The sequence below is a fragment of the Equus asinus genome, chromosome 6 (assembly GCF_041296235.1).
Source record: "Equus asinus isolate D_3611 breed Donkey chromosome 6, EquAss-T2T_v2, whole genome shotgun sequence".
In the NCBI taxonomy this organism is placed as follows: domain Eukaryota; kingdom Metazoa; phylum Chordata; class Mammalia; order Perissodactyla; family Equidae; genus Equus; species Equus asinus.
Window position 1 is genome coordinate 32,311,092 of NC_091795.1, and position 72,089 is coordinate 32,383,180.

A 72,089-nucleotide genomic window follows, 5' to 3' on the forward strand; every position below is an offset into this window, starting at 1 on the left:
GGATTTTCCCAAGGTATGTAAACAATATTTGCTTATATTTTAAATATTATTTTACTGCATTTTCTAATGTTTACTGCTAGTAGATTAAAATTGATTTTTAGATATTTTCTTTTTAAATGGAAAGAGTGATAATTAACTTTTTTGGTTTTAATAATTTGACTACAGATATTTTTGGACTTGTTACATACATAATAATGTCTTCAAATAATGATAGTCTTTATTTTTCCATATTTCACTATTTACTAAAAGGATTAATTGGTTAATTTTAAATATAATGTTTGTGGTAAGCTTTTTTGAAGATATTATTTATTGGTTAAGAAAATTCCATTCTATTATATTCCATCCAATTGCCCTTTTGGTCATAGGTTGTGTTTTTTTCATATATGGCATTTATGAAATGTTTTTGCAACATCTGTTCATACAGATGCTTTTAAGGTTATAAAGCTTCCCTAAGCGTAGCATTAACGGTAACCTAGAAGTTTGATATATCCTATTTCCACTACCATTAATTTAAAAAAATTATCTAATTTCAATATTATACCTTTTTAAATAATGAAATATTAATTGCCAAAAAAGTTAGTATGCTAGTTAATATTTATCTATTTTTTAATATTATTACTTTTGAATTATCTAATTTCACTATGGTAAGAGAACACAAAAAATCTGCATGATTTAATTTTAGAAAACTTATGAGTTTTTGTATAACCCAAGCTAGGATCAATTTTGGCATATGTTCTATGTGCACCTGAAAAGGTGAAACATCCAGAAACTGTGGGGTTCTGTAGTCCACGTTTGCCAATATATTCACTTTCTTAATCATTTGTTCAGCTCTATTATATCTTTATAAATTTTGATTGTTTTGCTTTGTTTGTTTGTTTTTTTGAGGAAGATTAGCCCTGAGCTAACATCTGCTGCCAATCTTCCTCTTTTTGCTGAGGAAGACTGGCCCTGAGCTCTCATCCATGCCCATCGTCCTCTACTTTATATGTGGGACGCCTACCACAGCATGGCTTGACAAGCAGTGCCATGCCCACACGGGGGATTCAAACTGGTGAACCCCTGGCTGTGGAAGCGGAACGTGCAAACTTAACCACGGTGCCACCGGGCAAGCCCCGTGTTTTGTTTTGCCTACTCTATAAACTACTTATAAGAAGTTTTATAGTCACCTACTATCATTGTGAGATTGTGTATTTCTCCTTTTGGAAGTTGATCACGTTTTTCATTACACATTTTGAGGCTGTGATATTGCGTGTACATAGGTTAAAAGTTGGTATATCTTCTTGGTAGAGTGAATCTTTGATCATTATGAAATGTCCTTATTCATCTCTAGTAACACCTCTGCCTTAATACCCACCTTACCCAATGTTTGTATAAATATAGATGCTTCGTGTTGGTTCGTGTTGATGTGGCATATTCTTTTCATTCTTTTACATTCAAACATTCTGTGCTGTATATTTAATGTATGTCTTTTACAAGGATGGAGTATGATTTTGTTTTCATAAGAAGTCTGATTTTTTCTTTTAGTATTTAAATCATTTATAACAAATACAATTACAGATATATTTCATTTTTATCTACCATATCATTTATTTCTACTCTTTATAATGGTTTTATAGAACTTTTTTCTATTTTCTTGTCTTTTTTATCTAGTATTTTTATTTAATTTTTCCTATGTTAGTTTCTTAGTTATACACTTTCATTCATTTTCTACTTGAGAGCAAGAATTACTGAGTTACTAGAGTCTAATATAAATTAATGTTTTATCTTTTCCAAGACTATGCCAACATTTAAAATATTTTAACTCTATCTCTTTCTCTCTTTGATGTTATTGCTGTTACACATTTTAATTTTATGTATAGTTCAGACCATATATGAAAGTATTAGTTTTATTTTATACCATTATTATTGACTTTTATTTACCCACATATGTTCCTGTTTATTTCTCTTCCTTCCTACCTGGTTTTCACTATTTCTGTCTGGGATAATTTACTTTTGAAGAAATTCATTTATAGTTTCTTTTAGTGTAGGTATGCTGGCATCGTATACGAAAAGAGACTTTTTTCTTTGGGGAGGAGGAAAGCATAGTCTGGGGATGTCTCTATCTTACTTTCATTTTTGATAGATATGTTCACTGCATGTCAACATCTAGTTGGCGTTATTTTTTGTCAGAACTTAAAGAACGTCATTGTATTTTTTTTCTAGACTCTATCATTTCTCTCATGAGGTTAGTTTTCTGTCTGGTTGATCTTTTAAGGATAATATGTATTTTTTTTCCTCCAGCTGTTCTGCATATTTCATTTTTAGTAACTCATCTATTATGTGTTCAGGCGTAACTTTTTATACTTATCCAGCTTTTGTTTCATATTCATGTAACTTGATATCTTTCATCTTTGCAAATTTGTCAGCCATTGTATTCTCAACTACTGTTTCTTCTCAATTATATATCTCTTCTTCAGTGAAACCATTATACTTATGTTAGAATTTTTCACTATATTCTATATTATTCTTATTCTTTACGTGCTTTTGGCTTGTCTTGCTTCAGTCTGGTTATTTTAAACTAACCAATCTTCTCTAATATTCTCACTAGCTCTGTTCAATCTGTTATCAAGCTTAACTATTTTGTGGATAATTTTGGTTACTGCAATTTTCAGTTCCAGAATTTTGATTTGATTGCTTTTTCATTGATTGAGTCTTTGGTTAAATTCTCTGTCTTGTTCATCTACTTTTTGTACACCTTAAGTACTGTAAAACTGAATCTGATAATTCCAAAATCTATTATGTGTAATTAGGGTAAGTTTTTCCTTTGGTTCCTGTTTTTTGTATGTGTTATAAATTTATTATTGTATGTCAGATATTTTTGTATGAAAAGAGAGTTTTTGTTCTATCATTGACAGACCAGGGGGTGACATATCACCTCAAAGCAATCACCTCAAAGCTGACTCCAGGCTGCTTTGCATCTTTTTAACGCTTCTGATTCCTGCTCGTCCCTGGAGTAGAGGCCAACAGGGATCCTGAGAGTCTGGTGTGTTTCCGGAAGCTTTTCTGCTGTGATGGTGCTTGGAGCCATTTTGTACCTTCTAGGACTGTGGGACCTCCGATAACCCTGCTCTGCTTTCCAGATATATTCCGCAAGGCTTCTTATGCTCTTGCACTGTGCGGATTAATTAATAAATGTCTCATGGAAAAAATGACTGCTAGGTGTTGGGTTCACTTCTTACCTCTGAAATCCTGGCTATTTTGGCAATCCATGAAATCCACTTTTTGTCTCTCCAGTATTAGAAGTTTCTGCTGCTGGCTCTTCTTCTTTTTCCCATCTACCCGTTGTCTCTCTTCTCTGCCTCTTATGTCAAACAAGGTATCATTAATGCCTTGTGGAAAGTAGTATGTTCAAAGTTGGGCTGACCTTAGGAGCTTCTTTTCATTTTAATCCCAGCTTCAGGGAGAAATTTAAGATACCTTCACACATATTGCTTGTTTGCTTGCTTGCTGTCATTATTTCCTTTTTTTTATCCACCTTATCTCATTATTCTTGGCATGGCTGTTGATCTGCTATAAGCAACTCCATCACAGTTATATGCAGAAGTCATCTGGGAAAATTTTAAAAACACTCTTACCTCAATATAATTGTCTTGATATTTCAATTTTTTTCTTCTTAATGGAAGTGTGATGTATACAACACTTATAGCCATTAAAACTTAAAGAAGAAATATTTAACTATTTTATTTGTTTATTTATGGTGTAGTTTTTGTCTAATTTTCCAAAGTTATTTCCTAGTGTGTTGTCCATCACTGTCTCCATGTTAGCTTCCAGGGTTGTATTCCTAATTTCAGTGGCTCCAGCCTGCTACAGCATTTTGTATGTGGAATCTTATCTACCTAGAATGAACTTCCCCCTCACCTTTGTGAGGTTAAGTCCTCCTCATCCTTTAGAACTGAACTAAACCATCTCTTTTTCTTGTAATGCATTCCAAGTCTTCCCTGACTAGGATAGACCCCTTTTCTCTAGACTCCCATACCAGTGTGCATCTCTCCTGTTTCCTTTAGTGAGTTGTGATGGGTCTAGTTTGCATTGTCTTGGATAATTGACTATTTTTTGTATATTCCACTAAATTATTAGCTACATGATGGCAGAAGCCAGTTCTGATGTTATTCACATTTATGTGCTCAGTGCCTAGTCAAATACTTGCCACAGAAGAAGCACTCAAATTTTCATAGAATTTGTGAGATAATATGTACCATTCTCGGGCAATGGTTCAGAAGAAAAATATCTGTTTATGATCTGCTTTCCAGAAGACTTCCAGAAGGCATCCCTGATGGAGGGCCATAGTCGGAGAATCTTTGCGTCAGATTTCCGTGGCATCTTTGGGGACATTATGCTAGATGAGGAATGTATAAGAGCGAGTTAGAATGGTCAGGGCCCATGGCAGAGTGAAAGTCATTGACTAATTGCTTACTCAAGAGTTTCACAAATGATGTGTCTTATCAAATTAATTTTAACTTCAAAATGATGTATGCTGCTTATAACTTTAGAAAACACATTTAATTACTTAGTACAATAAGAGCAAGCCTTAGGATGGAAAGTCCCAGTTACAGATAGTGGGCCAAATATACAAATTTGCTTGTAAATCTTGTTCTACCCATTAAGGTCTTCACATGAAAAGCTTGCTAAATTATCAATCTTCATGAATAAGTGCTATTATAAATTGTATCATGTGCATGTATGCCTAATATTCTATGAACAATGGGTGGTATGGCTATAATTCTGTAAGCATTGTAATAGTACAGACATTTCATTTCAACTAGGACAACTGATCTTTTGAATGCATGAAATCCTCCAAACATTGTTTTTTAAAACCACTAAATGTTTACAAAATTGTGTACAACTCACTGCAAAAAAATCTCAGTAACTTTTTAACAAGTTTATAATAAAAGAATAGAAATTAAAGAACTTTAAGTCATTTGGAAATGACTAGGGTGGAAAAGACTACACTTGACATTATACTTAATAAACACATGAGCATTTATTATCAAAACACAACCTGTAGACCCGTTGTACTCAGAGGTAAAGTTAATGCTCTAAATGCTTCCAATATTAAAGAAGAAATAACTAAACATTAAATTCAATGCTTAACACTAGGTAGTTGAGAAAGAACAACAAAATAACCTAAGATATTCAGAGATAAATGATGAAGAAAAGTAGATTAATGAATTTAGAGAAAAAGATCAGCAAAATAATCAGACATTTGTTAAGAGCAATCAATATACTACACACGAAAAGAGAAGATGTAGAAATAGAGCTGGACCTAGACAGAGAGAGAGGCAGGGAAAGAGAGAGAGAGAGAGAGAGAAAAGAACACATCATTAGGCATTAACATATGTGAGAAAGCCAATTTAACAACAGATAAAAAGAAGAGCAATTAATAGTAAATATCAAATATTAATCTACATAAGTAAATGTTAAAAAAGTTTTTATGCATTTTTTTTTTTTTTTTGGTTAGGAAGATTGGCCCTGAGCTAACATCTGTGCCAATCTTCCTCTATTTTGTATGTGGGACACCACCCTAGCATCACTTGAGGAGTGGTGTGTAGGTCCACACTTGGGATCCAAATCCATGAACCCCAGGCCCCCAAAGCAGAGTGCACGAACTTAACTGCTACACCATCAGGCTAGCCCTTAAAATATTTATTTTTGAAAAGGAAATCATCAATGTATATGCAAGTACCCATCTTAGATTGAGCCTATCTGGATAATCCAGGATAATCTCTCCATTTCAAGATCCTTAATCTTAATCATACTGCAAAGTCCATTTTGCCGTATTCACAGGTTTCCTGGATTAGGGTATGGACATCTTTAGGGGTCTATTATTCCACCTACAATATACACTGCAGTACAATTTTTACCTCTCTTTGTCTGTAGTTCTCAAACTCTCAGTTTTTCAACCTCCCTCGTTAGGTCTCTAATTCGGTTTTTACCACTCTAACATTTCTTCTCTTATAATTCTTTATTATACACTTAGCTCTCTGATTCCCTCAAGCACATAGATAGCTAGTTCAGCTTTCCCTGGTATCCTTATTGGAAGGGCTAGTCTTGATTATCTAGTCTCCTATTTCTGGGAGTAAAAACCAGAAGTCTCCATTATTCACTTCTAATTTGAAGTTTCTTATATGAGGATCTTAGAGAATTCCCAGTCATATTCCTATGTCCTAGGTATCATGAAGGAGGCCAAGTTAAGCTAAGGTATTCATCTTGGAGATATACGATTCAAAATAAGAATTTCCCAAATATAGGAAGGGAGCTCAATGGGTCAAAACTGACAAAAATTCACAAATTTATGTTGATCAGCTAATGTCTGTATATAATCTATATGTCACTTATGATTTATTAATCTTTTTAGCGTAAATTGTAATGAGACATTCGCTTAAGGTGAAAATATCATGGATGAAATTTACCTTTTTTATATTATTGAAACTTTTGTAGTAAACTTTCTTGTCCTCTAATCATAAATAAAACAATATTACCATGTGATAGGAAAAATGAGAACTGTTCTCTCGTAGATTTTTATATCTCCAGGCTATAACACAGTATCTGAAACAATTTGGACAGATGTCCAACTCTGTCTTTCTCATATTTTAACATCAGTCCACTCATCTTTATTTTTAATTATAGTAGAGAGATATTTACAAATTATCTTGCACATGACATTTGATATTTGTCTCTGGCAAAATATTTCAATACTACATTTTAATTTTATTTTCCTTTAAAATATTTTAATCTCACCTATGGTTCCATTTCACCTCAGCTATTCCTGACATTTTATGTTATTTTCCTTTTATCTTTTCCTGTTTTGTCCTTATGCGTTTCATCTTTCTTTTCCAGAGGATGTGCGTTTGTTGCATCCTGTTAAGAACGTTAAACCATGTGTAAACATGTCTTCTGTCTCCTGTAGTTAATCATTCTTCCGAGGTATTCAGAAGTATGCTCTTGTTCAGGCTTGTCTGAGCTGTGGTATTTTTCTCTTCTGTTGAAATGTTTATCCCCTCGGGGTCAATATTGATTGTTTTTTTCCTGTACTAATCCTCAGATGAAAGGAAAGAGAGTGTGGACTGGCTATATGATTCTGCTACCTTTTTACCTGGGTATTGAATAAAATCCCTCAAAACCTAAAGGAAAATTTCTCTTAAGGGAACCTTGTGTGTGTCCTTTTGTTAAGAGGCATTCATGTAACCCATAAGTTGATCTGCTGGACTGCTAGATCCTCTCCTACTCAATTTCCTGATTCTGTGAAAAACTTATTGGGCAGATAACATAAAAATCTTCCATTTCCAGAATTCACTGCAATCAGGATTCTTGCTGCTTCTGCTCCCACTTCAACATCTCTATCATGAACAATGCAGATTCTGCTGGGCTCTACTTCTTTCCTACTTCCTAACTGGCTTTTAGCATTTGTAGTCTTTGAGTAATAGAAGAAATGGTTAGATATGATGTAGATGAAGTACAGAGTTTATCTTCGTGTTTCTAAGAGCACAACTCACATTTGTGTGCTTCACTCTCTTACATGGCCTGGGCTGAAATAGCCTGAAAGGCGGAAACAATAAAGAAGGAAGGACAAGGTAACTTTTATGACTTTGCTATAGAGAAGACAAGGTGATTAAATCATGCAAGAACAGAGATTCAGCATAAAATTGAAGGTGATCTTACCTAAATATATACTACGTTCCTGTGAAATTTTTTCCTAGTTTTTTCCCTACTAGAGAGAATGGGCTTCTAAGCCAAAGTACGGACAATACATAACACAAAAAGAGCCTTATATTTTTTTATCTGATCAAATACATTCAGACAATATTTCTTTGAATTTGCCATTTTTGTTTTATTTATTTTGCTCCATTAAACTTATATTTAGGTACAAAGAATTCTTCTAATTTCAGACAATCTTCATTTGTAATATTTTGTGCTAGAGTCTCTTTATATACCCTCACAGGTATTTTATTTTGAAGCTGGCTATTTTATATGGGTATATTATTTATTTTTTATTGGTGTTCAAAATTACTTTCTAGCAGAAAGCTACCATCTCGGTGTCATTTATGCTCTGTATGCTAATTAATATGTAAATTTTAATCTATGTGCCTTTCTTAAATCTAAAATTGTATTGAGCATTGCAGTGCAGTATGATACTTGCCTCTTGATTTATAACTGAAGCAGGTTGCTCTTATTAATATACTTCCTCTAAGCAAGGGCAGAAGAAGCGTGGCCATATTTTTTAAACTGTAATAAAAGAGGATGGTAAAAGTTTGATTAATATTTCATTTTTTCATCTTTGAAAATGATAAAACTACATAAAAATGTCTTTAGGCTGACTATTTAGATTCTTGAATTAAATAACCAGCATATTTATCCCTTTATCACAAAATGAATTTTCTTATCATTTAATGTTATCCTATAATACAAAATACCTGATTTTCAAATAACTCATGTTGCTTACAAAATAATAGGGTGGGCGTGATTTAACATTTGAGGAATTAAAAACTAAAAACATTATTAGTGACAACAATCTGCCTAATGTTTTATTCCCAATGCCGCAACTTCGTTCAAACAAGCCAGAAGAGGGCGAATTCCTTCGTGGGTCAGTTGGAGGCCGCCTGTCCTTCCCTGGCTTTCTCTAATCTTCATCTTCTTCCTTCCTGATAAATACGTGAGAAAGGAGGTTGTAACTGAGCCTATCCTTCGTTTTTCTCTGACTCTCTCACAACACACTATAAAACTTTCATCTTCTATTCTCGCAGAATAATTGAATTTCATATATAAAAATATTAATATCATTTTACTCATTTCCTGAATAGGGGACCTGAATTCAGAGCAGGCTCTGACTCTCCAATTACCCTCAAATTCAAGGGTACTTGATCTAGCCCGTGAATTCCTTTTACAACGCACACCTGATATTGTCACACTCCTCTGGTGACTGAGAACTCTCTGCTTCCTGACGTAATCCATTCTATCCTTGGAAAGCTTTAGATGTGTTAAAAGGGAGACAGCAAGCCCAAAATGGAGTCACATATGCTAAACCCCACGTCAGCAAACCAAGACCTAATACCTAACCTAACTGCAGTCAAAACTCCCCAGGAATGTAACCTTTAACCAGTCAACATGCTGTTACCTGGTCAGCACTAGTGAGATGATCCACCCAAGAGTCATAGTCTCTTCCACTCCCCTTAGGAGGGTGCCTTGCCTGAAACAATGCATTCTTTGCCTATAATTTTCTTTATTCCACCTCCTCTCTGCCTTTAAAACCCTTTTCTAGGGGCTGGCCTGGTGGTGTAGAAGTTAAGTTCACTTGCTCCAATTTGGCAGCCCAGGGTTCACTGGTTTGGATCCTGGGTGCAGACCTACACACCACTTATCAAGGCATGGTGTGGCAGGTGTCAACATAGAAAGTAGAGGAAGTTGGGCACAGATGTTAGCTCAGGGCCAATCTTCCTCAGCAAAAAGAGGAGGATTGGTGGCAGATGTTAGCTCAGGGCTAATCTTCCTGAAAAAAAAAAAACAAGCAATCTTTTCTTTCCCATATTTCTTTGAAACTCCTTTCTACTTGCTAGATGGGATGCAGCCTGACTCATGAAGCATTGAATAAAGCCAATTTTATCTTTAAATTTACTTAGTTGAATTTTTGTTATTTAGCAGATGTTACAGTGATGGTAATGAAGCCAAAATGGATCCTGGTTGGGTTCCATTAGTCTCCTCTTTTTTCCTTATGGGCTACAAAGAAAATGTGTGAATTTCTCCCCTTGTGCTATTTTTTTCCAACAGTCTACTGGTTGTCTAGTTTCATTTTGTATTTTGTAGCTCTTCTCCATTTTTTTCTTTTTTTTCTTCCCCCTCACATTCTGTATTTCTATATTTGCCTATTTTCTTCATCCTTCATTTATTCAATCATCAAAAATTTTTGAGCCAATTCTATGTGCCTGATATTAATCAAGTTGCTAGGGAAGCAGGAGTGAAAAATAAGGCAAAAAATCCTCCTCACATAACCTTACTTTCTTTCATATTCTCTATCAGTTTGTACTTCATTTTCCATCCTTCTTTCCTCCACTCCAACATAAACTAGCAAATAACTTAAACATAGTTTAAGGCCTTGAATAAGAAATATAGCCTGCATTTGCATATCACTGAAGGCACATAATGCAAAGATTAGTTACGTTTCAGTTTGAACACAGTTCTGTAGAAGGGTAAATGTGCCTGGATTTAGGTTAAACTGGTACATTTAAAAAGAAGATTAATCACTTTGAACATCATCTAGTATCTGTATTGGAAATACCATTGAGCCCTAACAAAATTATCTCATGTAAATTTTAGCAGGAAATAAGCCCCTGATGTAGTAAAGCGAGTTTTCTGGATAGGGGGAGCTAAATTCAGGGTAGGTTCTGACCCTCAAATTCATAATTTGCTTGCAAAAACATTAACCATCATATTTTACTTGTCCATTCACTCAGACACCATATATTTACTACATATTTTGTACAAGACCCTAAGTTGAATGGAAAGCGGAAAAATAAAAGCCTACATTGTGCTGTGTTTTATAGTTAATACGTATCTTTGCATTCTAATGTCTTCACCAGTATTGCCACTTTATTAAGCCATTTCACTTGATGTAGAAACTGAGAAAAAGAAACTTAGATACTCACTAAATATCAAACACAAAAAATAGCATGATTAATATTGAATATGGATTCTGTCATTCCAATATCCCTTCTCATTTCCTAGCTGTGATTGAAGGATACATTCAATTTTGTCTGCCAAGAAAACTTGAAATATTAAATAATTTCCCAAACCTATAAGTAAGAGCCAAATCTAATCAAATGAAAGGAGATCTTGACTTTACCTTGCATCCTACTGGACAATGGTTTCTCCCAGAAGGATCTTCCCTAAAAAGATTTCTGGGCTTAAGGTCAGCAGTGTAAATTCTTCAGAAAGAAAAATGGTCTCTCTTTTATCTGGATTGTGCTCTGAATACCATTCCTTGCTTAAAGGCAAAAATAGACAATCCATTGAATTTGGGTTTTAAGTTACAGGGGAAAATGACTTGAAGCAAGATTAAGAACAAAGCTGCCTTCTTCCTTAGCCTGAAAGAACATTTTAAGTCTTCTGGGATAACGACCTCTTTTTTAAATTATAAATGTCCATTGTATGCCTTCCAGCTAAGAATGACCACTTTAAAGACCTGTCCTTCTCTCATATATTTCAGTGTTTATAACTAACTGAATAATATTTTAATATTTTCTTCATACATTTCTTGCCATAATTTAAATGGTAAGTGTGATGCTGTCTAAAAACCAAAATTCACTCACCAAAGTTTGGGTTACAAAATGGCTAAGTCAAGTTGGTCTATAAAGATATGTAGTCAAAGATAATCTTTAGATAATCTTAAAGGAAAAAAACTTTGTTTGAGAATGTTTAATAAAATCCAATTAATTGAAAAATATGATTAAGGGACCTGACGTAACTTTTCTAGAGTCAAAAAAGTAGTTGCAAACCCATGACTAGAACCCAGATCTACCTTTGAATCCAGAGTTTTTGCCTATACCATGCTGCCTTTGCAAGCCTAGAATGTCGTAAAAGGAATGAAGATTACTAATGCAATTTACAAAATCCCGAAATAAAAATAAATAAGCAGCTATACTTTTCTGAGGGCATTTGTGGCAGGCACAGTACTAGGCCTTTGTCCATGCCTTACCTCACATAATCCTTATGGCAGAAATTATTTGTGCTCCTCGTATTTGGTGCACATAAAGCTTACGCATGCCAGTCCCCTTGCATTAGCCACAGCCATATGACTGGTTCTGGCCAATAGGCTGTAAGCAGAAATAGCATGTGCCATGGCAAGCACATAAAGAAAGCACAGCACAGAAAAAGAAAATGAGGAATCTCTATACATGTATCTCACTTGGTGAACCTGTAAGATGACAGACTCCCCACTCACCCCCATATGCTTGCCAACCAATTCGAAACATGGTGTGAGTAAGTGACACACTTTTGTTAAACCAGGTCAATGAGATTTACTTATTTATTTATTTATTTATTTGTTTGAGGAAGATTAGCCCTGAGCTAACACCTGCTGCCAATCCTCCTCTTTTTGCTGAGGAAGACTGGCCCCGAGCTAACATCCGTATCCATCTTCCTCTACTTTATATGTGTGACACCTGCCACAGGACAGCTTGATAAGCAGTGCATAGCTCTGTGCCCAAGATCTGAGATAGCGAACCCTGGTCCACCGAAGTGGAGCCTGAGAACTTAACTGCTGTGCCACCAAGCCGACCCCAGGTCACTGAGAGTTGGATGTTGTTTTTCACCAAACTGAAAATCCTGCCTAATCTGCCTAATAAATTCTTTTGCCCAATTTGAATTAGGTTTTGTTATCCCAATTTACAAGACAAGAAACTGAATCTCAAAGAGTTCGTGAGAGTTCCAAATCCTAAAAGGGATAAACCCTGAGTACTGAAGAAAATAGATACGATGTCAAAAAAACACAAGAGTACAAACACCTAGGCTATTATTTGGTAAGTAAACTTCAGTTCTACCTTGTGTCCCTTATCTTGCTCAACATGGAAAGCTTAATGGAGCTAAATCCAAGGAAAATTTGTTTCCCTAGTGTTTTTACTTAAGTTTATATAACTGAAAATTTCTACCAACCCCTTTCTTCTCTCTTTTCCAGCACATATCTAAGATCTGAGGTGCTTTCACAGCCTTATAATGCCATGGGGAAGATAAAGTGCTTACCATCATACTGTAGTATGGCATCTACCAAGTCCAGGCATGACATTGTGGGGACCTGAAATTGGCCACCCCAAGATATGTCTCTTTGGCATCAGGATTATTTAAGGCTGATTGCTTTTGATAAACTGGGACAGGGAAGGAGGCTCTGAGGAATGGAACTTACCCTTTCTTAGGACACATTTACATTTGTAAGGTAAATCTCTATCTGTAAAGGTGCCCCCCTCTCTGCACCAGGAAGAAGAAAGGAGATGACCTTCTCTCTAGAAACTCTTAATCAATACCAAAGGCAAAGACTTAAATCTGCATTTTATTGTGCTAGTCTGGTAACCTCCTGTAACTGACTTCCCTCCCTCTCCCAACTTTGGCATTTCTTTAAGGATTAAGCATCTTTCCTTAGGCTAGGAACTGATTGCTGGACTCACCTGTGACCGCTCAGCTCCAGATGATAGACTTGCCTCCTGCTATGCCCTCTAAGACAGCAGACCACTACTTGCTGTGTCCATCAAGCACTGTGCTGACAGGGCAATCTTGTGACTATTGTGGGAGGGACATTTCAATCACATGTGAAACACCCTGTTTGGGGGTATATAACCACTATGTGCACCCCACTTCTTCGGTGCCCTTTCTTCCTTCAGGAAGAGAGGCCCCGGGTGATGGTTCCTCATAAAGCTTTGTTTAATTTTCTCTTGCTATTCTGTCTCATGTGAATTTAATTCATTCTCCAGCCAGACGAACCCACGTTTGGGAAGAGGAAATGTCTTCCTCCCCTACAACATCTATCAAAGAAATGCAATCCCCTCAGACCCTTGGGCATCATCACCTTCGCTGTTGCTCTTTCTTATAGTGTTCATGTTGTGTTTTTCTCTGGTGTGCTATCAGCAGGACCATAAGACCATTTAAGGATCTAAGAGAGCGTTCAGCTTCAATCTTTTCTCTATCACTTCTTAAGAAAGATTTGCCTGTATTTTTCATTGTCCGTGGAGACTCCTTGAAGTTGTTTCCTATTTTCCCTGTCAGCAGAAGCTCATGCAGAAAATAATTAGTCCACTGTGCATGTTTTGGTGATGCCAAGTTCACCTACAAGGCAGATAGAGCCAAGATTTCATGATGAAAAATAGGATAAAAATATTGTCTGTGCTCAGAACTTCACACTTTTCCTAGAGTTCATTAATTGGAGCCACAGGGATCCAGTGATTGGCAAGGACTTAGGGCCATTTCTCAGACCATTTTTCAGGTTCTAAACTTCTTGCTTCATTTCCACCCTCTTTGTACCCAAGTCTCTAACACATTATACAAGTCTAGGGCAGGAAGGCTGGCTTGTATAGAAAAGTTATTTTCCCACGCATAGTTTTTGGAATAATTTTGGACTTTGGTTATCAAAATCAAGACTTTGTAGAGTATAACAAACAAATACTTTCCTCTGCAGAGATTCATGAAGGTTGATAATAAAACTTAAACGCTGAGAACCAAATAACGTGTACAGTTTGATAAGGTTACCAAACAAAATATAATAGAATATAAAATTTCGTTCTTAGAAATATTATGTCCAGAAAGAAGAAAGTGATGGCTTCTTCTTTCTGTTTGGGTCAGACTATTCCTAGAGTAATTTATTTACCAATGGAAATGGCACTTTAAGAAGATGGTTAAAGTACTGATCATCCAGGGGATATTGACTTGAATGATAAAAGTTCTGAAAATTATAATCCCCGAACAATGGAAGCCAGATAGGTTTTTCCTAGAAAATGAAGTGTGTAATAACTAAAAATAATATGAAAGGTAATCAATTATATCCTATTTTAAAATAGTTATTTCTTTTCATTTGTGTCTTGTATGTATCAGTAGTTGATTTATTATTATTTTGTTGCATGACTCTGCCACATTGTTTCATATTGACAGGCATTCAATTTGTGTATTTTTTAGACTCTTATGAGTAAAGTTGCTATAAACATTCTCTTGTAAATCCTTTTGTAGACATATACTTACATTTCACTTATGTAAATATCTTGGATAGAAATTTCCTGGACATAGCTTAGGTTTCTGTTTAACTTTATAAGAAACTATTAAAACTATTTCCAAAATAGTAGTAGAATTTTACATATCCCACCAACAATATATGAGAGTTCCAATTGCTCCACACTCTTGAATTTATCAGTATATATATTTTTAATTTTACCTATTGTAGTGAGCGTGAAGTTTTATCTTATGATAGTTTAATTTGCATTTCCTTGATGACTAACATGGAGAAAATTTACATGTGCTTATTGACTATTTGTAGATCTTCTTTTGTGAAGTGTGTGTACAATTCCTTGCCCACATTTATTAGATTTATGTTATAATTATTGACTTGTGTGAATTCTTTATATATTCTGAGAATAATTATTTTTCCAAATATATATATATCTCATATGAATGTTTACATATATGTGTGTGTGTGTATATATATATATATACACACACATACATATAGTTATAAAGCTTCTAGAAAGAAATAGAAGAAAACCTTCATGAGTTTGGGTAAGCAAAAATTTCCTAGGCCAAAAAAGGCACTGTCTCAAAGGAAAACTGGCAAATCTTATTTCATCAAACTTCAGAACTTTTTCTCATAAAAGACTTCATTCAGAAAATGAGAAAACTAGCCACAGACCAGGAGAGACTATAATATGTGTTTTATCTATTACAGATGTTATGTTATATATTTTATATATATGTCACATGTATTATAATATGTAGAAAGTTTTATGTATTATATGTTTATATATTAGATATATATTTATATAATATATATTATATCTATCTATAAAATACAGAATACTTTTTCCTAGTCTGTGGCTTATTTTCTCATTTTATGAATAGAGCCTTTTATTAGCAAAAGTTCTCAAGCTTGATGAAATAAAATTTGTCAGTTTTCCTTTGAGAGTTAGTGCTTTTTTAGGACTTTTAAGGAAATTTTTGTTCATCCCAAATTCATGAAGTTTTCCTTCTGCTTCTTTCTGGAAGTTTTATGTTCACGGATTGTACATCTATGTCTATAATCCATCTCAAATTAATTTTAGGTATGGTGTGAGGAATGACCGAGGGCTTTTACCCATTTTCCACATGGATGTCCAGTTGTTCCAGCAAATTTGTGAAAGTTTTCTTTTCCTCATTAAAATTTTTTTTGTCAAAAATAAGTTGGTTATATAAATATGTGTCAATTTTTATTACGTTCTAATCTGTTCCAAGGATTGATTGTGGATTATTATGACAACACTGCATTGTCTTGCATACTAATTTATAGGAAGTCTGACATCAGATAGAATGACTCTTTAAAATCAAGGTTGTGTTGGCTATTCTGGGTCCTTTGCATTCCAAAAACTGCTGGAATTTTGTAGACCAAATTGTGAAGAATGGACGGCAAGTTGCAGAGAATGTACGTGTTATTTCCCTCTAACTAATGTACTCTAGCTCTCTATTTTTTTATGTCTTCTATAATTTTTCACCAATGTTCTATAGTTTCCAGTGAAGATGCAGCACAAGTCTTTCATAAATTTACTCTTAATTATTTTATGGTTTTGTTGCTATTACAATGTTTTCAATATTTCATTTTCCATTTTCTTGAGGCTAATAGTAGATAGAAATGAAATTGCTCTTTTTTTATCATGACTAATTTTTAAATTCACTTATATATCCAGAATATTTTTTAACACAATCCTTAGGACTTCCTAAATATACAACTGTGTCATCTGTAAATAAAGGCATTTCCTTCTTCCTTTCCAATTTTTATGCTTTCTCTTTCATTTTCTCCTGTATTATAATTGCTAGGTCCTCTGCTGCAATCTTACCTCAGAGAGAACAGAAACCTTTGCCTTGTATCCAATGATTTTTGGGGGTGTGGTGGGGGAATGACCAATATTTCACTATTAAATGAAATGTAAAATGTGAGCTATGAGTTATTTATAGATTTCCCTTTACAGATTAAGAAAGTGTCCCCCCAGAGTCTTATTCTTTACTTGAGGATTTTCTTCATGAATAGTTCGTAAACTTTATTAACTTTTTTAGCATCTTTTGAGATGTTCATAATTTTTTCTCTTTATTTCACCACTGTGTTTAAGCCCATTCATTGATATTTCAATGGTAAGCCAAACTTGTGTTCCTAAGATAAATTTATCTTGACTACCTCACTTAATCCTTATAATTATTGTGAAGTAACTATAATTATCATCATTTTACAGGTAAATGAATTGAAACATCAAGATATTAACTAACTTGTCCAATATTAAACACTTAGTGGGAAATTGAAAGAAGCTATAGATTTAGAACTGGTTATTTAAGTGTTCTGATGAACAGAGTGAATATATTCCAGTTGTATTAAAAAAACATTGCAGGTAGATTAGAGAAGGCTGAAATGTGAGATGGAAACAAATCTATTGGGAACCTTCTATGCAAAGCACTGTAATAGCTTATTAGAATAGGCTTAGAAGAAAGCTCACTCATTTAAAGGTGAAGAAGAGAACACTTAGAGAAGCAACTCTCCCTAACATGGTTTAAATTCAAGATGTCCTGACCAAGAAGGCATGGTGGATTGTTGACTAGTTACTGTCTCTTTGTTGAGGATTTCAGGCTGGTTACTTTTAAAAACTGCAGATGAGAAGGAGGCTCTGAGGAGTGGAATTTGCTTGCCCTTTGATGAGAGACATTTGCATTTGTGAAGGAAGTCTCCATCTGTGGGGGGTGTCTCCCTCTCTGCACCAGAAGGAAGGCAGGATGGCCTTATCTCTGGAAACTCCTAATGGGGAAGGCAAGGACTTAAGTTGTTTACTGTCTAGCAACCTCATGTAACTGACCCCCTCCCCAACATCCTGCTTTGTCTTTAGCTGAAGATAATACTTGAGGTGGTGGCTTCTGCCATTTACTTAATCCAGTTTGATTCTTATCTAAAAGTTATAGGACCACCCAATAACCGGACCCTACCTGCACTGATACCATTTTAACAACTCTTTTAACATATTCTTTCTTTTGTCTTGTAAAGAGATAACTCACATACCTATGCCTTAAATTTAGCCTTACTCTCCACCCATGTTTGCAGCAGCAGCTCTGACTGCCCATGGGTCCTGTCCCCATGTCAGCAGCAGCAGCGATGGCAGCAGCAGCTCCTCCTGCCTGTGGGTCCTGTCTCCACGCAGCAGCGCTTTATTGCCCATGGGTCCTGTCCCCATGCTATTCCACACTATTCTCTAAATAAAAGAGCACTACTGCCAGACCTTGAGAGTCCAAGAAGTCTTTCTTTCAACTCCTTGGCTCACTGACGCCACATCATCTTGATTGTGCTCTTTCATACAACTTTGGCCTAAGTCTATGGTAGTAACATAAGCAGTTCGACTGACACAAGGAACTGCTAATAAAGTTACGAACGCTGTTAATCAACCAGTGGGCTTACTCACAGAAAATTCAACAACCCAGGGCTCTAATTCTATGTCTACCCCATTAACTGAGCTGTGCAAGCTTTTCAAAATTACTCCACTGCAGAAAACTTCCTATCAGGTAAAAACACATGGACCAATGGATATTTTAATCAAATACTCAAACAGATGCTAGGAAAATTCATCATCAGTGAACCACAACATTGGACTAAGTTGATACCTTTTGTCTATCTTGCCATTGGGATGTTAATCAATAATCAACAGACTTGTCTCCTAAGAAATGTGCCATGAGAGAGTTTCAGAGTAGGTCACACTGGCAAGCACAAACTAGCTTAACTGATGACATGTCTTAGTGATGTTAGTTGGATATAAAAATCGAATAACATTGTCAAGTAGATAACATAGTTCAATTTTCAATAGGAAAGAGGTGGAGATTTAAAAATATCTTATCTTGCAGAAGACAAAATTTTCATCCTGGGTGCAGTATTTACCATCGTTTTGGATTTAGGCTAACGGCTTTGTCTTTCTCATCCTCATTTTCCTGATCTTTAAAGGACTGTAATTACAAACCTGTGGGGGTTTTGTGAGGATAAAAATGTAATGGGAATTAATTTGAAATAAGCTTAATTCATATAAAGTACTTTATAAATATGATATATTATTTCCATAATTATTATTGTTATTTTAAGTGATACTGCACCTGGATTTAAAGATTGTTGTTCATACTAGTTTTGACTCCTAAAAGGAAATCTGTGATGATTGTGTACTAAACGGAATCACCATTTCAATCTTTCTTAAGTGTCAGATATGAACAGGTAAGTAACTTTTCAGGACCAGTAATGTATTAATGGATCTCTTTTCTCAGTACAACCTTTGTACTTTGATTTTCCTTCAATATTTGCTGGATCTAGGCCAAATTATGCCAAACACAGTGGATTCCCCCACATGAGAATTAACATAAAAGGCAAACCCAAGCATAAATAAATCCACACACTTATTTTGCTTATTTCAGAGAATCTTGCAATATTTATTTTTGAGCTAAAGACAAATTACAAAGTAAATTTGTATCATCTTAGAGATAAGTACATCTTTCTACAGACATACTTGAATGCATGCATACATGCATATATACATAAAGAAGAAAAGAGAAGAGAACTTATGGAAAGTAATGTATAAAAACTAGTGTGTTTGGAATTAGAAAGTCAATATCCTACTCTACTTGCAGTCACCAAGCAGTTCATTCATTCATTCATTCATTTGTCCATTCAACAATGAAACTGTGATTATATTTATTGTATATGTGTATGTCAGATACTTACAAGTTGCAGTGGTTAAAATGTCACATACTCTTTGGTCTTATGGAGCACATATTCTGTGGCAAAAGAGCAAATAAGGTTCTGGCTGGCAAGGATTTGGCTGTGGTGGTGCCATGGATGACGATTTGTCCATCGTAAGGCTGAGACTAAAGATTTGACCCAGACAGTTGGCATGGTCAGAACACTTGGGCGTGAACAAATACTCTGGTATGGCTGGCATGTTTTGTGGGTCCACAGTCAAGGGTTTTCCTGGCACATTTGCTGTGTTCAGCAAGGCTAGGACCCATGAGGCAGCCACTTGGCCAGCAGGCTTGGCAGAGTTAAGGCCAAAGAAACAGTCTGTGAGTTTGGGAGATTTATTACATTCAGGGAGATTGGACAAAATAGTAAAGACAGAGGGATAAGATAATTTGAGTTAGGTTTCTCATTGTCAAAGAGAGGGTAAAAAATAAGGAAAGGGAGAAAACTGAAATAAACCCTGTATTGCTAGATTGGCATTAGAGGTAACAGTGTGAATTCATGGTTTTTAATACATAAAATATATAGTTATATAAGATAGCTATATAAATAAAGTCAGAGCTATTTTTATTTATCTAGACCTAGAGATTAATCTAGATACGCATGCGTTTTTCTGTGGGTGAATATATATATATATATGTACACATGTACATATTCTAGCCCTGATCACTGCATTCCAGGAGCAATTAGCACACCTAACACCCAAATTTGGGTTCCTAAATACTATTGTTAAATAAAAACCAGGGCTGATTGCAGATGTGGGACAAGTCAAGTATAGGACGAGCCTGAAATATCAGGCTGTGCCAGCAGTAAGAAGACAAAACTTAGAAATGTAAATGAAAATAAGGAATATGAAAATTTTTGTGAAAATATTTAGCAATATAGGATTCCAAAGTTGTGTTATTTATAATTGTCATATGCAGAACATGGTATATCATTATCTTATGTACTTATCCAATAAACATCTACTCCCTTAGAATCAGAGTTAAATATTCTATGTCCCAGGTCAGAATAAATGTTCTTGGATCTAGTTTATCCATTATCCAAAATATTTAATGAATGTAAACATTGAGTCTATAAAATTAAAAGTGATCAGCTCCTGGATCTTGGCACATGATCCTAAGTTCATCCAGTTTTGCCATATGTCACAACAAAATAAAGGCTAATATATAGAAAATGAATCCAGAGGAAACAGAAATAATACAATAAAAGAAAAAAGTAAAATGTTTTATTAATATATTAAGATACATGAATTATTACCTTCTTACAACATGCCACGCAAAGAGGTCACTGGAGACCATGAACGCATTTTTGGAAAATAAAAATTGTAGAATTGTAATGATCTGACAGAGAGAGAGAAAGACAGATGGAGACAGAGAGACAAAGACAAAAATAGAAAAAGATATCCAGGAAATCTAATGCTTCAGGAGTCCTAACACCTGATGTAATCTTCAGAAGAAAACGTTAGCTAAGATGGGCAAGGATGCTGTTGCGAAATGTCTTGGTTTATGTTCTCCTCTCTTGATGAGGCTCTAATAGCGTATGAAGACAATCTTAGAATCTCTGCTTCCACCTTATATAAATTATCTCTTATTTCTACCATCAAAGTGAAGAAGGAAATAAAGTATCTAGAGATCAGGAGGATGCAAGAAAGATAGTTGAATCTAGTGGAAAGCATTGTTGAGCTCCTAAACACATGCACACATACAAAACACACCTAAGTGTGTGTGTGTGTGTGTGTCTATATCTATATCTCTATCTATCTCCAACATCGAAGAGTTAAAAGTAGATAAGCTGGGTTCATGTTTGGCAAAGAAAATTGTATTTGTAACAGACTCATAAAAACAATTTGCTAAAAAGAATGACCCATACAATAAATCTACAAACCCAGGGACCTCCTTCCCTGGCACATGTAGTTACAAACATCATATACATTGATTCTCTCTGTCTCTCTTGCTGCTGTTACTATTGTGATGTTTCCATTTGTAATCCACTGTTCCTTTCTTCCTGCTGATGCTCCACGTAGTCATAACTGGTTCAGCTTCACAGATTTTACAATGGAAAGGGTCAAAATATTAAAGGCTTTCCATCAGAGATCCTTGGCTTTCTTTTTAATCAACTACTGTCCTTTAATGGTTTTGCTAAGACACGTTTTTGGATTAACGTCTATCTTTAGAGCAACAAATTCTTTCTTAATATCCATAATTTGTCATGAGAACAACCTTCAAATTCACTAAACTCTGCCCGCAACACAAGCAATAAATGTTTGCAGATATGAGTCTGCCTATGTTGTACAGCCATTAGAATGTGAAATAGTACTGAGTGCAGGAATGCAATGGACTGTTGCAGGAGCTCACTGTAGGCAGACCTAATAGACAACGATGGCATTGATGTTCTACAGGTGTTTGGGTAATTGACATATTTACAAGATTTCTAACCAATTTGAAATATTCCAGAGACAAGCTTATTTGGTCAAAGAGGCAGATATAGTCTTGTGTGAATCTTTCATTAGCTATGGTTATCCAATTTTTAACAAATATATGCTTGTTAGACTTGGAAGGTAAAACTATTTTAAATCAGTAATTAGATATCAAATATAATGGGTAAACTGAGTTACAGTATCACATACGATTTTTTGGTTTTTGTTGTTTTTTGAGGAAGATTAGCACTGAGCAAACATCTGCTGCCAATCCTCCTCTTTTTGCTGAGGAAGACTAGCCCTGAGCTAACATCCGTGCCCATCTTCCTCTACTTTATATGTGGGAAGGCTGCCACAGCATGGCTTGCCAAGCGGTGCCATGTCCACACCCAGGATCTGAACCAGCGAACCTGGGCAGCTGAAGCGGAAAGTGTGCACTTAACCGCTGCGCCACCGGGCCGGCCCCTCACATAGGGTTTTAAAGCTTCAGAATGTCTTACTTTATAATTGTCAAAAGCTGTTCTCAATCAACAATCCATATAATGTCCTTTCAACTCAAGGCAGGCATCTTTTGACTTCTAGTCTTTAGCAAAGACACATAGTTTCCTCATTGCTTTAGATTAGAAGATCGAAGTTAGGGGGGAGTTGAGGGAGGAGGAGCAAGAAGCATCTAAAACCAGGGTTTGGTGAACTTTTTCTGTACAGGGCATATATTAGGCTTTTTTTAAGCTATATGGGTTCTACTGCAATCACTCAAGTCTGCTTTTGTATTGTGAAAGCAGTCATAGGCAACATAACTAAATGAATATGTCTTATTATTCTACAACTTATCTATAAAACAGATAACAGGCTGGGAGTGATTTGGGGGTGGTAGTTTACCAAACTCCCATCTGAACTTTGGCAAAGAGGACCATAACAGAAAACCTGGGAGCCAGTTTCAACTGATCAATGCACCTGAGTTGGAATTGATAATTTTAGCAATACTTGTTACCTACAAAAGGTATAAAAAAAAAATTGTATTTCTCTGGACTAGAATTTTACCTGAAAGGATTCAAATCATTTTCATTTTGAATATATATAAATAGTACAAAGATTGTTTATGCTTAACAAATACCTTGAATTGTTTTAAAATGTTTTACCTGGATATGACTGTGCCACAATGACTTTTAAGCTTCCTGTTGCTGATTTTAGTCTGGGAACTATGAAACCAAAACCCCACAATGAAAAGGACAAGGGTTAGAGTCAGTCCATAGATATGTGTTGTGGCTAAAACTACTTTCTACAAAGTACACATAAAGTATGAGAGACAACGGTGATATTGTGGTCTTATTTGCTAATCCCTTCATTTCACAGATAAGAATTACATGGCAAATCAGTGATAGGGCTAATATCAGAATACAATTTACTATAACGAAAAGAAAGTACTATTTATCAATAGTTTTGGTGCTTGAGGACAAATGTAAAAGTGAAATCAAAGACTTTCGACTTTGGATGTTTCATCCTTCCATTATGTGTGAAAATTATTATCACTAAAAAAACAAAGCTTTTAAAAATATATTCTAATTCATCATCCTAAAATGAAATTTCCAACCTAATTTCATCTGCAATCATCTCTATAGTTTTGCATATTATAATGGAGTAATTTTCCCCATTTATGTAAAGGACACTTTCTCCTCTTCTGTCTCTAAAGGTTTTATTCCTGCAAACACATCCTCTCCTCTCTTAATCAACAACTTCGTCCTCTTTCCTGGATTGTTACATCAGCAAACAGATGTACTTTAGTGTCTCCTGCTAAAAAAATAAAAAGAAAATACCCACAAAAACCCCCTCCCTTGATCTCACGGCCATCTCCAGCTATTGCTATAGATCCCTGCTCCACTTCATAGGGAAATATTTCAAAAGAGTTGATAATGGTTCCTTCGTCCACTTCGTCTTCTATTACTGCCCTGAAAAAGACCAGTTTAGTGCTGTCTCCCCACTTCTACAGAACAGCGCTTATAAAACTTATCAATGATCTACTTCCTTTCGATTCTAAGTATCGTTTTCTTCTCCTCATCCTACCTGACATCCATAAAAATGCACTCTTCTAGAAATAATATTTTCTATTGGATTCCATGACACCACATAGTCAGGGTTTTTCTCCCTATTCACTTTTATCTATTCTCTGTCTCTTTCACTAAAATTATTTTTTCCAGTTGACATCAAAGTATTTAGATTTTGTTAAGATTAGTTGCAGATCCTCTTCTCATATATACATCCATGTGCATATACATATAAGTATGTGTACATATACTTATATATGTATATATATGCATATATATGTATATATACATATATATATGTATATGTATATCCTTCAGGTAAATTCATTAAATGTCATGGCTTTAAATAACATCTGTATACAGATGACTTCAAATCTGTAACTTCAGCCTTCTTCCCTGAGCTCCAGATCAGCATCTCCAAAGGCCTCCATGGGATTTCCAGTTAAACATCTGACAGGCATAGCGGAATTTTCGATTTTCATCTCCAAAACTGTGCCTTCCATCATCTATCCATTAAGGCAAAAGTCTAGAAATATCTTTAATATTTCTACATCTGTTACCCACCCTCAATAACCCCAGTCCACACACATGCACCATATATTACACAAACACAAGTAATCCATCAACAAGTTAATATACCCAGTATGGATGCACAGTTTTTAAATCAAACTCTCAGTATTCTAATCCAAACTGCTTTATTTCTCCCTACAGTACTTTCTTAAACACCCCCTCTTATTGACATTCAGAATAAAATCCAAATTGTTATCATGACTTGCAAGACCCTGCCTATTTTGAAATCTTACTAGTTCTCCATTTTTATCTCTTACCAAGATCCCTCATATTCTATTAAGCTCCATTTACTCTAGATAAGTAGACTTCTTACTACTTTTCAAAAATTAATTTTTCTCTGGCCTTAAGGTCTTTCTATTTACCATTCTTTCCCCCTGGGAACCACTGACCACGAAATTTGATATTGTTGAGTCCTTCTAGTTTTTCAAAGCTCAGCTTAAACGTATTTATTTCCTTGGACTATGCCTGGCTACCCTATCAAATTAATGCCCAAACCCTCTATAACTGTTTTACATGAACTTGTTTTAAATTCCTCATAGCATTTATCACTATATGAAATTATTTTTCTCATATATTTGCTCATTTTCTGTTATTTGTCTCCACCACCATTAGATTAAAAGCTCATCCAAAGCTTAGACTTTGATGTTTCATCAACTGCTTTATTCGTTCTGGTTAGAAAAAAAGATGTTTGGCAAAGAATGAACATTCAATACACATATGTTGAAAGAAAGAAGAAAATAATATAATGAACAATAAATTATAGAAGACCTTTTTTTCAACAAGGATGGAAAATATTCATTAAGAGCTCTTCCCCTCCAACTCTGCACACATAGTTAATATAAATAACTGAGAACATTTGCCAATTGAATCTTGATAGAGCCTGGGATCCTTCTCATTGCAATACTCAATTTGGCTACTATTCAAACAGTATCAGCCATGAGTTGGAACCTGTTTCCTGACCCTGAATTAAATAACATAGCTTAGTTTGTATAGTTTTAGACAAAGATGTCAACTTCATTACATAAGTGCCCGATACTTAGTTCAATTCAATAGACATTTATTGAGCAGTTTTTTGCTGAAATCTTGGTCCCTGTTTTTGAAGGCATACAGTGTAATAGGAAAGGAAATGTACAAATAATGGAAGTCAATGAAGCAATTTGGGGAAGAGAAAGTAGCACAATCAAAGTGTGAAGAGTTGAATAACATGGCACTTGAAATTGATCTTAATGGTTGGAAGGAAGGTCAAAGAGTGTTGGTGGAAATAAGGCTGGGAGTAGTCAGGGTCAGATTGTGAATGACTTTTAAGACTGTGATACAGAGCTTGGATCTTGGTGTGCACTCATGGTGAGGAAAGGGAATGATCAGAGCTTTGATTTAGAAAGATAACTGGTGGTGGAGGGTAGAATTGACCCAGAAAACTAAAAATCTAGGAACACAAAGACCTGCTAGAATGAAAATGCAAAACCTTAACTGTCAGATAATTAGGACCTGGATTAGGTGTTAACGGAAAAGAAAGAAAGGAATACATTTCAGATTCTTGCTTTATAACCACACATTTAATGCTTGTTTTGTTCTGAGAGATGGTAATAGAAAGACATTGAGCAAAAAATATCACTGACAGTCACCCAAGAGGGAGAAGCAATTTCAAAGGAACAGAGGAGTCTGGTTTCTCACAAGTTGTATTTGGTGCTGCAAAGGTATCATTGTGGAACTATTTAGCCACAGTAGGAAACAAATACCTTGGAGTTTTTATGGGTCAAATTTATCCCTTTGCCATCTGAGTTCTGAACTCATTTAGAAATATGCACAGAATTCATGTAATTCCAAACTATTAGCTTTATTGCTACTTAAGCTGAATTACACAATATAACTTAGGTTTCCAAAATCTTTAACTTTCACTTTGACCGGCTCATTCTCCCAAGCAGCAAGAGAAATCCTGTCCCAATGAGTACACAACATAGCACTCATTCTCTGCCGCTCTATATTTCATTCTAATTCAAGTTGTGAAACAATTCTGATCTAAATAACAAGCATATCAACTGTGTTAAACCTGACACATAAATCAAGTCAGTTATTCGGATCTGATTAAAAGCCTACAAATGCTGGGTTCCACCATTCCCCACCATCCCTCATCAGGTCACTTAGCTTCAAATGAACCAAAAACTCATTGCCTGCAAAAATGTGGCATAACCCTTCACGCTACCTTCAATAATAATATTTAATCCTTAGCATTGACCACCCTGTGCTAAGTATTTTACACTCAAAATATCAATTCTCACAAAAATTCTATACATTAGGTATTATTATGCTTATTAATACTATTTTTTATTAGGAGTCTTGACATTTAGATTATGTAACTAAGCAAAACGATCAAATAAAATGGAGGTCAAGGAGTCCTTCTGAACTCCTCCTCATTACTGGAAGCTGGGATCCACTCAAACAGTTGAACAGATTCATTATCTCAACTTGTTTTATAGTTTGGAAGCTCTACCTTGACCTCCTAACTACACATTTTGAAGTTATCTCTATATCTTGATCAGGTTTCCTAACCCCTGTGTGCATTCATAGTACCTCAGGGAGGTTTCATCTTTACCCCTTCCATCTCACTGCATGTGGTTACCCTTAATGTCTAATATCAGAACTTCATCCTTTCTAAGGCAAGTTTCACTTCATTCATGTTTGTCTAGAGATTTGAGTCTAGACAAACAACGGCCTTAAAAAATATGCAATCACCAACATCATACTCCTTCCTGATTTAGACATGGAATCCACTTAGACGTAGACCCTCTCTGCTGAAAATGCAGCCCTTCAAATGGCATATTACTATTTTATTTTATCAAAAATAAAGTGTAATTAATTTTTAAAGTCCACCATTAATTTATACATCAATAGGGAAAAAATTCACAAAAATTACAATTATTTAATATAGTAGATTATCAGACTCAGATTTCAGAGTTGTTAAAGGTGAAAATAGTTGTAACTTGGAATCAATAAAATACCATAAATTCCTTGAATTTTCTCCACTTTTTAGGTTGCTCTCACCGCTGCTATGTCTTGTTAATTCATTGTCCCTTTCTTTAAATCCTGCAAATTTTGTGTGAAGAAAATTTTCCCAAAGGTAAGCTAGTGCAGAGAGTTTTATTGTTATTTTCAGCTGCACAGGCAGATGGATCCTTACCCAAAATTTGGTTTGGATGTTGAGACTGATGACACCACACACACTGAGAGGAAATGAAAAGGTTTATTACTGCCATAATTGAGGTCTCTAAGGAGAACAGGCACACCTCTCAAGTGGGTCTGAAATGGCTTGAGAGAGCAAGGAAAGGAGACTGGTTTGGTTTCTAGCTGTGATTAGGGGGTGGGGACGAGTGAATGTCCCCTTGCACAGGCAGGGGCTGGCAAGATTTAAGACTCCCTCTGGTGTCAAAGGATGGAACTTTGGACCTTCTTATCAGCGTATCTTGATGTGGGGCACAAGGGAAGAGGAAAGGTTGAGTCTGTCTACAGTCAGGGCTGGCCCTGTGGCCGAGTGTTTAAAAATTCCTGTGCTCTGTTTCAGTGGCCCAGGGTTTTGCAGGTTTGGATCCTGGGCATGAAATGGCACAGCTCATCATGCCACGCTGAGGCGGCATCCCACATAGCACAGTCAGAGGCACTCACACCTAGAATATACAACTATGTACTGGGGGACTCTGGGGGAAAGAAGAAGGGAAAAAAAGAAAGACAATTGGAAACAGATGTTAGCTCAGGTGCCAATCTTCAGGAAAAAAAATAAACAAAAGCTGTTGGCAGTCAAATATCAAAAAATGGAGTCACACTTCTATATTTTCCATCTTTTATTTTCAAAATTTATAAAGGTCAGAGTTTTAACTTAATAGGGCAGAATATTCTTTTGGCTGAATTGCCACAAAAACTCACTTTCCATACCTATAGCATACACTAAGATATTTAGATGCTTTGGAATTACTTTACCTGTATTTTCCCAAATTCTTGAGCATTCCTCTGTCAAACCTGTCTCAAAGACTCATGTCACTCTCTCAGAGACAAAAGGTCAGGAATTTACCTGATGCATTTTTGGGGCTGGCCCCATGGCTGAGTGGTTGGAGTTCTGCGTGCTCCACTTCAGTGGCCCGGCATTCATGGGTTCAGATCCTGGGTAGAGACCTACTCCATTCATCAGTCACACTGTGGAGGCATCTCATATACAAAGTAGAAGAATATTGGCATAGATGTTGGCTCAGAGCTAATCTTCCTCAAGCAAAAAAAGAAGACTTGGGCCTGCCTAGTGGTGCAGCAAAGTTTGCACATTCCCCTTTGGTGGCCTGGGGTTCACCGGTTCAGATCCCAGGTGTAGACATACCCACCGCTTGTCAAGCCATACTGTGGCGGGCGTCTCACATATAAAGTAGAGGAAGATGGGCATAGATATTAGCTCAGGGCCAGTCTTGCTCAGCAAAAAAGAGGAGAATTGGTGGCAGATGTTAGCTCAGGGCTAATCTTCCTCACACAAAAAAAGAATTTATCCAATGCATTTGGGTTTTTCATAACTTTCAGGTGGTTGATCATATTGTTTCTCTGATCTAATAGTATAGCCTAAGTAGGGTCCAAAATATGAATGGTTTGTTTTTCTCTCTAGCCCTTTTTGGCGTGTTGGTAGGTAAATTCTTAACTTACCATTTCATTTTGCATATGAAATGTTAATAAAATAAATCATTAGTCTCAGAACATAGAAAATTGTGCCATGCAAAAATCTAAGTACAGATATGAATCTTACTTAACACTCTCAAATTTTGTAAAATAACCTTCTCATAAATATTTTTCTATATTTCCTCCATTTTAACATTATTGAGATGAGTGTTGGTCTTATAGCAAGTTTAAAACCCACTTAAGTTACAAGTTACTAGTGGTAAGATTATCTGCTACCACTCCACTGTTCCAACATTTAAGGAAAGTACACTGCCTAAAAGAGTGTTATGTTTCTTTTCCTTTGCTTTTTTCTTTTTCTTTTTTCCCTTTTCTTTCTTTTGCTTGAATTGGAAGTTTCCAAAAGGCAAAAGGCAAAGTAAAGTGTACAAGAAGCAAATCTGAGTAGACATCCTTCAGTGGCAGAATTTCAAGACTCAACTTCTTAACATAGCAGCGTTCATCCTGGAGAGCTTTGCTCTACCAAAGCATGGTGGAGCCCCTTGCCCACATAAACTCTTCTGCTGGTGGTGCTGTGACAAAAGTGGGTCTTTATGTGCATGAGTTACCTGTATTATGTCATTACTTTGGACAAAGGGCAATTCTTGGACACTGAACCACACCAATCCTCCCTGGGAGGAAAGAATATTCTCTATGATGCTTGAGCTTTGCCTTAGGAAGTGCCTTTTATGCCTCCCTCAGGGAAGAGTTGGAAACCAATAACTCATGAAGCACAGAACCTTCACACAGGGATTTTGATGTTAATGCTATTTAGCCACTGCAAACCTGGACTGAATTCAGCTATGAAGCTCAGTATCCTGGCCATTAGCTACCCGCCTTTGTGACTATGTCCCCTATTTATTGCATTCCCTGCCAGTTAACTGATGCTTTGGATGGGCAGTTATAATTTTGTGAAGAGGTGGACATTTTTTATCAGTCTCAAAAGAATTCAAACCTGAAGTAATATCTGACTGTGAACACTTTATATGGCTTTTATTTGAGAGAACATCTCTAAAAGATTTAAGAGCCGGACAATTTCTCACTTGGGTTACTTGTGTTTCTATTTCAACCAACTTTTTCATAGCTTTTGAAGTAGTTTCAGACGGTCTACGGAAACCTAGCTGAATAACACACATGGTCTCTGGCCCATGTTTCTTGTTTTCTCCATCAGTTGCTATATAAAATAAAATAGACTTATTATATTGGAATCTAGTCAAGTTTACCCATTCCCTGGGCATTAAAACTTCCTATGGAAGGGGCATACCACCTTGTTTAGTGCTATCCTGAGAGCTCCCCATCAAAGCACATTGAAGCCTAACACATTCCAAATTGAGAGAAGAGAAAAAAAACGGAAATAATGACATCAAATAAAAATGTGTGTATCATTAAAAATTGCACTTTTGCTTTTCAAAACTTCAAGAATCCATTGTGAGAAAGTGTTAAGAATTCGAATTTGACCCAAAATGTGTTTGCATAAATTTGGTACTGTATTGTTATGCTGCAGAGTATGAAAAAATATGGACAGCATTGACAACTCCTTTTCGATTTTGTCTGCAGGAGCTCCCCGGAAATCTATTCCTGTGGTTGTAATAGAAAAACCAAGAAAGAAGAGCAAATCAAGAAAGATAGGTTCCGATTCCCTTTTCCTTTGTGGTTCCTAGTTAGAATCTGTCAGTGAGAAGTGTTCAGTGAGATTTGAGGGCAGAAAGAGACAAAAGGGCACAGTTCTTTAGAAGCAGCTACAAAAGATTAAGGGGAAGATGTGAGGTTCAAAGAAGCTTCTGGGTTTAGAGATGCTGCAGCCTGAGAGTTGGTGGAAATTTCCCAGCTGGTTATGCTTCACAGTGACTTCAAGGGCAAGCTGTGGAGAAGCTTCAGCATGAAGAGGTAGATGTTTGTATCTTCTCAGAAGCTCTTAAGAGTCTCAGCAGCTTCCAGGAAAGCTCTTAAAATTTACCCCTGCCTGTACTGCACTGGGTCCTGAGGGGCACCGCCTCTGGCTTTCCCTCCCCCTATTTTCCCAACATTGGTCTAAGCCTCTCCTTTATCATTTTAAAACCCTTCAGAATGTCTTCTGATGACTTAATTTAACCTTAAATGATATTAGTTAGTCAGCATATTCAAATTCAAAAGAAATACATAGAATAACGCTTGTGTTTATTTCAGATAGTTCACCAGTAAATACTATATATCCTCTGAAAGTGTGTAATCACAGCATAAAAATATTCAGATATTTCATTAATAATACCCTGATCATTAGTAAAGCAGCACCCCTTTTTAAAAATAATCATAACTGAAATACCAAAAAGAAAGTTTAGGTTTTTGGCACATGGAAACATAATTTTCTTTCACAATAGGTTTTCTTCAAGAGGCAGGATATTTGATACTAATTTAATTTTATGTATCAAATCTGATAATATTTTGTTGCTATTAAAGGGTTTCTTTTCCAAAAGAATTTTTAAAAGTCACTCACTAGACTGATCTGAAGGGCTTTGCTTCTGTTTGTTTGTTTTTGATAGAAAGGCTTACAATGGTGGCCTAACTTCTTTGGTGCTACTGTATGTTTCCTGTAACTGCATGTTTCCTGTAACTAAACACAGATGTGAGGAGACACTAAGGAGAGCTATAATATTGGTTAAAGAGGTGGAGTAAATTAATTCAATTAAAGTGAAAGGAACTAGCATTCTCTAAGTTGGAAAACAAGTCTGGGCAAAAACGGGAGGGTTGACAGACTGTGCTAAGTTTTTTGCATTTGTACTACGGGTGCAATAGAGTGAAGAGATTTAAAACTCTAATATAGGGATTAGGGCTTAAGATTTTAAACAAAAAGTGTCGTGCTCATGAATTTGTATTTGGGACTGTATTATTGGATATTCTCTAAACATAGGATAAAATGGGACAATTTTCCATCTGTCAGCGGTAAGGGGGTTTTAGTCTGAATAATGATAAAGTTGTTGGCCCTTATGCTGCTCCCTTGGTTAAGACCTTTTTGCTTCTTAGTTGACACATACAACTTGGGAACTGCCATTTCAAATATAGATAAGGTATCCTTCTGTCTGTTGATAAAATGTGATCTGATGTTTGATGTTGTAACCTACGAAAATTTCTGTTTATTCCTCCAATGTGATCTTGTTCAAGCCTGTGTTTTACAGCCTAATGTATCCACCAATCTAGTATCTGAATGCTACTTCATCTTCTCTCTAACGGAATAGATGCATATTCCTCCATCAAGACTTCAAGCTTTTCTCAACACGCCTGTATTTCAACAGATCCCCCTACCCAGAGACTTACCACCTAGAGACCAATACTCCCATTTCAGTAAACTGACCATTCAGCTTACATAATTTTCCTGTCTTGTCCCTCTTATTCCCAGTTGAATCAGCTCTTTGGGCCTTTATTGACACAAGGCAATGCTGCCAACTCCACTCTTGCAAGTTCAATTCTTTGAAGGCCGACTTTAATTAGCTTATCATATCCCTTCCAAAAAGGGTAGCCAAAATAATAACTGTATCAGTAACCTTCCAAATATAAGATCTCAAAAATATCATTTTCTCACAATATTTCCTAAGGAATGGAAGAATTTTTAGAGAGTACTATTGTCCACGACACCTAAGGTAAATTGACTTTAACTCAGTTAAATTACATTTATCACTGAAATATTCACACTATTTTAGCTGTTATGACTGAAGCACACCTTGTATTTCTAATGCAAACTTTTCATTCCACAGTTGGACAAACAAGGCTTCAGTGAATGGAATGGATTGCCAAGATGGTGCAAATTGTGGTGGAAGTCAACTCAGGTCTCCAAACTTCCACTCCAAAAGTCTTTAAAGCCCCTATCACAGTAGCTTCTACTTACAGTATCTTGAATCTTCATGCTTTGCAATCTCTCTCACACATTTTCCCCCTGAGAGATGAAATGAAGAGGAAGAGATGAAATATAATATTTAGGTTAAGTATTTGGATATAGGTGGCATGCATGAGTTGAATTTCATCTTCTATTTCAGGAAGAGTAAAAGCTTTTGCTAGATAAGGGACAACGTTCTCCCTTTTATTTTTCCCAAAACTGGAATTCTTCTATCCCAAATGAACTGCTTCAATCGAGGATATATAGGGGTGGGGTGCTACTCCCCCTTTGACAAAGATAGGCCCTGTGACAGATGAATATCTGAAAGATTGTCAGCGATTCTTTGCTAAAAATTCAGGGGGGAAAAACCCCACCAGATTGCAGCTTGTCAGGCTCCCATTAACTCGAAACATTTTCTTAGAGTTGGTAAGGGAATTTTTGGTTACGAGAGAGGTGCTTCCCAAGGCTTTTACAGGACTTTGGGCTTGGCAAAGTGGAAATGCACACCCTTTTGCTATGGTGACAGAAAAGAAGAACACTTCCTGGCAAGCTGTCTACAGTGAGAACCCAACTCTGACCAGGGAGAAGATAAAGCTTCACACTGGGGTTTGTGTAACAAGGATTGGACTGAATACTTGAACTTTCCAACACAAAAAGTGATTAACACAATTTTTTCCTTCTCTTTGAGGGGGAACGGAGCCCAGGAGGCTTAGCTAGATGATATAATAAATACTAACTTAGTACCTAATGGGTCAGCAATGTGGTGGACGATGGTGGTAAGAGATAGATACAATCTCTTCATGTCTGGTGATTAGATTTTAATAGAGGAGGAAAATAAATAATGTAATGATTTTTGCTTGTAATAAAGAAATACATGGAGCTAAGATTAGAAGATGTGGTTATGGAGGAGTCAGAGGTCAGGTCACGCTCTTCTCCCTTGGAGAGTGAAAAAGGTTTTTTTGGAAAGACATCTCAAGAAATCATCCAAATTTAGTGACAATGCAAGCCCTGGTTTAATCCTTCTTATGTTTTACAAACCTTGCTAAATACCTCTTAAATTACAAAAGATACTTTATCTGACACAATACCACTCTAAGCCAACAAAAACTCATGCTGGGGCAAAAAAATCTGCTGTGACATACCTTTATATACTCATACAGACAATATTATGACTTTTACTGTGCCTTACATTAAAATTTGTAGTTTTAAAATTTCCCATTTGTTACGAAAGTATGTTGATAGTGCAGTAGTAACTAGTCAGGTCATAAGTCAATACCTAAGCTACTATCAAGGCAAATGATCAGAATGGAGTAGGATTCATCCAGAAAACTGCTCTCGGATAGGAATTTTGTGATTTGCTCTTAATGAGTGTGGATACGTAAACCAGTGGAACAGAGAAGCTGTTTGATTTTGAAAAGAGTGTTTATTACACACAGCCAATGGGAACAGTTTGGAAGTTAGCACCCCCTCCACATTGGCCCACATCAGAGGCATGCGATCAGTAGAACAGGACAGAATTCCTGGGTACTATTGCTTCCTTCATTTGAGTCATATAATTCATTGAAAGACATTCTCAGAGAAATGTAACTGATTAACACTGTTTATGATATAACTACAGACAGCAGAAATATTACATAAAGATTATACAAATGAGATGGATTAATGTAGCCCTCATAGCTAAATTCATCATCAAATGTAAACAAAGAATTTCAAATCATCTCATTGTCTACAATTTTATTCTTGTCAAACCTGTGGTAACCTCTCTCCTTGCTTTGCTTTCCTGATTTGGAAAAAGAGACCCGACATCTATTTGTTTTTTCTTTTTTATATAAAAATTCCTTTATAATCTGAGAATTTAAATTTTTCTCCCTGGTTTATTTCTTGGTTTTTAATAAGGAGTAACCTAAAGGAGGAAGAATCTAACCACTTTCATGCTCAAAATTTGATATAGCATTTGGAGTAACCAGGCTGAATGTTTGGGGCAACTGTCTCACTGAAAATAATCTGAGATAGGGAAGTGGTGTAGGAAATGCAGATTTATAGGGGAATCTTGATTACTGCTATAGGAGTAATTCTGGGAATGCCTCTTCTCTATAATCCTATTTAGGCTTCCTCTTTTCTCTCTTCTAGAAATTTATGCAGCTCAGGAAATGTGACAATGATAAATGGGGGATGAGAGTATGCTTAGATGGATAGAGGTTGTGGTTCGCTAGTTATTTCACAGACTGGACACCTGATTGGGTCAACTATGATTTAACACACCCTTGTTAATGCTTGACCTTTAAAACAAACCTACTTCAAGTTAGTATTTGGATTAGAGCCCATTTGGCATAGGGATTGTACTTATCTAGAGGAGTGGCAAATTCACCTTGGTATGGCTGCCAATAAAATGCAGTACAAATAATAGCAAGAGTTTTAAATAGGCAATTATATGTGTCCAGGGCATTGGTGCTAATCTGGGCTTCATGATTTCGCCCAGAATTCAACTAAAATCCTTGAGTACCTTAAGATCTCAAGGATCTTATACATTCCAGCAGCAGTTGACAATTGAGATCTCTGGGCCAGATTCAAACCAAAGTGTTTGTGATGGTCTACATCATGTTCAGCCACACAACACTTGTTTAATATAATTTTGTTGCCAAATAGAAATGAATTGATTTTACAAAACCAAGATCATTTGTTCCTTTTGATAAATCAGATCTAGTTACTAGTGTCAACATTCTTCCATGGGAAAAATTGGCTGTTTTTCAGAACTGCTGTTTTAAAGAAACTTGCACAGTCCAGTTTGTGGCAGTTCTCATCTCTCTCTTCTTCTCATCACAGAAAGCTACTCTCAGTTGGCATTTATCCCTGCCCTTGCCCTATTGTTTTCCATTTAGTAAAATTAAGAGACAGTGAACTATTACTCAAACTCCAAAATATGCAAGTTAATCAGAGACGGATGCATTTTCCAGGAAATAGGATATAGCATAATTTTTGCTAAAGTGGACTATTCTTATATACTTAATGAGCAAATTGTGTTTGCTTCTAAAGCACAATTTGATCATGCATTTACTTTCCTGCACTGACCTCTTTAGATATGTGAGCATTTGACACCTACAGTAGAGCAATTATCCTTTAGAATGTCCTTGCTGTCCTCAACAAATAAAGAACTCCGGTGTCTTTCTTGTAAGTCAGGGTATATGAGTTTTCTCATTATTTAGCCTTCATGTGGGATTGATGGCGACCTCTGACATCAGAGATTTAATGCTGTAGCCAAATTCTTTCAAGTCCTCATATTTCCATCCATCCACAGTATTGGGTACTTAGTAGGGTGAATTTGGTCTTCCCACCCTACCAAATATGACTTGGGTCATGTGTGCCATTAGTGTTACTTCAATCAGGCATTTGACTCACATAACATCCTTGGCCTTGTTCCTTTAGAATCTAGTATTGTGTTTTCATAGCATGACAGTCAGGAATTCAAATCTTATATACCTACTTCTCCTTTTAGGGTGACAAAAAAAGTCCAGCAGAAGCATATGGCAAAAAGAATGATCTCCTTTCAAGATAAACTTTTTTCTTTGGATGCCAACAAAAAGTTCTTGACACAGGCTAGTAGCCCAAAGGCATTGATGATGTCGGCATACCACTATTTGATGTGGAACGCATGCTTAAACAGTGTGACATCACCTTAGGGACACCTCCCCCACAACGTCAATTAACAGTTCTTATGTGGGTAGAAAGGCAATGGGAGTTTACTAGGTTTGACAATCAAAGTTGGTCCCAGTGTGGCAAATAATAATTACCCACATGAGCTTGGGCAAGTCACTTTTAATTACTAAGTCTCATCTGTCAAGAGGAAATGGCGATACTCATTCTACCCTTAAGGTAGTTGTAAGAGTTCAAGAAGGCAAAGTGATACAGGATAATAGAGCTGTTAGGAACATGAGCTCAAGCATCAAACTAACTGGTTTAAAAACTCCATTGATTGCTGGGAACTTGAGAAAGTTATTCAAATTAAATGAACTTCAACTTCTTCATTTTTATCTTGGAGTTGTAATATCTTCCTTTTAGGAAAGGAGGATTCAATCATAGAACACCTATCTAGCAGCCAGCTGTCACACAATAGGTGCTCAGTAATTGATGATTAGATATACAAAAGACTTTTAATAAACAGAATGAGCATACTTAAAAAAATGAATCTGTGTTCTCAGACTAAGTTAGTCCTAAGAGAAATTATCTTTAAAAGTACTTTGCCACTCTTTTCATATTTTTTCTTGTAATCCTATAGTTTTCAACTTTTAGAAACAACTTTTTCTGTTATATATATATATATATTTTGCAACTTTCTTGTAATCTATGTATTTTGTAATTATATATGTGTAATATATATATTATGTATATATAATATATATTCTACATATATAGAATTATGTTATATATAATATATATGATATATAATATATAATACAACACATATAGAATATATATACACAAAATATAGAGAGAGAGATATATATCTCTTACTGGGAAATAATCTGATACAATAACTCATTTTTCAACTTGATTGAAAAAATATGCATGAGTGACTTTTTCTCTAGGATGTTTATGTATTAACACAAGCATTATTTCTGACAGCAATTACATTGTGTTGAAGTGATGCTTTGGATAGGAGATTTCTCTAACCATTTCACACTGCTGATCATCTAAAACTTCTTGGCACAAGGCTGTCCTAGCTTGAGGTATTTAAAACACAATGGGCATTCTGAGACCTGCTGTGGGTCTGTGAGAGGAGTGAAAGTTCATATGCTCGGATTAAGTAGCACACAATCACCTCCCATTCTTCAACCAGTTTACAAAAGATGGGGCTTAAATATCATTTTCTTATATTATTAAAATTTAACTCTAAATATGTATACTGAAAAAGCATGCAGAATTTGCCACGTCCTATTTTATAACTAAAAAGGAGTGCCTGTAAGCAGCAACATATATATATATATGTGTATATGTTAATATAATCTTAAATTTAATATCAATATCTACCAGAATCACCTCTTTAGATTTAGATGTGCATAAATGGCTTTGTTTTTTGCTGGATATGTTCTCAACGATAATGTTCATGAAGCATTCCCATAAGGAATTTTTTAGTGATTTTAATCAATTCATTTGGTTTTATGGCAAAACTAGTTTTATAACTTAGATGCACAGATAAAGATATAACTGCAATGTATTTGCCCCAAAGGTCAGTTTTAATAAGACATCAACTTCTGCAAAGAATCTGAAGTCCTAAAACGTAAGTTGCTCTTAACATTTATCCAACTTTAGACTTAAATAAGAACACATCCATCTATTTTAAAAGAAAAATGGAAGAATAACTTGAAATATAATTAATTTTTAATAATTATTGCATGTATCCTTTATGATGTATATTATTTAGTTTTCTATATATTTTTATTATTTAAATAGTACTTATGCTGAGTTTATAATGTGCTGTGACACATCAATGGCCTTAGCAGATAAACATTCATCTTTAAAGCGGGAACCAAATATTGGCAGTAATAGACTAATGTGGAGTTAATTATATTATATCATTGGCTTTAAGATTGATGTCCTGTCCACAGGTGGATAAAGTTAAGAAAGTTTCACTTGGAAAATCTCTAACTCACTAAATCATTATAGCTGTAAAGTTACCACAACTACATCAATCTGCAGATTTTGGAGATGTTGTGACTCTAGCCAGTAGGGCTTTCTCCGTCTGCTTGTCAGAGCAATGTTCAAGATTAAATACAATAGTGTTTCTCTACAAAACAATTTATTTGATAAGATGAAGAAGTTGGTGATGATAATGCTCGTAGCAGTTTGCCTGGGCTCTGGGTTTTTGTCTTGCCCCATCCCTCCATATCCTGGAGTAACATGGCTATAATCAATGGAGGACATTTTTAGAAAAGAACAGCTCCTGTGATGGAAATTGAGATTGATTAGGAGAGTCAAGGCTACCTAAGGGGAGAAGTGGAAGGGAGTGCTTGAACCTAAGATTGATACCAAATCTCTTAATCTCAAATTTGTGTTCCTGATGGGCAGTAAACCAATCACTAGGCCATTGGTGATTGGAGATGGAGAAAGGTTTTGTTTGAATTGGACAAAACAAGAAGGTGGGAGGATGCGTTTTCTTAAATCCACCTTAACAAGAGCAGAAAGCAGGGGAGTTTATAGAGCTAAGGGGCTTGGCAGGAGGAATTTCAGAGAAACAAAGGGGTAATCTTTCACTCCAGATAAGTCCTTGGACAACCTGACTTCTGGGCATCAATAGCAGCATGGGGCTGGTCATCTGATCACAAATTCCCTAAAGGTATACTCTTTCTTGCAAAACAAGCTGACAAATCCTGGCAATCCCTGAGTTACGCTTCAGGTTAAATCTCATTAAATATTTACAGTAATCCTCAAGTACCTGGCTTCAAGATTAAAGAGGAAGTTAAAATACCAGAAGATCTCTGCCTTGGGGAGCTTTTTGACCTAACCCAAACATCCCCAGGAATGTCACAATTTAGGCCTTCAACCCAGATACATATAATTTATCATCCCAGAAGATTTATAACAAGTAAAAAGAAAAATAACAGGCCATCTGAGAAAATAAATCAAAATAAAATAATAAATTAAACAGCATACACAGAAATAAAAACAATAATCAACCTTCAAAAAATAAAGAAAATTGGTAACATGAAACAGGAACAGGAAAATTTTAAAAAGAAACAAAGAGTTATTTAAATGGGAAGGTGGACAGGTGAGAGATTAAGGGTAATAAATGGATCCACAAAGATCTACTCATATTTCCGTAAAAACAACAATTCAAAAATGAAGCAAAATTAAAAAAATAATCATCAGGACTTCACATTAAAAGGGCTCGTAAAGTATCTAATAGTATAAATGAGAAAAAGGCAAATGCATATTACATTGATATTTGTAAACATTTAAAGGCCAAGAGAAAGTTTTGTAAGCTTATGTAAAAGAAAATGAAGAAACAAAGGATAGGAGCTAATTAATGTAACACTTTTCAACAACATTATTGGATGCAAAAGAGAAAGGAATAACATATCTGTTGGTGAAGGACAATGCCTTAATACCTAGAATGTTCTTCCTATAACAGTTTTATTCCAAATAATGGTAACATTTCCTAGTTGCACCAAGAAAATCTATTAGGAGAACTTTAAGTCAACTTGCAGCACGTGTTGGCTAAAGCTCCAGAGAGAGACTTTTTGGTTCTTGCCCAGCTTTCTGACTTTTCTCCTCAGCTAGATGGGATGGTGCTCTCTTTCATAGGTCCTACTAATGGAGAAAAGTCCATAGAGGGAGGGAAAAAAGGAAAAGTGGTGTGATACTGATGTGGATTAAGGCTGCCCCAGGTAGAGAAGGCCAAGGTGACCTGGTCTACATGCCGATCTGTATAACTCGGTGGATTTTTATGGTACGAATTAGGGCCGCCCCAGAGAGAGAAGCCCAGGGCATCCTCACCTACATGCCGATCTGTATGACCAGATTTGTGTTTAAAGTAAAACGACTGCACAATAACCAGACCCCATCTGCACTGAAACCATTTAATGACTTTTTACATCATCTTTTCTTTTTTCCAGTAAAAATAAGTTACGTACTCGTGCCTTATAAATTTAGCTCTAACCCTCAACTCAGGGCAGCAGCAGGAGCTCTGACTGTCCATGGGTCCTGTCCCCATGCTATTCCATACTATTGTCTAAATAAAAGAGCACTACTGCCAGACCTTGAGAGTCCAAGAAATTTTTCTTTCGACTCCTGGGCTCACCGAGCCCGCATCAGTACTACCTAACTAAGTTAACTAAATGCAACTCAAAAGGACTTTCCCCTGAAATTCATCTGGGATTGTTAAAAATGGAAGAGGGAAGTGAGGAAGAACATCAAATAAAATCTATTTATAGCGTTATAGGCGAATCCCCAGATTGATCCACAAAACCATAGCGTCCAAACATACTTGTATTGCTTATAAATAACTTATCTTTAAACATGTTTCCCTAATGATTGACAACATTTATTAGTGATGGGAAAGAAAACGCGAAAGGAAACATCCAATGAGCCAGATCAGGAAACACTTTAAAAGCTACTGGGAGGAGCTGAAAATTTTCCCTGCAGTTAGAGAAGAGACACTAGAGACTTTTAACATCAGAAACACTGTCCTTTAGGAGAATATTAAAGTAATTTTTAAGAATGTAGCCATTTTTCGGAATAAAATTTCTGAAGGAAGAGTAAAAAAGAGTGCCGGTTTGGTTGGAGATAACCAAAGCCATTCTATGCAGTTTATGCAGAAGAAGATGTAGTTCATGGAAACAGATGTTTAGAACATTGGAAGTGCCGGAGGAGTAAACTATAGGCCAAATTTCCAGAAACATTCTTAGGGTGTACAAAACTCTCCAAGGATACAGCCACGTTTGCCACAGTCAGAAAGAAGAGCAAGGGCCAGAGAGTTGGGTAATATGAAAGCTACTTGCTCCAAAACCACATTATCTCAGGCATGGTCCCATGTAAAGTAAAACAAATACCCTGTGTCCTGATTCTTGACATTCACAAGTGTTGAGCAATGGAATACTTGCTACAACTACCACACACACATAAACACATAACATACATAGACACAACATGCATACACACAAGCCCTCACTCCAGAACCGATAGCATCAGCGAAAATAGCACCAACACAGCCTCATATATACCGTTTTAATACCTCACGAGTGCATCTACTTGGTATAAAGCAGGTATGAGCAGAACCTGGGCTGTAAGATTATTTGAGAAAGGTAATCTTTAACTTTCCAGCCTCTAGCGTATTCTAAGAAATGCAAAAGAGCAGTTGGCAGGCAGTTAATAAACCAATCTGTTATCTCTGCCACAACCAGGAAGGAAGAGAATGTGTATGAATGTTACATTCAAGATGAATAAGGAATGTCTAATATTCAAACAAATCAAGAAAGTGCAAGATAGAATGCATTCTCTCGGGAGAAATTTTCTCTTAGTGACCAACAGAGGCCCTACCTAATTTTGAGAATAGCTGGCTCTCTTTTTTCCCCTCGAGTCCTCATGTTGCATTAGACAGCTGGTCTGATCCACAAATTTAAAAAAAGTTTGGATTTGGGCCTAAAGCACAATCTTGCTCACTTTCCTCTCCCATTTCTCTGCCATCTTGAGCTTAAAAATAATATTTAGAATAAGTGTTTCAAAAAAGCAAGCAAACAACTCCTTTTCCTTCCCTCTTTTACTTTGAATCCTTCTTCTAAAGTGGTGTTACTATTCATATAACATTAATACAATCTTGTTCTAAATCAAAGGAGAGGTAAGCACAGGAATATTGTATTTAAAGTGGTTTCCGCTACTTACTGTTAAAAACCTTAATGTTCCATGATCTGCAAAAAGTATCACCACCTGGCTGTGAGGTCAAATCACCCATCCCAGCCTCTGAAGTTATTTAAAAGGATATCCTGAAGGCCAGTGACATAATTACAGATGCATGCAAAATGCACAAAAAAGACAAATCTGTGTTGCAGGCAAGATTAAAAATATAGTTTCCAATCAGTAACAATAACTTTGCTATGAAGCTAGTTGTCTCAGTCCTTGTGGGCTGCTGTAACAAAATACTACAAACAGGGTAGTTTATAAACAACAGAAATTTACTTCTTTACTTCTCACAGTTCTGGATGCTGGACGTACAACATTAGGATGCCAACATGGTATGGCAGGAGGTGGGGGGCCGTTGGGTCTGGTGAAAGCCCTCTTCTGGGTTGCAGACTTCAGCCTTCTCTGTGTCTTCACATGCTGAAAGGGCTAGGGCACTGTCTGGGGCCTCTTTTATGAAAACACTAACAACGTTCATGAGTGTTCCACCCTCGTGAAGAGATCTCCCAAAGGCCCCACCTCCAACTACCACTGCCTTGGGCGTGACGTTTTCAGCATATGAATTTGAGAGGGACATACGCATTCAACCGATAGCACTAATTTTTGTCTATTTCGTTTGAAAATTAGCCATTTGAAAATATACTTATTTATCTGAATACTGTCACTAAAACAAACAAACGGCAGGAGGCAACCAGCTTCCAGGCAGGTGAAAATTTTCAGGGTGGAAGAGTGCTCAGAGGAGATGAAGCAAAGTCGACCTGACTAGGTGGGTATAAAGGAGTGCCAGCATTAGAGTAGCACACGGAAGCACATAGGGAACCTCACAGGAACTGATACTTAGTCTCCAATCATCTCACTGCTTACAGCTTGATTGAATGATGACGTTTTTAAATGTAAGTGGAATAAAGCCTTCAATTATAAGAAGCAAATTGCAAATTGGATACACAGTGCTAACACGAGTTCACATGCTATATATATAATATCAGGAAACAGGAATATTGAATATAAAAAAATTGAAAATATTCCACTCAAGTACTAATAAAAATCAAGATGATGTGTACATTACCATAACAGACTAATCTTTAAGACTGAAAAATAATGCTGAAGGTAGAGAGGGTCACTTTGTGGTGATAAAGGCTGTAATTCACAGGTAAGATATCATTTTAAAGAAGAATGTACCTGATAATAAAGCTTCAAGATATAGAAATAGCAAGATATATAGTTGATAAAATTTAAAGGATAAATTGAGTAATCATAGTGGTAGATTCACAGTTAACTTTATAATTGATGGGAAAAAAATAGAGGATGAATTCATAAAGCTGTAGAAAATTGGACAACACAATTGACAATCTTACCTGTCATAAGGAGTGTTGCATTAAATAACTGCAGACTAACAACTATATTCCTTTCCACATCAAATATTTAAAAACCATTTTCATATGCTGATCCACAAAGCAAGAGGCAGAAATTTTGAAGCACTGAAATAATACAAACGCAGTTGAACCAGAAACCAATAAAACAACAAAAATGCAAACACATCCAAAATCCTTGTAAATTTAGAAACATATTTCATATTTCTAAATAACCTATGGGTGAAAGATTAACTCATTAGAGAAATTAGAAGATGTAGTAAATTTAAAAAAATTCTGCATCTTAAAACTTGTGGAGTGCTGTTAAATTTATGCTTATAAGGAAATATCTTTAAATGGATTTGTTATAAGAGAATAAAGCTGGAAAATCAATAAACTAAGCAGCATTTGTCTGGTGGGAAAAGGAAGCTCACTGACTTAATCCAAAGAAAGTAGAAGGAATTGTTACTGAACTTCTTAATCTCAAGTTCATGTGCCCAATGAACAGTAAGCCAAACACTGAGACATTGCTGCTTTGAGATGGAGAAAGGTTTATTTGAACTGGCCAAACCAAGTAGGTGGGAGCAGAGATTCACTCAAATCCACCTCCCCAAGAACAGACAGCAGGGTGTTTTATAGAGCTAAGGAGCTTCGCAGGAGGAGCTTCAGAGAAACCAAGGAGTCACTCCTGATAAATCCCTGGGCAATCTAACTTCTGGGCTTCATCTGCTGCCGAGGGCCAGGCATCCTGTGATCTCAACCTCCCTGAAGGCATTCTCTTTCTTCTGCAAAACAAACTCACAGATCCGCAAGACCCCTGAGTCACCCCTCAAGTTAAACAGGAAAACAGCAAATTGGTTTAATATCTACAGTAATCCTCAGGTTACTTCAGAATGAATGAAGTATAAAAAGAAGCAAAAAATGAAGCAGAATAAAAATATAAAATAAACTCAACACATGCCGAAAAATAATAATGTATTGATAAAAGACTTTCAGAAATGATGAAGAAAAAATATCTCAGAGAAAATATCAGTTATGAAAAAGATTCATTACCACGTAGATCTAATAACATTAAAGAGACTATAAAAAGCATAGGTCATCTGTATGTCAAAATATGAAACATTTAGGAGAAGTATACAAATTCACAGAAAAATATAACTTACTAAAAACTAAAAACATTTTGAAAAAGAAAAAAGAAATAAATTGATTCCATGATTGAAAACATAATTACAAAGGAATCTTCAGGTTCTAATCACTTTACCAGTGAAGTCAAATATTTAAAAAGAAATAATGCCAAATATAAACTAAATTTTTCCTAAAACAATATAAATACAAAAATTCTAATTGATTTTATGATACCAACACATCACTGTATACTTAAAAGAAAAATTTTAGGCCAATCGCACATAAACACAGATGCAAAAACCCTAAACAAAATATTAATAAACAGGATCTATAAATATATAAAAAATATAATATATTATAACTAATTTGAGGTTATTAGAAGGATTCTAAGTTTAGTTGAACGTTGAAAATTACCCATTGTAATATATTGTATTAATGAGTAAAGAAGCAAAGCATGTGGGGCCGGCCCAGTGGCGCAGCCATTAAGTGCACATGAGTATGTTACGCTTTGGCTGCCCAGGGTTCACCAGTGCAGATCTCAGGTGCAGACATGGCACCACGTGGCAAACCATGCTGTGGCAGGAGTCCCACATATAAGGTAGACGAAGATGGGCATGGATGTTAGTTCAGGGCCAGTCTTCCTCAGCAAAAAGAGGAGGATTGCCAGATGTTAACTCAGGGCTAATCTTCCTGGAAAAAAAAATAAGAAGCAAAGCATGCTAATGCAGGGGAGGAAGACATTTCCTCTACCCACTCTAGGTTCTTCTGGCCAGGCTATGAATTAAATTCACATGAAATAGAATAGCAGGAGAAAATCAAACAAAGCTTTATAACATGTATAAATGGGAGAGACTGAGATAAACTGAGCAATTCGTTCTCATCTTAAATACCATCTTCAATTACAAAGGAGGATGTTGGGGGTGGGGAGAGTCAGTTATGGGAGAGGACCAGAAAAGTACAGTAAATAAGAGTAAGGTTATTATGCAGATTTAAGTCATTGCCTTCCACATTGATAAGAGTTTTTAGAGATAAGGTCATCCCCCCTTCTTCCTGATACAGAGAGGGAGACAATGCTACAGATGGAGATTTCCATTACAAATGTAAATGTCTCTTACAAAGGGTAACTTCTACTTCTCAGAGTTTCTCTCATGTCTGTAGTTTTTAAAAGTAACCAGCCCAAAATAATCCTCATGCCAAAGAGACATACCTTGGGGTGGCCAATTCCAATCCCCCATACTAACATCTTAATTGATTCAGAGGAAATATTTGTCAATAAATTTCAAGATTGATCTTTACTTTCAAGCATTCAGTAAATTAAGAAAGCCAAACTTCGTTAATCTTCATTAAGTACATTTATTAGATATCTCTTGCTGCTTGACAAATTAACCAAAATTTAGTGACTTTAAAACAAAAACACACATTATATCACAGGCCCTGTGGTCCATAAATCTGGGTACAGCTTAGCTGAATGCTTCTGAGTCAGTGTCCTTAACCAGCTGCAGTCAAGGTAGCCACTGGATGTCAGTCACCTCCAGGTTTGACTGGAGGAGGATCCACTTCCAAGCTCACTCACATGGATGTTTACAGGCCTCAGGTCCTCACTGGCTATAACTAGAGAAATCAGATCCTCACTACACATAAGCCCTCCCATAGGACTACTCAAAACATGGTAGCTTGCTTTCTGCAGAGCAAAGAGTCCAAGAGCAGGGAACCTAACGTCAGCAGTGACATCCTACTCATCACGCACGTCTAATCTATTCTTTAGAAATGAGTGACACACAAGGGCTGCAGGTTACAAAAGGGGTTGAATACCAGAAAGCAAGAACCATTGGGAGCCCTGTCAGAGGATGTAAACCAAGAGGTGTCAACATCAATAACAACAAATAAACCTTCGGCAACCCTCATGCTTAATCATAAAATATTGAAAGTATTTCCTCCGAGCTTGAGAATGAAACATGATGGTTTCTCACTTATTAAAAATTATACTGCAGGTTCTACCCAATGTTATAAATCAAGAAAGTAAACAGCATTAGGAGATTTCAAAGAAAAAAATAGTGAACATTATTTGCAGAAGATATGACGGTGTGTGTAAACTTAAAAAATCTACAGATAACATAGTTTAAAAAGCGCTAATTTCAAGAGATCATTTCAAATAGCATCAAAATATCTTTTAAAAAGTAGCAAAAAATCTAATACAAGGAGTGGAAGCCTCTATATTGAAAATTGGAAAACACTAGTAAGATAAATTAAGGGAGATTTGAATAACAGAAAGAGCATGCCGTGTTCATGAATTGAAAAACTAAGTATTGTGGAGATGTGAATTCTCCCCAATCTTAGTGGATTCAACCAAAACACCAGAAGTTTTTGGTGGTTATCATTGAACTTGGCAAAGAAAGTTTGTTTGTTTTTTAGTGGAGAAAAAAGAAGAGAAACAACAAGAACACACATATACATACACTTGTGTGTGTGTGTGTTTAAAACAAAATGTTGTATGTTACAACCTATTCTATTAGTTTACAAGTCATATTATATAGCTACACTAAAAGACAGTATCATATTGGGTATTGGCACAGAATAGATGAAAACACAAGTGTTATAGAACAGAGACTTAAGAAAAAGGCCTTTTAATATATGATTCGTTCACTTATGACAAAGTGTGAATCAATCAAACAAGAAAACAAAAGAACTTACTATAAAGAATAAATTGCTCTGTTAAAAGTAAGAGCTTCTGTTTATCAAAGATCCAATAAGACAAAGGAAAGAAAAGAAAAGAAGCTAGCAATTCAAGAAGATACTGGCAAAACATGTAACCCTCTAAAAAGCAATAATTGTGACAAGACTATGTTAAAAAAAAAAAACTCCTAAAAATAAAAAACATTAACTGAAAATGGATAAAGATTCGAAATGTTACAGTACAAAAGAAGTTATCAAATGCCTAATAAATATATGAAATTGTGTTCAACTTCACTAATAAGGGCAATGCAAAGTATGTGTATTATGAGTTACCAAGTAATTGCCATGGAGACCACAATCACTAAACAGACCAAAGCTTACATTCAAACAATTACAAATTAGGGAACTAAGCTAAAATAGATTAAATTCAATAAATAAGACACAGAGCAGCAGGTAAGCATAAGCTATTTAATTTGCATTAGTTAATCGTTTCAATAATGATAAATCAACAATTATTTATATCACTTACAGACTTAAGAAATTTCTTTGCATTCTTGTGGGATTGTATGTAGAAGACAGTATAATTTGGCTTTTTTTTTAATCCCTCATCTTTTTATTCTATTGATTTGTTTGTGTCCTTTCCTAGTATTTTACATATATATTATATTTGTATTTCACAAAATGATTTCTCATACCTCATGCCCATGGGGCCTGTAAACAACTTTGCCTGTAGGTGATTGACCCACGTTCCCACAGCTAGGACGTGGAAAGCCCTATTGATTTGGAACCAGGGTAAATTCCTTCCATTTTAGGTACCACTAATTATTTTATTTTGTGAACTCGAAGTAAATAACTAATTTATTTCCATTTCATTTCTCACAAGATGAGAGAAAATATAGCTGTATCTTCCTCACTGTGCTGTGAGGCAAACTCTATGAGATGGTACATTTGAAAACCATTTTAGACATGGCAAAAAAATGAAAAAATTGTGATGATGATGATGATGATGATGATTTTGTGGTGTTTACCTGAGCCCCCCATTTTTCTTATTTCTGCAATACCAATCATAAAAGGCATTGCTAGAAATTATGAGTCTAGAATGAGTGTGTACTCTAGCCACATACTCCACCAGTCTGAAAAGGAATTTGGAGAAAGAGAATAGTTAATTGGAAACCATCACTGTGCACACACATTTGTAGCTAAGCAACAAACTAAAATAAGCCCCACTTCTACTGCCCAGTTTACCTTAAATTCATTAAATAAAATCCTTTCATGATCCACCCTGATTTTTTTTGTCCCCTGTGTTTATGACTTTGTATTTTCTTTTGAAGTGGCTAGGTGCTAATATCATTTTGCAAACCAAAAAAAGCTATCTTTTTAAATGAAGTGCATATAACAACATATTGATGCCTAATTTAGTACAAAGTCCTGTTTATGTTGGAAGCGTGAGATTAATTTTATTTAAATTGTGACATAATTCAGTTTCCATGGGAACCTGGATGCTAACCAAGCCAAGTGAGACACCATGTAGTTTCTATCTGATTCCGCAGGACTTGCCAAGTTTTTCCCCTACGGTGTTGACTAAATATAATCACATTGGTTTGGTGGAGATGAAGCAAATGCCTCTGTGTGCAGGTGTTTTTATTTTTTTTAATTGCTGTTCATTTTTGTTTGGTTTTGTTTGTGAGTCCTATTTGTTTTATTCTCCCTAGAGGGACAGAGATATTTCCCAAAGAAAAATTCATTTAAAACAAGTTCAAGTAATACCTGGGCTTTCTGAGCAGTGGGTAATTATCAAAGATTTTTGACTATGCCAAATATTGAAGTCAACCTATAGAATGTACAGCGTAACATCAATTTTCATTATGTTCAACATATGTATATTCTGCCATAAACTAAAGAGGAATTTCATTCTCAAACACTGAAACTAAAACAAAGAGAATAGGAGAGAAAAGCAGAATGGAATAAGGTCCTTGTCATGTCACTGCCTAATTACATTATGCAGTCTCTGATTCATTTAATGCTGGGGATGAGGACATGTGTTTATTTTACTCTTAATTTGCACTGGCAATTCAGGAATGTTTTCAGAGTGGCACTATGACTCGTTAAGTAGCAAAACATCATTCAGCCCTCATGACAAGGAAACATTTGAAAATTGTGAATCCCAGATATCTTTTGAATAAACATAAAAATCAACTACCTTCAACATATGTTGTTTGGATGCCTATCATATCCCCGAATTCTGCTAGATTAGAATGTAGGAGAGAAGCAAAAAGAGAAAGCACAGTTTGCCTAGCTTCAACGTACTAACAATAGGGCACAAACACATAATCATATCAGCATCATTGATAAGAGACAGGCTATGATAATAATGTAATTGAATTAAAATAATAGAATTATGAACAAAGTGGTATTGAAGAATGCAGTGCCAAAGGGAAAGAGACAGAGAAACTGATGTCTGTTGTGTATGTTAAGAATGTTGCTTTATACCTATAGGTTGTGTGTCATTGTCATGTATGTTGCTTTATATATCTAACTCTGAGACTACTGTCAAGGCAATATGGGCAAAACTGAAAAGGATGTTACTATCTTGTTTCACTTACTGTGTTTTATGCTGGAAATCAGGCACTCCACAGATATTTATTGCAAACATTCTTTTTTTGCTTTCTGGTACTCAGTGATACTTCTATTTTTGTAGCTGACGGGACACTAAATGTCATCATTATTGCTAAAGGTAGTGTGTCTATGTGTCTTTCTTCAGGTGCGTCTATTTTTATTTTGCCTGCCCTGAGATCTCTTCCTTTTCACCCTCACAGATACCGTAATTGAGTAGTAGTGACCATACGTCTTGTCAGAAAAGCTATTGATACAGTAAATTACCATATAAAATTTATTTCTCTTTCTGTGATCATCAATAACACCATCACCATCTCTATCATTTTTCTCTTTTCTTTTTCTTATGAAGAAGTCTGCCTTAACCTTTTTTGGTTTTCTCTATTTTTTTGCAGAGGGCCTCTTTCCATTTTGGTCATATCTACATCATCATCGTAGATCTATCTTTCTGCCTATCTGACTATCTATCTATCATCAATTGAGTAAGCCAATTCCTTGCTCTGTATGTGTGTGTGTGTGTGTATAATCCTGCTGGTTCTGTTTCTCGAGTGGAACCCTCACTGATATAAATTTTAGTACCAAGAGTTGTTCTAGAGGAACAGAATTTTAAGGAAAAGCCTTATGAATCGGTTTTGGGTTTTCTGACACTGGTTATCTAATATTATTAGATTTAAAGGCACTAATGATTATATTTCCACTGGTAAACAGGGCACTGGTTGTCTATGTCATTATATGGCAATAGAGATACACAAAATATTGCCAGTGGATACTCCTAAGCAAATATTTATAAGAAGTAAGTTTCTGGGTGCCTGAGTATTTGATAGCTTAGAGCATTTTGGTAAAACTAAGGAGTATAATGAGATTGACTGGATACTCCTATGTGGGAGAATCTGGGAAAAGAAGATGATGAGCTCAGGGCTTCAAATTCCCAGCTCAAGGTCTAAATTACCTGAAAGCCTCTATGTCTGCCTGAAAGAAACTTTTATTTCTTGTAGGTGCAAGGCTAAGATTTCTGAAAGCCAAACTCAGAGCCTCATCTTGCGTGTGGCTGAACTGTAATGCAAATTGAATTCCTGGACTTACAGAGTATGGCCTGTTAAAGTGAGAGCATTGATCGGGAAGGAATGGCATCCTGAAAAGTGGAATGAGGACCTGTGGGAAGATCCCAGTGAAGCTGAGGATATAGAATCTCTAAATTGTACTGACTCTTCTTCAACTGTAGAAGCAGCCTCTCCAACTCTGTCTGAAGAACCTGCAATGGCCTCTCCCGACCATGAAAGACACAGCTGATTCTCTTCAGGACCCACTCCCATCACTCTCTTTGCTTCTAGACCCATGTCTAAACTCAAGCATCGCAGACCCCAAAGGATGAGGTAGGCAGTATCACCCATGAGAAAAGGTGCTATACATCAAAATAATTGCATGATGTTTCCGATTTATACAGATAGAAATCTGGCTAATATGTGTGGGAATGGATATTAAGGATGTGGGATGATGGTGAAAGGAAAATAAAGTTGGATCAGGTCAAATGTATTAATATGGGCCCACTGAGCAAGAATTCTAGATTCAGTTTTAGATTGGGAGATTAGAAAGGGCTCTAATAGCTTGCGTTGCTTGGTTGAAACGTGGACCAAAAAGTGGCCTACACTAAATAAAATTGTAATGCCAGAACTGCCTTGGAATACCAAACTGGAAGTTATCCAAAGTCTCAGAGCAAGGCGAATAGTAGCATGCATTTATCATGTAAGACCTGTTCACTCACTCCCGGAAGTTCCAGAGGATATACCTTTCAACATGGCCTTGAGAAATAAATTTGTGAAGGGAACCCCAGCATCCTTGAAGAGCTCTGTTGTCACTTTTCTGTGTAGGTCATAAACTGTAGTGGAAACTTCTGACACCAAACTAGCATCCCCAAATGCAGTGGAGAAAATTGGATTCCAGAGTGGCAAGGGACCAAATGGTTGCAATTAATGGTCAAAGCCAAGGTGGTGGTGGTTACTGTAATGGATAAAAAAGCGAAGGTAATTGTCAGAATATTCTAATTCATAGAAACCTATGGTGTCAGCTAGTTGATCATGTGTCCCTATAAAAGAAATAGATGGACAGTCTCATTCTCACTTGATCTGTATGTGTGTCTCAATTCTAGGCCAGATGCACAGAAGTCTAACTTGAATCACCAAAACAGCCAGCCATGACCTTTTATTAATTCCTTGACTTTGGGCAGTTTATAGACTCCAAACCCCTTGAATGAAGGCTGCATCCCCATCAGGAAGCACTCTACCATAATTCGTAGTGTTAAAATTTATCCCAATGTCCCCCAAAGAGACCTGTGGCCATTTATGTGACTGATTGTTCACTATGGAATGGGAAATATCCAGACTTTTGAGAGATTGCTAGACACTGGCTCTGAGTTGCCATTGGCACTAACTCAAGGAGACCCAAACCATCACTCTGGTCCACCAGTCAGAGAAGAGGCTTATGGAAGTCAGGTGTTCAATAGAGCTTCAGCTCATATCCATCTCCCAGTGTATCTAGTTTCTCCAAACCCACCCTGTAGTTATTTCTCCAGTTCCAGATACATAAATGGAATAGATGTATGCAGCATCTGGCAGAATTGCCACATTGTTTTTTTGACCTGTACAGCAAACACTATTATTTTAGAAAAGGCTACATGGAAGCAGCTAGAACTACTTCTACCTAGGAAAACAGTAAACCTGGAGTGCCAGCATCAAGGACTGGAGAGATGCAGGGGTAGTGATCCCCCCAACTTCCCCATTCACTTCGCCTATTTGGCCTGTGCAGAGAACAGATGGATCTTGGAGAACAGGAACTGGATTCTCATACACTTAACCAGGGGTGTTGCATTTGCAGCTGCTTTCCCAGACGTGGATGCATTGCTTGAGCAAATTAACATATCCCCTGGTACCTGGTTTGCAGCTACTGATCTGGAAATTTTTTCCCTCGATATCTGTTAGTACAGATCACCAGAAGTGGTTTTCTTTCCAGCATTTTTGGTACTTTTCAACAACAGTGTTGTCCAATTACTTAGTTCTAACATATTTTGTGAAAGGATTCACAAGTTGGCAGTTTATTTGACCACAGCTTTTAGAAATATTTTGTGAGTCACACATCAAAAGTGGTTACATTAACCCATTTTGTTTCTACATTTTCTGATAGATCTATTCACTACTCTATTCCCAAGTGATTTCTTGATTTTTTGTGCCTGGTTAGATTTACTCTATAAGCTTTGATTTTGTGTCTGTATTAACCACTTTAGTATTGATGTAAGACCATCTATCTTCTGTTTAGAGTGCCTTTTTCTAAACTTTTCTCATGGTGACTCTGAAATCCTCATCATTTAGATCTGACAGCATTAAGGTATAAGTCACTAAGCCCTTCCATCTTCCTCCATTTTCATTACACACTCTGTGAGTAGAGTGGGTTGAAGGTGTGTGTGCATGGATGCTTGTGCGTGTTTGATAGCTTTTCTATGAGGAGAATAGTAAAGAAACGACCACCATCATCATCTATGTGAATTGATTGGATACACACTTACTCTAAGGCTGAATTCTCCTTCCAGCTAATCTTCTTCATGTTTTCTGTCGGCTTCATTCTCAGTTCTGTGCTTTAAGATTGTGTGTTTACTTCAGAATACCTTGTGAATCCTCAGAGTATTGAAGAAACTTATAAGATTTGATGTAATTTACCAACAGGATCTAGAGAGTTTCTCTGAGACTTGAGACTTCTGTTACAATCTATCAAGTCCCCTCTCATGTGAGGAGCTAATTCATCTGAGGAATTTATAATCATGACAGTTGGTAGACATCACCTTTCTTTGTAGGAAGAGTAACAAGCTTACTGATCTGCTTGTGAACCCACTTCTTGTTCCAGTTGCCGAGATGCTTTCCTTTATCTCTGAAATTTAGCTCTGTCCCATAAATTTGTGTATGCATGTCTTGAACTCTGAATCTTGAACCATATAAATTTTTAATTATGTTTGTTTTCTCTTTACATTTTTTAACTCCGATCATGATTCTGGGAGAATTTACATATATATATATATATATATATGTAAATATATTTAAACATTTGCATATATATTTAAAGATATGTATCTTAATCTTAGAATCTATATATTAGAAATATATATATGCATATATATTTTAGAATTACATTGGTAAAAAAATAGACATAGCCTATCCACACATTGATTACATATGAATAAATGGAATGCTACTTTGTTGTCTCATCAGTTTAATTTATAATTTGTCTGATTTTTTTTTCTTTATCTCAGGACACTAATGCGCTAATGGTCATAGTTTGTAAAGTGAACTCTTTGACTCCAGCTCAGGGATAGCTGACACTGTCCAAAATTGCTACATGATCTGATGATGGCTATTTCTAGTAACCACATTCAATCTAGGTTAGACAAATTAGTTTCAAGTAGGAAGTCATCTTAATCAAGTTTTTTACATCACATAGAAATCATAACAGGGGAAAAGGCTAAGTCAATTTTCATGGGAAAAAGCACATGAATCAGAAGCCAGCATCAATTTTTGTTTCTTTTCTTTACTTAACTAAAAGTCATCTTCAGACGTATCTTCATGTAATACCCAGTGAACTTTGTGCAGTGAGAAATTATTCAAATCGTTTCATCAGAAAATCCCTTCTAAAACTCCTAATACAGAATCAGGTTTAGAAAGTGCTTCAAATATGTTAGCCATTATTACTGTAGAACTTGGTAAAGTTCTACTTTATAGAAGATCTTATGTTAAATTACACATAAATTTGCACAGAGATTATTTTTATCAAGGAGTTTCACCTACATTATTTTTCCTAAATTATCATTCCATTTCTGTGAGTTAGAAATGCAGCCTTAATTGTGCATGTTTAAGGAATAAAGCAAATAAAGAAAGTGAATAAGGGAGCTGAACACAACTGGCAGACCTCCTGACTCTACCTATGTACTTTCCTCCAGGACATGTTGTAGAAAATTATACTAAATTCAAAGGGATGGAATTTAAATAGGATCATTCATAACATACTTTCTATTCTCAGTAAGAGGATAAAATTTATACTCAGTATTAGTCTCCTGATTCTATCTTGTTCACACCAGGTTTTTGTCTTAGGTAATTAATCATAACTGTTTTTGAAAAGAACAAAGCAATCATGCTCTTATCATCCATAATTTCTCAGCAATATGTACCTCTAACAGGATATCATTTGTTTGTTTACTAATAGAGATATCATATAGTCACGTAGTGCTCTAAGTAATCCATGAAATTATCTAAATTTAAAATACAGTAATATTGTGATAATATGAATAACCTCCTACTCCTTTAAAGATACTTGCTGCTTAAATTTTCTTAAAGTAAAACTTGAATTCCCCCATCTTTTCTTGCTTTACATTTTCCCAACAGTTATAAGTGTCCAGGCTTTAATTATATTACTGCTATATTTTCCTTCAGAAGAATTGCCTGCAATTCCTCACGCTAACAACCAATTAATTTTCCCGAGGACACATCTAATCATAGTATTTTCCTGCTCAACACCCTTTAATTCACAGTCAATATTCACTGAATAGCATTAATGTTTCTTATGTTCAATCTAATTCAAACCATCTTATCCAATCTGTCCTCCGATCAGACTCGCTTATTCTCCATCGCCCATTTAGCATAGAAATGAACTCTTCTCCAAAATTTTTCTCATGCCATCATTTTTTAATAAATTGTTCCTGCCTCTTCAGCACTTCCAGTATCTATTATCTCCCTCACAATGCCTTACCTGACTATCCCATTATATCTGACAGATTTCAACTTCACACCACTGTAGCCTTTCGTTTACATATAGCAAATTCGCTGTAGCTCACTTTTATAGTTTCCATTTTCCCTCAGTATGCCAAACTTCATCTTTTATGAATCCCTTGAGGCACTGTGCCTCTTAGGAAATATATTAATTAGTATATTAATTTATGGAACACATGAATGAATCTACATCACAATTAGCGATCCAGTTTAAAATGCAAAGCAGAGTAGGTATTTATCTAAATTTCTCACATCGGCCTCTTTACTGAGAGTAAATTAGTGGCATCTTCAAAGTTGTACCGTAAACAAATGGACTGTGGCAAAAGTGGCTGGTCATCACTTCATGAACACTTTCTGCACCTTCCTCTGATTTTGGCTGGGTACCCTGAGTAAAGACTAGCTGTTCTGGCCTCCATTGCAGCTATGTGTGATCAAGTGCCTAAATTCTTGCCAAAAGGATCTAAATGAAATTGACATATTTTTCTTAAAAGCAGAGGACACAACAACCTCTTATCATTCTTGTTGAGTGGAATGAAAATTGATGATGGGAGTTTTATTAGTTACTTGGGTGTAAAATCACTATGGGAAAGAAAGGCTACACGCATATGCACACAGACACACACACAAAGGCATCTGGGTCCCTGAACCTGTGTAGTGTCATATCACTAGCCTTGGACTGGCTCCCTCCTGACTTATGCATGGGAGAGATACACATCATCTTGGTAAGCCTGTGTTACTTTGGATTCTTTGTGACTTACATCACAGTAATCATTATGTGTACAGGACTTATCAACAATGAATGATAAATAATAAGTAGGTCTTCTGAGCCACCATACCTCTTTTGGTATTTGTTTATCTCATACTAAAGTGAATAGTATTTGAAATACTTATACACATAGAATCCCAAATATATTTTTATTATCTTAGTGGCTACCAGCTTACAACATTGATTCAATTTTAGACATGTATCACAGTATTGGGAGAAAACTTGACCAAATATTATTTCTAAATGGCTTGATTGCCTGTAATTTTTTGAGTATCAAAAAAATTTCCTTGATAGGTAAGCTCTCTATGATGTGTTGTTTACTTGAAGTTACCACTTTGTAGTGTATACAGATGTCATTTTATATCGTACATTTGAAACTTATATAATGTTATCTATTAATTTTTCCTCAATAAAAAAGTCACAACTGCAAAGATTGATTGATATGGTATAGATAAATATATTTTGCACTTAACCTCACCTAGTATATGCAAAATTGTAGGTAAATAAAAATCTAAAATTGAGGTTAATATCTTACAACACATTTGAAAAAGTAAAAAGTGTATAAATGATTTGGAAAGTTAAGATTATGGCTTGTTCTTAAGACCATTGTAAAAATGGTAAGCAATTATAATATAGGAATATTTTGTATTAATGGATTGTACATAGTTTTTTATTGCATTAAATGAATTAATAAACTCCTGTCAGTGATACTTTTCTTTCTTCAAGAACATCTTCTTTTCTTCCAAGCATCTCTAGGCTTTCTTACTATATCCCTTGTCATATACTGCTAGTGACAAACCTGCTACACTAGGTCGTATTTCAATGTCATCTGATTCTCCACTGATCCCTACTGAGGAGTAGATAACTTACACATTATTTTCAGATGTGAGGTATCTTAATGACAGTTAATTTTTAAATAAAAAATTTTATTTTAGAATCATTGCAGATACACAATTATTGCAAAGATATTAAAGAGAGTTTTCATATACCGCATACCCAGTTTCCTCTGTTATTAACATGTTACACTACTATGGTATTTTGTCATAATTAATGAACTAATACTGATGCATTATTATTAGCGAAGTCTATATTTTATGGACTTTGTGCAGATTTTCTCAGATTTTACCTAATGTCCATGATATCATCTAGAATAACGCATTATATTACTAATTGTGTCTCTTTAGGATCCTCTTGGTTCTAACAGTTTTCAGACTTTCTTTGTTTTAATGACCTTGACAGTTTTGAGTTATACTGGTCAGGTATTTTGTATAAAGATTCTTGATTAGAATTTGTATCATAGTTTTCTTCATTATTAGACTAAAATAATGTGTCTGGGGATGAAGACAGGGATAACCTGTCATCGTTAGTGGCAGCCCCATGGCATAGTGGTTAATGTTTGCTGTGCTCCTCTCTGGTGGCCTGGGTCATGGGTTTGGATCCCAGGTGCAGACCTACACCACTCATCAGCCATGCTCTGGTAGTGACCAACATACAAAATACAGGAGGATTGGCACATATGTTAACTAGGGTGAATCTTCCTCAGCAAAAAAAAACACAAAATCATTTTTATCATGTTAAATCAAGGGTACATACGATCAAAAATGTTGATGTTAACCTTGATCAGCTGGCTTGAGATATTGTTTGTCATGTTTCTCTACTGTAAAGTTACTGTGTTATGCCTCCCTTTCCAAACTGTTTTCTTTGGAAGGAAGTCACTATGTGCAGCTAACACTTTAAGGAGTGAAGAATCATGCTGCATCTTCTTCAGGGCAGAGCATTTCCACAAATTATTTGGAATTCTTCTGCATGAGAGATTTGTTTATTCTTCTTCATGTATTTATTCAATTATTTAATTATGTCATTGTGGATTCATGGATATTTATTATCTTCATTGGGTTGTAATCCAGTACTGCTTTATTTATTTTGTTGCTCAAAACATACTAGCTTTGGTCCATTGGAAGCTCTTTTATTTGGTTTTTCTATCTCCTCAAGATACTCCATCATCATTGTGTGTGTGTGTGTGTGCGCGCATGTTTAACATTTTCTTACTTTCTAGCACTACAAGTTGATACAGACTTATGTTGTATATTTTCTGTTCCAGTCTTAGAATCAGTCATTTCTCCAAGGACCCTGAGTTCCTTTAACTTGAGAATGATACTAGAAAACAGGACCCAGTTGTGAGGTGTGTGTGGTGGTGTTATTCTAGGCCCTCTCAGCTAAACAGAACATGGGTAAATATTTGCATATATTAACTTGTTTATATACAAATATCTATAAATACTTGTATTATTATCTATCTGTATCTATATTAAGCTAAACATGAGTTCATACTGAAGTTTCAAGTCTAACACATTACCACATGAATCATTCTATCCTCCTCCTCTTGCTTATATATAACCACCACTCCAACAGTGGGAAACTTGGCTCCTACCATGTGCCATACATTTACTTAATTGTTCAATTCCAGTATACATGTGTAATGGTTTCAGAATTGTTAACCCACACCCCAATGAGAAATAATTTTACTAACTAGAGTACAGCACTTATGTACAATTCTCTTTGCCTTTAGATTTATAGACTCCATTTATTTCCAAAGTTACTCCAAATTACTCAGATCAGCAACTTATTATTCCACCTCCCTCAGTGAGGTTGTTTCATACATTTGTAATGTATAGATTCTTTATTACACTGTGCATTTCATCTTGAGGTGGAAAAATGTACATATATTCAGGTTTAGTCTTTCTGCTACAAAGTTCTATGGGTTTTGACAAATGCTCAACACTTTGCGTTCACCATTACAGTGTCATACAAAACAGTTTCACTGCCTTGAAAAATCCTCTGTCTGTGCTTCGCCTGGTCAACTCCTCCTTTATCACTGCAGAATCCTGGTAACTATTGATCTGTTTATTGTCTTTATAGTTTTGTCTAATTCGGAATGTCATATAATTGGAATCAAAAAGTGTGCAGCCTATTCAGATTGGCTTCTTTCACTTAAAGAAGTTCATTTCAGATTCATCCATTTCTTTGCTTAGTTTGCTAGCTCACTTATTTTTTATTGATGAATAATATTTTATTTTATGTGAGTATCACAATTCTTTTATCCATTTACATATTAAAGGGCATAATTGGTTATTTCTAGTTATTGGCAGCTATGAATACAGCTGCAATAAACATTCACATGCAAGTTTATGTGTGGACAGAAGTTTCCAAAAAATTGGGTAAATACTTAAGGCACTGATTGTTGGATCTATGGTAACACCTTGTTTACATTTGTAAGAAACTGACAAACTGTTTTCCAATGTGGATGTAGCATTTTGCACTCCGACCAGCAATGAATTGGAGTTTCTGTTGTTTGTGTCTTTGCCACATTTGGTGTTTGGTATTGTTAGATTTCTGGATTTTAGCCATTCTAATAGATGTATAGATATATCTTGCTGTTGTTAACTTTGCAATTTCCTAGTGTTTACCAGCTTTCCATACGTTTATTTCCTACCTGTATTTCTTCTTTGGTGAGGTATCTATTGATATCATTTGCCCATTTTTATATTGTCGTATTTCTTATTGCTAAGTTTTAAGAGTTCTTTGTACATTTTGAAAACAAGTCCTTTGTAATATACATGTTTTGAAATACTTTTTCCAGGCTGTGACTTGCATTTTCACTTGCTTAAGAGACTTTTGTGGAGTAAAATATTTTAATTCAAGGCAGGCCAGCTTATTGATTGTTTTCTTTCATGAGCTGTGCTCTTGGTGTGTTTTAAAAACTGATCATTATACTCAAGGTCGTGCAGAGTTTCTGATTTTCAAGAAGTTTTATAATTTTGAATTTAGGATTATGATTGATTTTGAGTTCACTTTTGGGTGAGGTGTAAGATCAGTGTCTAAGATTTATTTATTCATTTATTTATTTTTGCATTTCAGTGTTCAATTATTCCTGAACCATTTGTTGAAAAGATTCTTCTTCCTTCATTGAATTGCCTTTTCACCTTTGTCAAAAATAGGTTGACTACATCTGTATACCTCTGCACCACTAGGCCGGCCACTAGGCTGGCCCCTCTACAGAGGTTTCTGAAGATGTTCTTTATCAAATTGAGAAAGCTTCCCTCTGTTCCTACTTTCCTGAGAATTTTTATCATTAATGAGTGTTGAATTTTTCCAAATTTTTTTCTATGTCAATTACTAAAATGATATGATTTTTCTTCTTTATATTGGATTAAGTAGATTACTGAGACATGTTGCATATGTGGAATGAATCCCACTTGCTTTTGGGCAGTGTATAATTACTTTTTACATTGTTGGATTCAATTTGCTCATACTTTTTTGATGATTTTTATATCTCTGGTCATGATAGATATTGGTCTGGATATCTTCTTTCTTATAATATCTAGTGTTATGTTACGGTAATTCTAGCCTCATATGATGACTGAGGAAGTCTTCTCTTCGCTTCTTTTGTTCTGGAGGATACTGTAAAGGAATTAGCTTAATTCCTTCCTTAACATTTGGTAGAATTTGTAGGTGAAATTATCTGGTCCTGATGATTTCATTTTTGGAAGCTTATTAATTATTAATTCAATGTCTTTAACAGATACAGGATAATTCAGCCTATTTCTCCTTGTGGGAAGTTTGGTAGTTGGTTTCTTTCAGGAAATTGGTCCATTCCGTCTATGTTATTAAACTGTTGGGGATAGAGTTATTCATAGTATCCCTTTATTAGCCTTTTAATGTCCGTGGGATCAGTAGTGATGACTCCTCTTTCCTTTCTGATATTGACAATTTGTGTTGCTCTCTTTTTTTCTGGTGGACCTGGTGTGATGTAAGGCTTAAGGCTTAATATTATGTGCTCCCTTGATAGCTGGTAAAATCAGGGAGGACTCTAATAGCCTAACTACAAGTTCCCCTCCCAAATCAGCTCCCAAGATAAGGTATCCATTCAAACCATCCTCCTTATCAAATTAACCAAGTGCAGTTACTCCTCAGACTTGAGTTGCACATTTCAGTTCTCTGCCTGCACAGGGGATTATTCAAACAACCCAATCACACCATCCCCTTGGAACCAGGAGCTACACACTCTCTTGATATTTTGAAGCCTGCCTCCCACAGCCCTTGGCTGTTCACTCTCTTCCCAAGAGCAACCTCAATATGGCCCTGCCATGTGGTGTCCTCCTTCAGGTTCTCTGCATACACGTGACTAATAAACTGCTGTTGATCTCATCTGTCCAGTGTCAGGTGTCATGTTCATCCATCTCCCTAAGCCTAGGATGCGAATCCCTCTTTCACCAACAGAGTGAATAAAAAGCAATTAAAACAGCTGGGTAGAAGTTTATCAATTTTAATAGTTTTTTAAAAATGACGTATTTGTTTTTATTTGTATTTTGACTTTTGTTTATTTTGTTTTATTTATTTGATTTTATCTTTTTCTCTTTTCAATTTCATGTATTTCTGCTCTAAATTTCCTTATTCATTTTTTCCAGACACTTTTAAGCTTATATTGCTTTTCTTTCTCTGGTTTCTTAAGGTAAAAACTTAAAATACTGATTTTAATTCCTAATTTATGCATTCAATTGTATAAATTTCCCCCTTAGCACTCTTTTCACTGCCTCCTACAAATACTGATAAGGTGTATTTTCATTTTAATTTGTTCAAAATAGATTTTAATTTCTCTTGGAAAGTGTCTTTGAGCCATGTCCTATTTAAAAGTGTGCTTCTTAATTTCCAAATATTTGTGTTTTTATAGCTGTATTTTTGTAATTGATTTCTATTTTAGTTCCATTGTGGTCGGACAATGTACTTTGCATGATTCCTATATTTTCAAAATTTTTGAAGTGTATTTTCTTGCCCAAAATGTGACCTACCTTGGTGAATATTGCACTCATGTTTGGTAAGAATATGGGTTTTGCTGTTGCTGGATGAATTATTCCATAAATGTCAATTAGATGGAGTTGATAGATAACACTGTTGAGGTCAACTATATCCATATTGATTTTCTGCCCACTTGATTTATCAATTAATGACAGAGGTGGTGTTTGAAGTCTCCAACTATATATAATAGTGGACTTTTCTATTACTCCTTTCAGTTCCACAATTTTTTGCCTCATATATTTTGATTCTCTATTGTTCAGTTTATACACATTTGGGATTATTATGGATTCTTGGAAAATTGACTCCTTTATGATTTTGCAATGTCTTTCTTTTTGACAATTTTCCTTTCTCAGAAATCTGTTTTCTCTGAAATTAACATATCTACTCCTGCTTTCTTTTGCTCAATGTTAGTATTGTGTATCTTTCCCCATCCTTTTACTTTTAACCTATCTTGTCTTTTATTTAATGTAGGTTTCTCATAGGCAACATATTTTTGTGTGTGCTTTTTATCTCTCTCTGATCATGTCTGTCCTTTAATTAGTATATTTAGAATGTTCACCCCTAAAGTGATTGTTGATATCTTTGGATTAATATCAACCTCGTTTGCAACTTTTTATTCCTTGCCAGAGGCTTTTTGTCTGCCTTCTCTGATTTTCACTGAGCATGTAACATGACTACATTTTATGTCATTTCTTAGTACGTCACTTATAATATTCCACAAAATAGCACTGTCCCTGGAGTTTACAATACACATTTTCAAGTAATCTAATTAAATCTTAAAATAATGTTTTACTTCTTGTGTGGTGCATATACCTTATAACAAATTTTTCTCAAATCCATTATCCCATCCTTGTTCAAATATAATCATTTCACTTATTCATATGCTATAATCACTGAATACATAGTAGTATTTTCCACCATTATGTTTTACATCAGTTAAACCAGTTAAATAAAAATTTTATTTGTTTTTATTTATTTCTTCTCTGATACTCTTTTTTATGTCTATTCAAAATTCAGACTTACATAATTTCCTTCTATTTAAATAAAATATTTTAATATTTTTGCAGGAAAGACCTGTGGATGATAAATTCCCTCTGATTTTATTTGTCTGAAAAAAATCTTGATTTTTCCTTCACTTTTGAAGAAACATTACATTGGATATGGAATTCTAGATTGATGGGGTTTTTTTTCTTTCATCACTTTAAATAATTCTACTCTCTTCTCGCTTGCATGGTTTCCAACAAAAACCCTCCTCTAATTCTTATTCTTCGTCCTCCCTAGATAAGGTGTTTTGTCCTCTTATGGATTCTTTCAAGATTTTCTCCTGGTCTTTGATTTTTCGGAGTTTGAATATGATATTACTAAGTATATCTTTAAGTATAGACTGTGGGATATTTATTCTAATTGGTACTTTCTGAGCTTCATAGATCTGTGCTTTATGGTCTGTCAAGAATTTTGAAAAATTCTCAGCCATTATTACTCCAAATATTTTTCTGCTTTGTTCTCTCTTTCTTCTCCTTCTGCTATTCCAATTACATAATCTGAAATTTTCCTAAGTTCTTCAGCCTTCTATTCTGTTTATTCACTTGTTTCTCTTTTAATGTAGTTTCAGAGGTGTCCATTTACTTTCCTTAAACTCACCAATTCTTTTTGGAGGTTTCTATTTATCTACCTGCAAGTTCTCTGATTCTTTCTTTGGTTGTGTTGAGTTTACTGTGCAGCCCATCAAAGGAATTCATCATTTCTGTTTTTGATTCCTAGCATTTCCGTTTGATGTTTTTATAGAATTTCAATTTCTTTATATTATCTGTTTGTGTATATTATCTACCTTTTCTATTGATAGGCCTGAACATATATATCATTATTATTTCGATTTCCCTGGCTGATGATTTCATCATCTGTGTCATATCTGAGCTGTTTCTGATGCTTGTTTTGCCTTTTCAAACTGTTCTATCCTGACTTTGGAGTCTTCTGGAATTTTGCTGTTGTTGTTGTTGTTGAAAGCCAAATATGTTACATTAAATAACAGGATCTGTTATTTCGGCTAGAACTTTAACTTGTTTTACATTTGTTGTAGCTGTAGTTGTCAGAGTATACAAAACCCTCTAGTGTCCTTGCTTTTGTCTCATCTTTTGTTTTGAGTTTCCTAAGCACTTCTCAGACAGAGTCAGTGTCCTGCAGTTCTTTCATTTGCAATCTGCTATTATTGCACTGGACTGTGGTGGTAAGGTAGGAAGAAGGGGAAGCATTCTCTGATGCTACAATTAAATCTCAAGATTTCATGGGCGTATGTCTCTGGACTATGTAATGCAGAGATGGTTCTTAGACAAGCTTGAGCCCTGCCTCCCCTGAGGGATGGGCTTCTAACTTTCACTTCATGATTTCACACCAAACACAATGTTGGGATTATTTCACAGCAGCTCTTCTGGGAACATACTGCATTGTCTTCTGTTTTAAGTAAATTAACATTTGTCTTTACTTTGTGGTCAAATTTCTATCAGGTGCACCATTGTTTTATTTTGGCTACTATGCCAGCATGCATCAAAGCTAAGATTTTTAATTCCTTAGCAATATTGCTATTGATAGGGTCACTTTTCTTCAGTGCTATGGTTTCAGAAATCAGACAGACTTGGGTTTGAAGTTTGCCTTCTCCATCTACTCATTTCTGATATTAGGCAAAGTATTTAATTTCTCTAAATATTAAATGTTCTCATCCATTTTAAGGGGGCACCAATACTATCTATTCCATAGGGATATTGTAAAGATTGCATAAAATAATTGATTTAATGGATTTAGGTTACTATTGGCCATAAGTGTGTGAGCCATATACACTTGGGCTAAGTTATTCTATGCCCTATTCATTTATCTTTCTTTAGGGGAAGTAAGGCAGATTTTTAGATGGGCACATTTTTTAAAAAATTTTATTTATGAACCATTTTTTTAAATAACTGGTATACACATCCAAATTCTGATAAATTTAAACCAAATTTCCAATACTTCCTTGACTTCTTAGTGCAAGTAGAGTGATACTAAAGAGGAGAAAGTTATTGACATACTACTAATAAGGGACTGATTACAAGGTTAAATAAAAAATATAAGAATAGAATCTCAAAGCCATACTTTAGAGAGAGTTCAAGAAATGAAACATATAGAATTTATAAAAATGATGTTTGTGGGGTTTCTTTTCCAACTTCAGGACAACTAATGTTGCAGGAATATATTTTTACTCTGGGAATAGAATAAAATGACCCACTCGTATACAAAGAAAAATCATGTTCTCAATTCCATTCCATCAATTAATTTCCACTGGAAATGTATTTTTAGAATTAGTGAGAAATGTTGCTTGGGGAAGTTCATCACTTGTATTATATTTTAATAACACTGAGCTTCACTACAATGTCCAATGGCCCAGTTGTCAATGTATGTATAATTAAAACATATATCTGGAGTAATAATGTTACACAGTTTCATTTGTGTTCCAATTAACATTTTACATTTTGCTTTTAGATATTTCATTACAAATGGATTGTCAAATTAAACGAGGTGGCAACTTTTCTACATTTAGCAACAGTTAATTTTAATTTGTACTTTCCTGGTGAAAAGATATGAACAATTGTCATTACAGTTGATGATAACTGGAAAAAAGAGAGCAATATAAAAACCCCCAAAAGCTTACACTCACCTTCCTTGATCAAAACCCTCTGCCTTCATTTGCCTCAATTATAGTGTCAATGTTTCAAAACTGTTTGAAGCTTGTAGCTACTTTTTTGACCCATTGTAGTGAGCTTTAAGCTTTTACACTTTAGGAATATTATCACAGGAATCTCATAGCCATAGTCTCAAATATCCTCAAGCTAATAAGAAGGAAAATCTAGGTACTTCATGATTTTTGTTCCAGAAATATCTATCTATGTTATCCATGGAGATACAGTGATATATTTTCTACAGGGACTAAATGAGCTAATATCTATAAAAGGCTTAGGACAGTGCTTTTAATATTGGGTCATGGCAGTGTTAGCACTATTAGTGTTGTCTTTACCTTGCTTCTTTATTTTTAAGGAATTATTAATAATCTATATTAACTAATACTCAATGTATTTTTCTACTAGAGTAAAAGTTATTACTATAGAAGATATTAGAAAGCAAGACTATAATTATCAGAAAGGAGTTGTAGAATGCAAATGGACAAGGGAACATTGATAGTATTATATCACTTCAACTAGTTGAAGAAGTTTTGATAGATGCCAGATGATATAATTCACTTTTTAACTTGTTGAATTTATGAACAGATTACTAAAAATATAATTCACTTTGGTATACATAATAAAAAGTATATGCAATTTGAATTAAAAGAACTTAACATATAGTCGTCTAATAAGTCCGGAATCACATCCCTTCATTTCCTAAAAATTTTTACCTGACGTCTTATCATCCTTCTTCCCAACACTTCCATTGTACTTATTGATGACTTTAGTTTGTACGTAGATAACCATTCCAATAACCTGGCTTCTTAGTCCACTGGCCTCTTCTCCAATGATGACGTCCTTCACTCTAGCATCGATACTCTACAATGAATAAGTTCTAGAGTATGACATTGGCAATAGCTACACTTACATTATCTCAATCTAGATTATCCCATACTGCGACCATCACTTTTTTTCTTTCTCCCACTGATATTCTGACTCTAATGACCTTTAAAATGACCGACAATTAATTTCCAAGCAAATTTTCTCTATCATTGCTTTCATGTTCTCACTTCCCTCCACACTGACTTCAATTCCATGATCAATAGTAATAATCACTCTCTTACACTCTCTAGTTGCTCTCCTTTTTTCTTCACTGTACTTGACAAAATGCAAACCTAACAACCCTTGAAAAAACACTCAACCCACTCTTGAATTTCTGCTCACTCTGGGCCTGAATCCATACAGCTCATTGTGACTAGATAAGACACCCAACTACAGTGATCAGTCTCACTAACCTCAAATTTGTGCTTACTGCTTCCCTGCAGCAATACTACCATTTCTGAATTCATCCACTCTTCTGTTTTTCTAGAGGCCTGTTTCCTTTCTCCTCAAACCTCCAATATTCTTTTCCTCTTAATTTCTATTTCACTAAGAAAATAGAAATTATAAAATAAATTTCCACCAGCACATCTGATCATCTGCTAGCGTTTGTAACCATCTTCTTTTCCTCCTCTTCTCTTTTGAACTATTGTAGTTGCTCTGAAATTTGAAATGCCTCTTGCCTATATCTTGCCTTTCTGCCAACTGCATGATTATATAATATTTATCGAGAAAACCCCTTTCCCTTCCTCCATCAGGATAAATGGTTAGTAACATATATGTTTTATCAAACACTTCCATTAACATTTCCTGTTATTCTCATTCAATATCAATTCTATTTTTCTATTCCAAGGCTTAAAGTATTACAAAGAGGAATTTATCATATTAAGAAATATTATGTGGAGCCAGCTCAGTGGCACAGTGGTTAAGTTCACATATTCTGCTTCAGCTGCTCAGGGTTCGACAGTTCAGATCCCGGGTGCGGACGTACGCACCACTTGTCAAGCCATGTTGTGGTGGGCATCCCACATATAAAGTAGAGGAAGATGGGCATTGATGTTTGCTCAGGGCAAATCTTCCTTAGCAAAAAGAGGAGGATTGGCAGCAGATGTTAGCTCAGGGCTAATCTTCCTCAAAAATAAAAAGAAGCAGGTGGGCCAGCCCCATGGCTGAGTGGTTAAGTTCGTGTGCTCTACTTCGGCGGCACAAGGTTCAGATCCTGGGCACGGACATGGCACCACCCATTAGACCATGTTGAGGCAGTGCCCAACATGCCACAACTAGAAGGTCCCACAGCTAAAATATACAACTATGTACTGGGGAGGTTTGGGGAGAAAAAAAGCAGGGAAAAAAGGGAAAAAAAGGAAGATTGGCAACAGTTGTCAGCTTGTGCCAATCTTTAAAAAAGAAAAAGAAATATGTATCTTTTTGTATGTTTTTAGAGTGAGCCCATTACATGAGCTTTCAGCCACCCTATTAAGATTGCATACATAATTAATTATATGCACATAATTAATATTTTTCATATATTTGGGAAGTTTTAGGCCATTGTTTTCTGAAACATTTTTATGCTCCACTGTCTTTCTCTGCTTACGTGTACATTGGTATCCTTGATAATGTCCCCTATATCTCCAAAACTTCATTAATTTTTTTTCACTTTTCTTACTTTCTCTCTTTTTCAGGTTGAGTAATATCTATTAATCCATCTTCAAGTTTATAGATTCTTTCACTGACAGCTCAAATCTCTTGAATACCTCTAGTGAATTTTTCATTTCAGTTATTGTAATTTTTAACTCCATAATTTTCACTTGAACTTTTTTGTGTACAGTTTCTCTCTTTTTACTGGTGTTTTCTATTTGGTGAGTCATGATTATAATACTTTCTCTTACTTCTTTAAAAAGGCAGTTTCTTTTATTTCTTTGAGCATATTTATAACAACTGCTTTAAAGTCTTTGTTGGCTAAGTCCAATACCTTCCTTCCTTCAGAGGCAGTTTCTGTTAACTGCTTTATGCTTTTTCTTATGAATGGGCCACATCTTTTTCTTTGTGTGTCTCCTAATATTTGTTGTTACTGAAAACTAGATATGTTAGATAACATACTGAAAAAAAATCTAAATTTTGATTCTTCTAGAATAGTAGCTGCTTTATTTGTGAAGTTACCTGCACCTACCAATTCTTTGAAGACTGTTTTCCCTGTAATGTCTGAAGTCTAATAGCTCTCTTTAGGTTTTCTTTTAATTTCTGTTTTTATTTTTCAGCCTGGTTTCCTATAAGTTGGTATTGGATAATGTTAACTTAATGGTAAGCCCATGATTGGTCAGAGGCTGCCTTAAACTCAATGAGCCAGTAAACCTTCCACTTGCTGCCAATGGATCTATGTGTGGATTACCGATTGCATTCAAAGTTCAGTCACTTTAAAGTTTGTCCTGCTTTTAATTTCTATATTCACAAGGCTTCTTATTTATCCAGGAAAGAGTAGTTCACCAGGAACCAATCTGCTTTTCAGCACACAGAGATAACTAGGATTTTATCTGGGCCCTCTTTGACTATTACCTTCCCCAAGATTTCTTGTTAAATTTATGGATGGTCTATTGTTTCCTCAAATGAATAATAAAGTCCTCAGCTCACTGTGAGGATGATCTTGCTTGTCACTGACATCAATATTATTTTCAACAATGCTCTTGGGCATGGGATTTTGCATCCTCTGCTCCTAATAAAGTTATCTTCCTAAGGCAGAGGAGCTGGCGCACCTCCCAGCCTGCTCCCTCCCAGTAGAAATTCCATGCCATAGAGCCAGAAGGAGGAAGAACAGAGTGTTCCCAGAACAAATTGCCACGTATTCCAACTCTTCCTATCAAGATTCCATACATTTTCATGAATAAATTTCTTCTCAATTTGTGTATGCCTTTGGTCAATTTTTATAGTTTAAATGTTTGTTTTTGACACTCTCATCTAGTTTGTTCACTCAGCCACTCCAGAATCTCTGCTGCTCTCCTTTCATTCTTAAAATGACTGTATCAGTTAATGAACTGTGGCCTTCTTGAGGACACGACTAAGTATCACTTACATCTGTATCCCCAACACATAGCACTCAGTATGTTCTCAGTTCACGTTTGTTAAAGAGCTTCTCCAATGCCTAGCAGAATTGAACACACAGGTTCTATTAATCAAATAGGCATTGGCCATAGTAAACTAGCAATAATAACAGGCCATGGCAAAAATATTTTGTTCATCTTCATCAAAATAAGCACTATATCCTTGTATTACGAAGACAGGCTTGTAGTCATCTGTTCCAATACGTTAACCAATTCATTTGTATGACAACAAAAAGAGTTCATCCTTTTCAAGATTGAGCTTCAGTATTTTGGTATGTGCTATTACACTGCTAATAATGCTGTTCATAGAGGACTCTTCTTTAAATATAGCCCAAGGAAGCAGCCTACAATAAGTAAGGTTACTGGTGTTCATGACTGCACTTAGTGATCAATCATTTCTTTGCTGGAATTTTTTTTCTGGTAAGATTTTATATCTGCTAATCAACAATTAATAGAATTAGAAGATCATCAGCATAAAATCAAGGAATATATTAAATTATTAACATATTATATTATTCTATTTTTATAATATTTTATTTTATATTATGTTATTTTTCCTCCAAATCTCTTTGCTATGAATATTGAAAATCTTCAATAAATATATTTTTAATTTTAAAATTTGTCACTCTTCTATGATTTTCATAAATATTTGGGAACACAACAGCTTATAAAGAGCATATTAAGAAAAGAATTAGGGCTATATCCTATTTTTCTGATCAAAATGTTTGGCTTACTTGGTAAATTTTGAATAGATGTCAAGATACACAACAGGTCTCAGACTACTTAACTATTTATTAAAAGTAAATAGGAATCTTATTGATTTTTAGGGGGAAATGCAGACATGTTCTTGCTTCCATAGGAATATCTCACAAACTAGAATACACTGTGCACAGAAAAAGGACTTAGAACAAACAAATTGTGTAAATAGGAGCAAATAGAATTTGCTTTGAGTAAGCAACATGTATACAAAGCAAAATAAGAGATGTAATTTTTTACCCTTTTGTTTAAAATCCTCTGCTGATTCTTGAACAAGTTTTGTATAAATTCCCAAGAAACTGTGATGACCCATAAAACCCCAGATGATCCGGCCTCTTCCCATATCTGGTCTCTTTCTTTTCCTTACTAATCTCCAACAACGTTAGCTTTCTCCGTTCCTTGAACAGTGAAAACTCTCCCTCGCCTCAGGGCTTTGTAATTGCTCCTCTGTTTTGTGAGAATAATATTCTCTTTTATTTAAGTTAGCTGTCATTTGTCTCCATCTCCAAGACGCCTTCTCAGCACTACCACCTGCCCACAATAATGCTTTATCACATTATTTGTTTTCCACAACAGAACTTATTACTCTCTGGTATAATTTATTTATTTATATTGGTTTATTTCTTTCACCCTTCCACTCCACTGAAAAGTGAATGCTTTGAAAATAAGAAACTTTGGTATCTTGACCAACTCCAGTCATGCAATAGGTATCCAATAAACATTTGCTAAGTGAGGAAAGATAAAAGTAAAATAAAAAAACAAAAAAGAGAATATAGTTGCAGATGTGTAGACAATAAATGAGCTCAATATATTTGAAAAGCTGGTAAAATGAGTACTTTTGCAAGAAAACGTAAGTTGCCAATATTATCTAGTCCAGTGGAAAACCGAGAATAAATCAGTTAACGAACTAAAAAACTGACACCAAATTTGAACTATTTTAGGGAAGACTTTTGACAAAAATTTGGATTTCAGGTAAGTTTCATGTAATATGAGGTGCATTCAAGCATTGTCAAAGATGGAAAATCTCACAGTTGATTC